At 34.2% G+C, this 72,089-nt stretch overlaps 1 protein-coding gene across 1 annotated transcript; it reads left to right on the top strand.

Moving 5' to 3' along the window:
* Positions 1 to 36,196: 36,196 nt before the first annotated feature.
* LOC134695916 (histamine H3 receptor-like) lies at positions 36,197 to 42,839 on the top strand. The gene is made up of 4 exons (XM_063557404.1): positions 36,197 to 36,550; positions 37,164 to 37,303; positions 38,834 to 38,919; positions 41,629 to 42,839. Exon 4 carries the CDS (start codon positions 41,639 to 41,641, stop codon positions 42,737 to 42,739), a length of 1,101 nt encoding a protein of 366 aa, XP_063413474.1. The 5' UTR covers positions 36,197 to 36,550; positions 37,164 to 37,303; positions 38,834 to 38,919; positions 41,629 to 41,638; the 3' UTR covers positions 42,740 to 42,839.
* The last annotated feature ends 29,250 nt before the right edge of the window (positions 42,840 to 72,089 follow it).

Raw genomic sequence — 72,089 nt, 5'->3', positions numbered from 1 at the left:
TTCAATCTGCCTAATATTAAGCAAAGATTTAGTTAATAGGTAGACAAACATTATAACCTTATGTTGGAAGGGGCAACTTTCCCCACTTGAGGTTGTGAGATCGAGATTAAGCAAGCAGGTGACCACAGTCTTGGCAAAGAGAGAGACCCAATTGAGCTCTGCAAATTATGAGCTATTGGATGAAAACACCAAGCGCACCGGGTATGATTACCACGAATTTTATAGTTTTTTTTATATGGACGATAGGATAGAAAGATCAAAAACCGGGTCTAAAAACCATTGAATTGGGGATAGTGGTTTTGGGTGACCTAAATTGATTTTAATTTGGATTGTTAGGATAAAGACATGGATCCAACAGCTAAAATTAGCTCGAATTAGTTGTTGAAAACGTCAAAGCCCTGAGAGGTATTATCAAAATGAAGCACCTCCGATAGTACTCCCAGATGAAGTTGATCGGAACGAAGACCAACATTATTTGAGCGTTGTCCCAACCCTATACGAGGAAGGATATTATCACCCAGGTCAAACAGCATGGGTTGCGAGGGGTTAAAAGTATGTCGAAAGATCGACTTCTGTAGATATTACCGGAAAAGATCAGAGAAGATAGGAAAGCCATTGGGGATAAAATTGAGGTACATCCACTGAAGAAAGTCTTTAAAGATGTATTTACTAACTGAAAGATGACCCCAATTATTGACATAGAGGTGCAGACCTTCCTTGAGGTCTCTTGAATCTCAAGGATGGAAATTATAGACGATTGGGCATTGAAAGGATAGAAAGTCAATATGATGCTGCACTGTGAAGATTAACCAAACAGGTAAGATGGATGATGAGAACGTGGGATTCTTATACTAGGGAAACTCGATTTTCACTTCTACCACGTGCACGGACTTGCTTAAAACATCAAAGGAGATGGATGAAAAGATCGGAGAAAAGACAGTGGACCTCTGAAAAAAGTGGCTGGACATCGAAGGCAATTGTTAAATTTCAAGTCAATTTTAACAAAAACCGACCTATGGGCCGGCGTGGATCAAAACCAAGAAGGCTGTAATCAATGTGAAAAATAACGACGAGAAGTGTTTCAATACTTTTGATCTTGCACCATAACGAGGTAGACCCAAAACAAACAGACAGGGTTACACAGAGCTCAATCTGGTTAGCCTTAAGGATATTAATAAATTTGAGAAAGCCAATTCCATCCTGGCGGTTAATGTATTTAGAAAGATGATAGTGAATTATACCCGCTGCGCATTTCAAACGTTGGTGAACAACGGGAAAGAGAACTCAACTTACTGCTGATCGAAGGCTACAGGTGCTTGACCCACTTTTATAGCAAGGAAGTCCTGGACACCAACAAAGAGTGTTGCGTCATCCACAAGACAGTCAAGATCGAGCTGCCCAAAAAAGGGACATACCAGATGACCTTTGTCAACAACACCCACTCGATGAGAGTCCCTTTGGTGGTGTAAGCGGACTTTGAGTGCTTTGATTTACAGATAAGGTTGACACCAAAAAATATAAGGTAGAAATACACAGTTAGAAGTTTAGTTTCGCATTATGGTCATGGTGAATTTTTTAAATATGAAAGTTTTTGTACAATAAAATAGATTTTTAGATAATTAAAGAATAATATAGCCTTCTTAATGGGATTATATGAACATTTAGATTGTTTTTAGCATGTTTTATATGGCATTTATCTGTTTGACAGTCCGTATTTCCCTATCCGTAACACCCATAGGTCCATAAATTATTGTATTGTTTATCAACAAAGATTTATTGATCGATCTTTCCAATTCAATTTTATGGAAAAACGAGCAGAAATGCATGTGTTTGCTTAACGTCCAGTGGCAAATATTTCATGCATATTCAGGACGAGAACAAGTTCACAATAAATACAATTATATTCTCCCTCACTACGTTCGTCCGAATATAAAGTAATTAATATTCTATGGCCTTAACAAAGAACAAACGACATAAAGTAGGTGTGCTACATATGTTTAGGTAGGTTGATGTAATAGAGGCCATCTGGGATGATGGTCGGGGAAATTTGGACTGCCATTGGAAAATGATTGTATTGGATAGGGACAGAAATTTTGCCTTGCAACAGGCAACATACGGACTCCTCAAAGAGTTGTTGCAAGGGTTCTTAACGTGCAAAGAGTGTGGCACTCTCTTTAAACGAGGCATCGGATATAACGTCCCCCGTCTGACCGGACGTGACTTCGAAATTGATACATCCCGCACAGCCAAACGGACGCCCCAATTCGGCAAGCGTTTTACTGTCGGTCGGGAGAAGACCAAGTTACCATCTTTCTATACCCCAGTCACCCTTGGGGTGTATATAAACAAGAAGATGGGATTTGATTACCAATGAGACAATTATCCACAAAAGACCAAAATGACACGAACATTAGCAACTATAGGTCAATGTACGGCATTCAACAAAGTCCATACCGCATAGTCAGCTATAAAAAGTCCCGATAAGACAATGTAAAACTATTCAAACGAGAAAACTAACGCATAAACAAACGACAACCACTGAATTACAGGCTCCTGACTTGGGACAGGCACATACATAAATAATGTGGCGGGGTTACACATGTAAGCGGGATCCCAACCCTCCCCTAAACTGGGACAGTGGTATAACAGTACAACATAAGAACGAACTATCATCATCATTGAAAGTGGCTTAACTCATTAGATGGACAAGTGGACGTGGGCGGGTAATGTCTATGGTTTCAGGAAAGGTACCCTGTTCAAACCAACGCCTAGGGGCGTTCAAACAAACGCTATAAATAATGACGTTTATAAAGATTACAGACCCTAAACAGTGTGAGGCGCTCGCAAGGGAGTTGCAAGAGATCAAGCGGAAGATTCGAGCCAGTAACATGCAGCATCGCCTCCCGAAGATTGTACTCATCCGGGACCTTTCCAATGTATTAAGCCTGTGGTTGAGGCTCAGCAAGAGGCAGCTTCACCGATCACCAAAACGATCTAATACCTTCCTGCAGCAGTGACAGCCCTCCCTCCTCCACCGTTTGACTACCCATTTCCCATTGCAGCACCTACAGACACCATCCTCGGACCTTGAGCACAGCAGTGTTTGCAGCTCAGTAACAATCCTTCCGCATACCACACCTTTGGATCGCGAACTGAAAACGATGGTATCTTCATCGGAAGCTAACCAGTTACTTCTGACGGCGATAATATTTTTGTGGAAGGTGTGAGGTACAAAGTAACCCTTGACCTCTGGGAACTCATGGTGAAAAAGAAACCAGAATCGTTCGAGCCCGACGTTTTTAAGAACTTGTTGATTATGCAGAGATCCTGAGCAGTTCCGGTGCCATGTGCCATGTATCAAGGTAATTAACCTCCTCGAGAACCCGAAGGCGATAAAGAGTTACAAGTGGACGAATATTGTGTCGCACATCTAAAGCAAGATAAGCATTGTAGCGGACTTCAAACCGTATCTCTACGCTCCGACTTTGACCTGCTCCTCTATTGCTGCAACGCTGTCTACTGTGCTGGAAACAATGGTGTGCGCAACGAGACTGTGTCGATCCTCGATGCCATGACGAAAGGTGAACACATCAGCATCAAAGAATATAAGCAACCCCATCGTAATATTCTGTAAATAAATGTTAAGAATTAAGAAAGGTTTTGCTTTGACACTATCGCCGTTATCGCTGGTCGCATGTTCATCACCTCTACTGCCAAGACCTTGGAAAGTAAGGCTATGATCGCTGCCACCTATGCAGCCATGATAGGATTTGAAAAGGTGGTAGCCAAAGTCGTCGACCATGACGTTGACAAAGTGAACCGCCCTCGAAAACCCAGTGTACAACGCAGCAAGCCCAATCAACAGCTCAGTGTTAAACGCAGTAAGCCCCACAACCAAACCCAGTTAAACAATCTCATCTCTGGTCGAGGAATCGCTACCATTCACGACTTCCTCCAAAGCTATAAATAAATACATAATGTCTGACATCCTTACAATCACAGAACGGTTGACCTTCGATGAAAGTCTTCAAAAATATTAATACCAGGTTCACGAATTCGAACCTTAACCCGGCGCCCAACTTACCTACTCTGGAGCGGAGATCCGAATCAACATTGCAGGACCTGTTCCTCCACTCAACCGAGCGTTATCTCTGGGTAGAAGGGCGACTTCAAACGCACGACGGTACTGCATATGCAGACGTTAATCTCATTCACAATGGTATCATGTATCTCTTCAAAATTATCTGTTATCGACTTTCCGGCCAGCAGATTGAACACATTAACGACCCCGGCATCGCCACTACTATGCTGGGAATGTTAACCTACCCCGACGACTTCTTTAACTCGTAGGGTCTCAACCAACTGTGGCATAAGGATTTTTTCACCAATGCCGAGGCTTAGAACACTAGATTTGAACCTGCCATGGATACATTATCACCAAGCCCACTAACAAAGGATCGTACTCGTTTGCCATCCCCCTGAAACGTATTTTGGGATGATTACAACAAAATAGTCTACGGGTACAGGCACGAACTGTCAATAGTTCGCAATTCAGATGCAAATACCATTCTTAGGGCAGCCGCCGTCAATAACGTGGCAAACATAATCCTGATTAAGATCTCTTGGTTCCTCCCTCACGTCACTCTTGCAGACGAAAACAAGATGCAACTGTACAAAACCATCCAGAATAAATCCAAGATCCACTGTGGATTTCGCATGAGACAGTGCGATTTCATAGCCATTCCCCAAGCCTCACAGTTTAACTGCCGCCTAGCTGCCAATAGTGGTCACGAAAAGCCTAGATATATCATCGTTGCCTTCCAAATTAAACCGACAGAGATAATGATAAAACCCACAATACTACCGTGTTCAATCACTGTCGATTGCAAAATATCCATGTCACCCTCAAAGCTGAACGCTACTCAGCCGTCCACTTGAATGCCGTTTTTTCACAAAACAAGGTCGCCAGAGTGTTCAAGGAGGCTGTAGACTTCAGAAAGAAATTCGTAAATATTGATACCCTCCTCAGTAACGGAGGTGTCAATCCCTCTGATTTCATTTACCTATAGCCGCAGTTCGTCATCGATGTAAGTCATCAGTCCGAGTGGACATCCAGATTCGAGCGGAATTCAAGCGTAATGTTCCCTCCAACACCGAAGCATTTGCACTTGCAATCTCCGTAGGAGTCCTCCAGTTCGAATCGGACGGAACGTCGTGTTTTAATAAATAAATGGACACCATACTGTTGCAGAAAATCACAATCTTAGCCCTCCGTAGAAAAACACATACTCAAAAAGATGGGTTTCATCCTTGTCTCTGGAAACGATAGTCGCATTCTTACCCGGTGGTTCACCCCCTCCCCCAACTACAATTTATGGAATAGAACACTATATTGGGATTTAAGCGACAGCTCAACACATTTGATCGGTCAACAAACGGTTACAAAGAGGGTTAATGCATTGTTAGCATCAACAAAGCATCAACAGCATCCTAGTAAACAGTGGCATCACCAATGGAAGCTACGTAAACGGCACTCAACATTCCACTATCTACAGATTTTCCCTCGCAATCGATCCCGGGGTAAAGATAATTCAAACACAACAAAAACATGGCGTACTTACCCGTGACCTTGACAGCCATCATTCGCATGCAGACATACCTCACCGATCAAGACGGCGATCATATCAATCTCCGCAGTGAACATCTCATCATCCGCTTTCATCTTCGTGAGGTATGAATGAATAGTCTATCAAAATACGGTTTGAACTTGATAAAAGGTCAAGCTAATAAATCACAGAGAGAGCCCTGTCACCATTCGTTTATCCCACACAAACCTGCAAGGTAAACACGCGACAGATTGAAAAGATCACCAAGCTCCTACAAAAAGGTTCTAGTGGTATGTCTCTGATAATGAGCACTACCCAATTGAAGAAAACATTCAAAAAGAAAGTGGATTCCTTTCCATGTTAGCGGGAAGGGCGATGCGAGCCCTTCCTATATATGTTGGCGAACACAATTCTGCCAGAATGAGGTGTTGGAGCCCTAAGTTTCCTGTGTGAAATAGCCGCCAACAATGCATCTGGACCTGGATTTTACATCAAAAGGGGTGGTTGTGTGAGCTGTGTGAAGGTGCGTGGTAAAGGTCTGTTTATCTTTCCCCGCCAAGCTAACTTCAACCTATGGTGACAGTTTGTACCTGAAACAAGGTCCTCAATTCTACTAGGCTTCTGGTCTAATCTGATCTGGAGCAAACAGTCCGTTTAAGAACATTTCTCTTTTAATACAATCTATATATATATATATATAGACAATCTCTATATATATATATAGAGATTATATGGTTTGGTTGAATTTTATGGACATTGAAAGACCCGGGGGGTCTCAACCTCATTTAAGCGGTCTCGGGTAGGTTTTCGCTATATATTTTGAATATCCAACTGGCACTTTGGGCGCTCCGTAAACATAGAAGACAGGAAGTGTACCCAAATTCCTTTTAGTCACGTTTGTATCTACCTATTGACTAAATGTCTGTCAAGTATTAGAAAGATTGAGAGATCAGGGGGCTCTCACCATTACCCTGTGCCCTTTGTCCTAAGATTTTGACATTTTTCGACTGAAAAGTGACAATCTTAGCCCTCCGTAGATATAGAAGATGACGTTATTCTGGTAAATCCATCTAATACACTTTATATATACAGAGTCAATGATTTGGTTGAATTTTATGGACATTGAAAGACCCGGGGGGTCTCAACCTCATTTAAGCGGTCTCGGGTAGGTTTTCGCTATATATTTTGAATATCCAACTGGCACTTTGGGCGCTCCGTAAACATAGAAGACAGGAAGTGTACCCAAATTCCTTTTAGTCACGTTTGTATCTACCTATTGACTAAATGTCTGTCAAATATTAGAAAGATTGAGAGATCAGGGGGCTCTCACCATTACCCTGTGCCCTTTGTCCTAAGATTTTGACATTTTTCGACTGAAAAGTGACAATCTTAGCCCTCCGTAGATATAGAAGATGACGTTATTCTGGTAAATCCATCTAATACAACCTTTATATATACAGAGTCAATGATTTGGTTGAATTTTATGGACATTGAAAGACCCGGGGGGTCTCAACCTCATTTAAGCGGTCTCGGGTAGGTTTTCGCTATATATTTTGAATATCCAACTGGCACTTTGGGCGCTCCGTAAACATAGAAGACAGGAAGTGTACCCAAATTCCTTTTAGTCACGTTTGTATCTACCTATTGACTAAATGTCTGTCAAGTATTAGAAAGATTGAGAGATCAGGGGGCTCTCACCATTACCCTGTGCCCTTTGTCCTAAGATTTTGACATTTTTCGACTGAAAAGTGACAATCTTAGCCCTCCGTAGATATAGAAGATGACGTTATTCTGGTAAATCCATCTAATACACTTTATATATACAGAGTCAATGATTTGGTTGAATTTTATGGACATTGAAAGACCCGGGGGGTCTCAACCTCATTTAAGCGGTCTCGGGTAGGTTTTCGCTATATATTTTGAATATCCAACTGGCACTTTGGGCGCTCCGTAAACATAGAAGACAGGAAGTGTACCCAAATTCCTTTTAGTCACGTTTGTATCTACCTATTGACTAAATGTCTGTCAAATATTAGAAAGATTGAGAGATCAGGGGGCTCTCACCATTACCCTGTGCCCTTTGTCCTAAGATTTTGACATTTTTCGACTGAAAAGTGACAATCTTAGCCCTCCGTAGATATAGAAGATGACGTTATTCTGGTAAATCCATCTAATACAACCTTTATATATACAGAGTCAATGATTTGGTTGAATTTTATGGACATTGAAAGACCCGGGGGGTCTCAACCTCATTTAAGCGGTCTCGGGTAGGTTTTCGCTATATATTTTGAATATCCAACTGGCACTTTGGGCGCTCCGTAAACATAGAAGACAGGAAGTGTACCCAAATTCCTTTTAGTCACGTTTGTATCTACCTATTGACTAAATGTCTGTCAAGTATTAGAAAGATTGAGAGATCAGGGGGCTCTCACCATTACCCTGTGCCCTTTGTCCTAAGATTTTGACATTTTTCGACTGAAAAGTGACAATCTTAGCCCTCCGTAGATATAGAAGATGACGTTATTCTGGTAAATCCATCTAATACACTTTATATATACAGAGTCAATGATTTGGTTGAATTTTATGGACATTGAAAGACCCGGGGGGTCTCAACCTCATTTAAGCGGTCTCGGGTAGGTTTTCGCTATATATTTTGAATATCCAACTGGCACTTTGGGCGCTCCGTAAACATAGAAGACAGGAAGTGTACCCAAATTCCTTTTAGTCACGTTTGTATCTACCTATTGACTAAATGTCTGTCAAATATTAGAAAGATTGAGAGATCAGGGGGCTCTCACCATTACCCTGTGCCCTTTGTCCTAAGATTTTGACATTTTTCGACTGAAAAGTGACAATCTTAGCCCTCCGTAGATATAGAAGATGACGTTATTCTGGTAAATCCATCTAATACAACCTTTATATATACAGAGTCAATGATTTGGTTGAATTTTATGGACATTGAAAGACCCGGGGGGTCTCAACCTCATTTAAGCGGTCTCGGGTAGGTTTTCGCTATATATTTTGAATATCCAACTGGCACTTTGGGCGCTCCGTAAACATAGAAGACAGGAAGTGTACCCAAATTCCTTTTAGTCACGTTTGTATCTACCTATTGACTAAATGTCTGTCAAGTATTAGAAAGATTGAGAGATCAGGGGGCTCTCACCATTACCCTGTGCCCTTTGTCCTCAGATTTTGACATTTTTCGACTGAAAAGTGACAATCTTAGCCCTCCGTAGATATAGAAGATGACGTTATTCTGGTAAATCCATCTAATACACTTTATATATACAGAGTCAATGATTTGGTTGAATTTTATGGACATTGAAAGACCCGGGGGGTCTCAACCTCATTTAAGCGGTCTCGGGTAGGTTTTCGCTATATATTTTGAATATCCAACTGGCACTTTGGGCGCTCCGTAAACATAGAAGACAGGAAGTGTACCCAAATTCCTTTTAGTCACGTTTGTATCTACCTATTGACTAAATGTCTGTCAAATATTAGAAAGATTGAGAGATCAGGGGGCTCTCACCATTACCCTGTGCCCTTTGTCCTAAGATTTTGACATTTTTCGACTGAAAAGTGACAATCTTAGCCCTCCGTAGATATAGAAGATGACGTTATTCTGGTAAATCCATCTAATACAACCTTTATATATACAGAGTCAATGATTTGGTTGAATTTTATGGACATTGAAAGACCCGGGGGGTCTCAACCTCATTTAAGCGGTCTCGGGTAGGTTTTCGCTATATATTTTGAATATCCAACTGGCACTTTGGGCGCTCCGTAAACATAGAAGACAGGAAGTGTACCCAAATTCCTTTTAGTCACGTTTGTATCTACCTATTGACTAAATGTCTGTCAAGTATTAGAAAGATTGAGAGATCAGGGGGCTCTCACCATTACCCTGTGCCCTTTGTCCTAAGATTTTGACATTTTTCGACTGAAAAGTGACAATCTTAGCCCTCCGTAGATATAGAAGATGACGTTATTCTGGTAAATCCATCTAATACACTTTATATATACAGAGTCAATGATTTGGTTGAATTTTATGGACATTGAAAGACCCGGGGGTCTCAACCTCATTTAAGCGGTCTCGGGTAGGTTTTCGCTATATATTTTGAATATCCAACTGGCACTTTGGGCGCTCCGTAAACATAGAAGACAGGAAGTGTACCCAAATTCCTTTTAGTCACGTTTGTATCTACCTATTGACTAAATGTCTGTCAAATATTAGAAAGATTGAGAGATCAGGGGGCTCTCACCATTACCCTGTGCCCTTTGTCCTAAGATTTTGACATTTTTCGACTGAAAAGTGACAATCTTAGCCCTCCGTAGATATAGAAGATGACGTTATTCTGGTAAATCCATCTAATACAACCTTTATATATACAGAGTCAATGATTTGGTTGAATTTTATGGACATTGAAAGACCCGGGGAGTCTCAACCTCATTTAAGCGGTCTCGGGTAGGTTTTCGCTATATATTTTGAATATCCAACTGGCACTTTGGGCGCTCCGTAAACATAGAAGACAGGAAGTGTACCCAAATTCCTTTTAGTCACGTTTGTATCTACCTATTGACTAAATGTCTGTCAAGTATTAGAAAGATTGAGAGATCAGGGGGCTCTCACCATTACCCTGTGCCCTTTGTCCTCAGATTTTGACATTTTTCGACTGAAAAGTGACAATCTTAGCCCTCCGTAGATATAGAAGATGACGTTATTCTGGTAAATCCATCTAATACACTTTATATATACAGAGTCAATGATTTGGTTGAATTTTATGGACATTGAAAGACCCGGGGGGTCTCAACCTCATTTAAGCGGTCTCGGGTAGGTTTTCGCTATATATTTTGAATATCCAACTGGCACTTTGGGCGCTCCGTAAACATAGAAGACAGGAAGTGTACCCAAATTCCTTTTAGTCACGTTTGTATCTACCTATTGACTAAATGTCTGTCAAATATTAGAAAGATTGGGAGATCAGGGGGCTCTCACCATTACCCTGTGCCCTTTGTCCTAAGATTTTGACATTTTTCGACTGAAAAGTGACAATCTTAGCCCTCCGTAGATATAGAAGATGACGTTATTCTGGTAAATCCATCTAATACAACCTTTATATATACAGAGTCAATGATTTGGTTGAATTTTATGGACATTGAAAGACCCGGGGGGTCTCAACCTCATTTAAGCGGTCTCGGGTAGGTTTTCGCTATATATTTTGAATATCCAACTGGCACTTTGGGCGCTCCGTAAACATAGAAGACAGGAAGTGTACCCAAATTCCTTTTAGTCACGTTTGTATCTACCTATTGACTAAATGTCTGTCAAGTATTAGAAAGATTGAGAGATCAGGGGGCTCTCACCATTACCCTGTGCCCTTTGTCCTAAGATTTTGACATTTTTCGACTGAAAAGTGACAATCTTAGCCCTCCGTAGATATAGAAGATGACGTTATTCTGGTAAATCCATCTAATACACTTTATATATACAGAGTCAATGATTTGGTTGAATTTTATGGACATTGAAAGACCCGGGGGGTCTCAACCTCATTTAAGCGGTCTCGGGTAGGTTTTCGCTATATATTTTGAATATCCAACTGGCACTTTGGGCGCTCCGTAAACATAGAAGACAGGAAGTGTACCCAAATTCCTTTTAGTCACGTTTGTATCTACCTATTGACTAAATGTCTGTCAAATATTAGAAAGATTGAGAGATCAGGGGGCTCTAACCATTACCCTGTGCCCTTTGTCCTAAGATTTTGACATTTTTCGACTGAAAAGTGACAATCTTAGCCCTCCGTAGATATAGAAGATGACGTTATTCTGGTAAATCCATCTAATACAACCTTTATATATACAGAGTCAATGATTTGGTTGAATTTTATGGACATTGAAAGACCCGGGGGGTCTCAACCTCATTTAAGCGGTCTCGGGTAGGTTTTCGCTATATATTTTGAATATCCAACTGGCACTTTGGGCGCTCCGTAAACATAGAAGACATGAAGTGTACCCAAATTCCTTTTAGTCACGTTTGTATCTACCTATTGACTAAATGTCTGTCAAGTATTAGAAAGATTGAGAGATCAGGGGGCTCTCACCATTACCCTGTGCCCTTTGTCCTAAGATTTTGACATTTTTCGACTGAAAAGTGACAATCTTAGCCCTCCGTAGATATAGAAGATGACGTTATTCTGGTAAATCCATCTAATACACTTTATATATACAGAGTCAATGATTTGGTTGAATTTTATGGACATTGAAAGACCCGGGGGGTCTCAACCTCATTTAAGCGGTCTCGGGTAGGTTTTCGCTATATATTTTGAATATCCAACTGGCACTTTGGGCGCTCCGTAAACATAGAAGACAGGAAGTGTACCCAAATTCCTTTTAGTCACGTTTGTATCTACCTATTGACTAAATGTCTGTCAAATATTAGAAAGATTGAGAGATCAGGGGGCTCTCACCATTACCCTGTGCCCTTTGTCCTAAGATTTTGACATTTTTCGACTGAAAAGTGACAATCTTAGCCCTCCGTAGATATAGAAGATGACGTTATTCTGGTAAATCCATCTAATACAACCTTTATATATACAGAGTCAATGATTTGGTTGAATTTTATGGACATTGAAAGACCCGGGGGGTCTCAACCTCATTTAAGCGGTCTCGGGTAGGTTTTCGCTATATATTTTGAATATCCAACTGGCACTTTGGGCGCTCCGTAAACATAGAAGACAGGAAGTGTACCCAAATTCCTTTTAGTCACGTTTGTATCTACCTATTGACTAAATGTCTGTCAAGTATTAGAAAGATTGAGAGATCAGGGGGCTCTCACCATTACCCTGTGCCCTTTGTCCTAAGATTTTGACATTTTTCGACTGAAAAGTGACAATCTTAGCCCTCCGTAGATATAGAAGATGACGTTATTCTGGTAAATCCATCTAATACACTTTATATATACAGAGTCAATGATTTGGTTGAATTTTATGGACATTGAAAGACCCGGGGGGTCTCAACCTCATTTAAGCGGTCTCGGGTAGGTTTTCGCTATATATTTTGAATATCCAACTGGCACTTTGGGCGCTCCGTAAACATAGAAGACAGGAAGTGTACCCAAATTCCTTTTAGTCACGTTTGTATCTACCTATTGACTAAATGTCTGTCAAGTATTAGAAAGATTGAGAGATCAGGGGGCTCTCACCATTACCCTGTGCCCTTTGTCCTCAGATTTTGACATTTTTCGACTGAAAAGTGACAATCTTAGCCCTCCGTAGATATAGAAGATGACGTTATTCTGGTAAATCCATCTAATACACTTTATATATACAGAGTCAATGATTTGGTTGAATTTTATGGACATTGAAAGACCCGGGGGGTCTCAACCTCATTTAAGCGGTCTCGGGTAGGTTTTCGCTATATATTTTGAATATCCAACTGGCACTTTGGGCGCTCCGTAAACATAGAAGACAGGAAGTGTACCCAAATTCCTTTTAGTCACGTTTGTATCTACCTATTGACTAAATGTCTGTCAAATATTAGAAAGATTGAGAGATCAGGGGGCTCTCACCATTACCCTGTGCCCTTTGTCCTAAGATTTTGACATTTTTCGACTGAAAAGTGACAATCTTAGCCCTCCGTAGATATAGAAGATGACGTTATTCTGGTAAATCCATCTAATACAACCTTTATATATACAGAGTCAATGATTTGGTTGAATTTTATGGACATTGAAAGACCCGGGGGGTCTCAACCTCATTTAAGCGGTCTCGGGTAGGTTTTCGCTATATATTTTGAATATCCAACTGGCACTTTGGGCGCTCCGTAAACATAGAAGACAGGAAGTGTACCCAAATTCCTTTTAGTCACGTTTGTATCTACCTATTGACTAAATGTCTGTCAAGTATTAGAAAGATTGAGAGATCAGGGGGCTCTCACCATTACCTTGTGCCCTTTGTCCTCAGATTTTGACATTTTTCGACTGAAAAGTGACAATCTTAGCCCTCCGTAGATATAGAAGATGACGTTATTCTGGTAAATCCATCTAATACACTTTATATATACAGAGTCAATGATTTGGTTGAATTTTATGGACATTGAAAGACCCGGGGGGTCTCAACCTCATTTAAGCGGTCTCGGGTAGGTTTTCGCTATATATTTTGAATATCCAACTGGCACTTTGGGCGCTCCGTAAACATAGAAGACAGGAAGTGTACCCAAATTCCTTTTAGTCACGTTTGTATCTACCTATTGACTAAATGTCTGTCAAATATTAGAAAGATTGAGAGATCAGGGGGCTCTCACCATTACCCTGTGCCCTTTGTCCTAAGATTTTGACATTTTTCGACTGAAAAGTGACAATCTTAGCCCTCCGTAGATATAGAAGATGACGTTATTCTGGTAAATCCATCTAATACAACCTTTATATATACAGAGTCAATGATTTGGTTGAATTTTATGGACATTGAAAGACCCGGGGGGTCTCAACCTCATTTAAGCGGTCTCGGGTAGGTTTTCGCTATATATTTTGAATATCCAACTGGCACTTTGGGCGCTCCGTAAACATAGAAGACAGGAAGTGTACCCAAATTCCTTTTAGTCACGTTTGTATCTACCTATTGACTAAATGTCTGTCAAGTATTAGAAAGATTGAGAGATCAGGGGGCTCTCACCATTACCTTGTGCCCTTTGTCCTCAGATTTTGACATTTTTCGACTGAAAAGTGACAATCTTAGCCCTCCGTAGATATAGAAGATGACGTTATTCTGGTAAATCCATCTAATACACTTTATATATACAGAGTCAATGATTTGGTTGAATTTTATGGACATTGAAAGACCCGGGGGGTCTCAACCTCATTTAAGCGGTCTCGGGTAGGTTTTCGCTATATATTTTGAATATCCAACTGGCACTTTGGGCGCTCCGTAAACATAGAAGACAGGAAGTGTACCCAAATTCCTTTTAGTCACGTTTGTATCTACCTATTGACTAAATGTCTGTCAAATATTAGAAAGATTGAGAGATCAGGGGGCTCTCACCATTACCCTGTGCCCTTTGTCCTAAGATTTTGACATTTTTCGACTGAAAAGTGACAATCTTAGCCCTCCGTAGATATAGAAGATGACGTTATTCTGGTAAATCCATCTAATACAACCTTTATATATACAGAGTCAATGATTTGGTTGAATTTTATGGACATTGAAAGACCCGGGGGGTCTCAACCTCATTTAAGCGGTCTCGGGTAGGTTTTCGCTATATATTTTGAATATCCAACTGGCACTTTGGGCGCTCCGTAAACATAGAAGACAGGAAGTGTACCCAAATTCCTTTTAGTCACGTTTGTATCTACCTATTGACTAAATGTCTGTCAAGTATTAGAAAGATTGAGAGATCAGGGGGCTCTCACCATTACCTTGTGCCCTTTGTCCTCAGATTTTGACATTTTTCGACTGAAAAGTGACAATCTTAGCCCTCCGTAGATATAGAAGATGACGTTATTCTGGTAAATCCATCTAATACACTTTATATATACAGAGTCAATGATTTGGTTGAATTTTATGGACATTGAAAGACCCGGGGGGTCTCAACCTCATTTAAGCGGTCTCGGGTAGGTTTTCGCTATATATTTTGAATATCCAACTGGCACTTTGGGCGCTCCGTAAACATAGAAGACAGGAAGTGTACCCAAATTCCTTTTAGTCACGTTTGTATCTACCTATTGACTAAATGTCTGTCAAATATTAGAAAGATTGAGAGATCAGGGGGCTCTCACCATTACCCTGTGCCCTTTGTCCTAAGATTTTGACATTTTTCGAATGATTTGTTTTGTTTTTTTGGCTTTCCATATATATTTCTATTTATAGTTATAAATATTTCTAGAGTTATGGTTTTTTCTTTTTGTCTTAAGAAATATTATACACAAAAGTACATCTTTGAAGTCGTTTATTGACAAAACTCTATATTACATAAAGACAAATATGCAACATGGAAAAGGGTTTATATTCGAGGACAACGAGAAATTACGACGAGAAATAACGACAGCTTGAAAAGGTCATTTAAACGATTTCCCACGTATCTTATCAGTCTTTTTAAATATGAAAATCATGCTTTTTATGTTATCAAGTATTTAATTATCTTGTAATTTTTTCACTAAATTTTGAATATCAAACTGGCTGCTAGCAGCCGATTGGATATTGAATATCGAATAACGAATAACGAACCGGCTGCTAACTTCACATACATAGAAATAGACTATTTTCTACACAACCTGCCAGAAAATGAATTTGACAACAAACAAGTACTCAACCACGTGACAGAAAACACATCCGATCATCACCCAATTCGTATGAGTACCAAATTCATTTATGAAAGCTTAAATAACAGTCATGCGCAAAATAGCAACAAAATTACAAAAAGAATTAACTGGGACAAAGTAGACAAAGAATGGTATTCTGCTTACATCAATAAACATATAGGCAGCCTTCAAATAAGAGAAAATATGAAAGAAGCAGAAATTGAGCAAGCTACATCCAAATTATGCGAACTCTTAAAGGAAACAGCTAAACTAACATCGTCATCAAAGGCAAAATTCAATGCAAAGCCAAAATTAAAAGTGTGGACGCCCGAAATACAAATAGCGTTGAAAATAGCAAGACAAAAATATAATGTTTGGAAACCTCACGGGAGACCCAACAACAAATGCAACATAATGCTCCAGGAGAAAAATCAAACAAAGAAGGACTTTCGTCGTTCAGTAAGAATAGAGATTGCTAAAATAAGAGACAAGGAGAAGGAAACTATTCTAGAAACAAGAGTAAAAGATACAAAAATGTTCCACCAACTCGTACGTAACAACAGGAAGAAAGGAAATGTTGTAATCACAGAGCTAGAGGTTAACGGAGTCAAATACACGCAGAGTGAAAATATCATCACAGGATTTGAGGAACACTTTAGAAACCTTGCAACATTCAATAACCAGACGGACATAGATAGTGCATATCATAACCAAGTTGAAGATGATATCCAGACTATAAACAGGCTTGTGCAACGATATAACATCAGTAACGTCACGCACATCGAAATTACAAACGCCATCAGATCGATAAACAGAGGAAAATCAGCAGATTTCCAAGGTATAACCATCGAACATATTACCCATGCAGGATCTGAAATGGAAACAACTTTAGTCACACTTGTGGGATGTATCTTCAAGCACGGAAGTGTATCAGCATCACTTAAAATGGGGCTCCTGACACTGGTTTTTAAAAATAAAGGAACAAGGCAGCAAGCAGCCAACTATAGAGGAATTACAGTTCTACCAGTCATTGGCAAAATAATCGAAACAGTCATCAAAGAGCGTACAAACAACAAAGTACTTGTAACACAAAATAAAAGACAGAGAGGTTTCACTGCAGGATCGTCACCTATGAACTCCGCGCTGCCAATTGAAGAAAGTTACAGAGAATCCAACGACAACAACACAACTTTCCAACTGGTACTCTTAGACGCAAAAGCTGCCTTTGACACTGTCATCCATAGTCACATGCTCAGGAGGGTCTTTTTGGCAGGAATCGACGATGGACACTGGGGACTGATCAAAGATCTCCACGAAAATGCTAAAAGTGCTATTAAATGGGAAGGAAACATCTCTCAGCCATTCGATGTAAACCAGGGAGTGCGACAAGGAGGTATACTTAGCACCAAACTCTACAAATTATACATCAACCAGCTGCTGAACATGTATGACACAACTGATGCAGGATATAGAATTGGAAACATAAGCGTAAACAGTACTGCTTGTGCAGATGACGTCGCACTAATTAGCGAGGAACCAGACCAAGCACAATTGCTTATAAACATGGCATGTGATTACGCATACATGGAAGGCTACCAATTACAACCTGCAAAAAGCGTGGTACTTACCATTACCAACAGGAAGCAAAAACGGGATCCTGTAGCAACATCCCTTACCATGGGACAACACGAAATGCCATCAGTGAGAAGTGCCACACACTTGGGAATCATCAGAACCACGTCATTAAAAGAAAACATGACTGCTAATGTGGAGGAAAATATAAAAAAAGCGAGGAGAAGCGCATATAGCCTCCTGGGAGGAGGGTTTCACGGCTATAATGGATTAGATGTAGAGACAATGGTACATCTGTACAAAATATATGTATCCCCAGTACTTCTCTATGGCCTGGAGCTAATACTACCTACAACAAGCTCGTTGGCACTAATCGAAAATTTCCAAAAAAAGCTACTCAAGCAAATTCGTTCATTACCAACTTGCGTAGCAGATATAACTATCAACATCTTAACCGGAATATTGCCAGTAGAAGCCCAAATACATATCCGAGCACTTGGACTCTTCAACAACATCTGTAACCAGCATGAAGAAAGTATGGAAAAATCGCTAGCTAGACGACAACTAACCGTAAAAAACAACCAAAGTGCTAGTTGGTTCGTAGCCATAAAACATATGCTCAGGAAGTACAATCTGCAAGAAGCTATATGGTACATGGACCACCCTGTCAAAATATCCTTGTGGACCTCAAACATCAAGAGAACAGTGCATAATTACTGGAGCAAGTCAATAGTGCAACTGCTGCCACTGTATAAAGGACTAAACCATCTTACAACGGGAAACCTTGACAAAGGTAAAATTCATCCTCTATTCAGAATTAACTGCCACTCAGCCATAGATACGGCAAGACTACCAGTTAAACTAAAACTGCTTACTGGATCATATATTCTACAAAGTAAGCGAATAAAAATGTATAAGGATGAAACTGATCCGAAGTGCCTGCTATGCTCAAAGGATGATGAAACTGTGACTCATTTCATACTACACTGCATACAACTCCGAAATATCAGGAACAAGATACTTCTAGAAACAGTTGAGGTACTTAACAGTCTTGGAATTAAATTTAATGAACTATTGGACAGTGAAAAGTTACAAATAATTCTGGACATCACACCGTTAGCAACATCAAGGAAACTCTCTCCAGCCAGTGTAGCAAAAGTAGAACGCCTTACTAGACGCTTGATATACCAGTTACACATAGCCCGCTATAAAATAGTATGTGAATGATAATTTTAATAATTATGACTCTAAAAAAGGAAAAGATAATCGCTTCCACAGTAAAAAGAAGAAACTAATCTATTTTACAATAACATAACGAACCTATTTTAGCATATATATATACATACTAAAGTTATGCTAGTGATGACATTTTTTTTTAAAGTGTGCGATCTTAAAGTGAAAATATTTTAGATTATATATAGAAAACAGAATTTTAAACAATACATGAAGGACCTTTTAGAAGAAATGAATATAACTTTTAGATAATTACTTTATAATACAACTTTTAATTCATGAGGAAGAGGCATTCATCATTCTTTTATCTCTTTACCGTTTTTACCGCAATTATGGAATAGTGCTGTTGATATTTGTTAAAGATCGATACTAATTTTTAAAGAATACATCTATCGGTTAGGGGTATAAATGTGATACCAGTGTATATATAAAGAAAGAGAGGAATTTTAAAGTATGTGACATGACTTTTAATCAACACAGAAACATTGTAAATACAGGATAACGGAATTGTAATATAATTGTGTGTGGATAGGATCTCACTGTGTATATGGTCTCAGCACTTCAAAGCATTTGGTGGATGCATCACTGTATATTAGAAAGCCACAAGTTGTACATACTAGCGTATGGTTCCTCTACAAAGGGGGTTAAAGATACAGAGGTAAGGTAAGGTAAGGATTGTTGAATTTATTAACTATTTGAAGTTGAAACAATCAAAGTATACATTAACGGATTATGAAAAAAGCTGCAAACAGTAAAATTTACTACTTTATTTATGTTGTTCAAACATTTCAGAATTAATGTTATTTGCATTCTATTTTTAATTTAATTACTTAAAATATACATAATTAAAACAAATTAAACATGAACTTTGGTGTGTTTTGATTTTACACTGGCATTATAAACATATGGATATATATGATTAAGTGGCAATAGACAATAGACAATACTTTATTAATAAACCTCAGACACATAGGTGTACAAGAGGACATCATATATACACGTATACACATGTTTATCCTCTATACATTCACACTAAACATAATAATGCTACATACATGAGAGAATATAGCAAATGTCAATTTACAAACTACCATAACTTTTAACTAAAAACCAACATAAATCACAAGTATCGTGTAAGAATTTTTAAAAATATTGCTAAGTTTTTGTAAAGTTCTACATGACAAAATGTTAAAAGCTGTTTCAATTTGTACTCCGTTGGATTTGCAGTATAATATTGTGGAATATATTTATTTCGAAGCAGTTTTAATTCCTGTTTTTGACATTTAAAAAGATAATGAAATTCATCCCCTATTCCATTTCCACAAAGATGACAAATTCGTCCATTGTTTTACACTAGTAAAATTGTTTGGAATTCCGGACCATCTTCCCGTTTCTACAGGAATTTTTAAATTTGAACATCTGAGTTTTGCCATATAAATCCTGTCACACAGCTTCAACTTTATCAAATAGGTTTCCAAACGAAATTCCTCTTTATAAAATGAATAAAATGCACCTCTTGAAGAGTTATTCATTTGTGAAAACCAATGTTGGATGAATTGATCATTCAGTTTTTGTGAAATAATGTCCTTTAATCCCAGTTTATCCAATGGAATTTGATTTTGCCAAATAAAACTAATTCCATTTTCATCAAATATGGATTTAACGTACGTAATCCATTTAAATTTTGTGGGGATTTGAAAATGTAATTTGAGCATTAATTTATACATAATGGAAGATAACTTGTTATTTTCCGATACCAAGTTATTCCAAAACAACACCATTTTACGTTTAATAATGGTTTCCAAAGGGAATCTTCCGAGTTCCCCATACACCATATAATTTGGTGTACTGCTTCTTAATTTCAAAATGTTGTTTCAAAATTGAAGGTGTATTTTCTCAATGCTTTCTTTATTTTCAAATCCCCATACCTCTGAAGCATATAATAAAACAGGACTAACCAATGAGTCAAAAAGTTTTAGCTGCAAATCGACGGGAATACATATATTTTTTTATTTTTCGGTATAGAGCATACAAAGACTTCTGTGCTTGAACAAGAAGTTTTTTTCGTGCTGTACAAAAGCTACCGTTGTAATTGAAAAGTACACCAAGGTAGCAGTAGGAATCAACTATTTCAATTTTTTCACCATATATCATAAAATTCTGATTTCTTTTTACTTTCCTTTTACTAAAAATCACTGCTTTGGTTTTGCTTGTGTTAATCTTAAGCTTCCATTTTTTACAATATTCTTCAAAACATACAAGGGTTTTTTGTAATCCTTCTGCACTTTCAGACAATAGCGCAGTATCATCTGCGTACAGTATAATAAACAATTTAACATACATTTCTAATGATTCCAAGCACAGCTTTGAAATATTATTTAGACTTTCTATATTATTTTCCACAAAATAACTTTCTAAATCATTTAGAAACAAAGAAAATAAAAAAAGGTGATAGATTTTCACCTTGTTTTACTCCTGTATGAGATATAAAAAATTCGGAAAATTCATTTCCTTTCTTGACACATGTTTTTATATTTTGATACATATTATAGATCACATTAAATAATTTACCTTTAATGTTTGATTTTTGCATTTTTTGCCACAATCCTGACCTCCATACAGTGTCAAAGACGCTTTTAAAGTCTATAAAAGTGCAAAATAGCTTCTTACCAAATGAAACATATATAGTAATTAAAGAATACAATACAAATATATTGTCAACAGTAGAGAATCCTCTACGAAAACCTGATTGTGCCTTTGAAATCAGGTCTACGTGATCTGCTTAATTATTTAACCTGTAATTCAACATGGCAGAAAAAGTTTTACTAAAGCATGAATTCAAAGTGATTCCTCTGTACATTTCGGGATCAGATCTTGATCCTTTATTTTTAAATATAGTAATCATGATTCCATTAGACCAACTGTCTGGAACAATTCCAGTATCTAAAATCAAATTGAATAGCTTAACATAAATTGGCATTAAATCGTCAATTGTAATCTTTATATACTCATTTAAAATTTCATCACTACCCAAAGCTTTGCCATTTTTTAAGTTTGAAACAACTTTTTTAATTTCATCTTCTGTTACTGGGCAGTTTAAAAATAACTCAACATCGTCTGATAGAGTATCAAATTCCAAATCTTGTTCGAAATCATTTTCTGTCTCAACAGTTTCATTTAATATTTTAAAATGATCATACAATGCTTTTAGAGATATATCGTCATTGTTATCTTTTTTTTTTACTATCATTCAGATTATTAAGGATTTTCCATAGAGCTTTTGTATCCTTTTTAGAGATGTTACGCAATTCATCAGCAGCTCTCTGTTGATAGTTTGCAAAAGATTTATTTAATGTTATTTTATGTTCTTTACTAGCTTGTCTCATTTTACTTCTGTTTTCAGCATTTTTCAAAAAACTATATCTCTTTCGAGCTTTATGAAATTTTTTTCTACTCATCGAGCATTTTCTATTAAACCAAGGTTTTGAATTTTCATGTTTGTAAAAATGTTTATGTTTATTTACTTTCCCAAACGTTTCTGCTGCCGCATCTTTAAAATTTGTGCTGATATCTAAAACTATATTGTTTATATCATTTTGAGTTGCATCATTATTTACGGACAATTTGTCCAGTTTATTCATAACAGTGGTCAAAATACCTTCGGGATCATTGTGAATTCGATCAACGTATTCAGATTTCTGTTCACTTTTCCACCTGACAAAAGTTTTATCATTTCTATTGTTGATAACAATTGAATCTGATTTACTAAATGTGGCCTGAAGTCTAAAATTTATAAAAGAATGACAATCAGAATATAACGGTATAAAGTCAGCAATTTCAAAATAAACAATCAAAGGGAAGAGCATTGATGAAATAATTAAATAATCAACAACACTTGAATCGTTACATGTTTTCTCCCCAATATCTTCATCTGATCCAACTCTTGAATTTGCAATATATAAATTATTTTTTTTGCACAACTCTAACAGTCTATGACCATACTTATTAGGTCGACATGTACACTGAGACACTCTTTGTAAGGTGATTTTGTTTCGAGTCAGATTCTCATAATCATACAAATAATCTTATATATCAGCATCACAATCTAAATCAAACATACTAACAACTGACTCATCAGGTATAATATAATCGGGTAAAGACCCAGTTTTTGAGTTAAAATCGCCAACTAGTGCAATATAAAAAATTTCAGTGTTTGTAAGGATATTCAATTCATTTTCCAATTCTTCAAAAGCTTCTATAGTAGAATACTTAGAGTTTTCAGGTGGTACATAAACACAACCAAAAATTACATCTGAATTAAGTGACAAAATTGATTTCGAAAGTTTAAACCATAAAACAAATTGACTCTCAGTATTATAGAAATTCAACTCTTTTTCATACTCTGGCATACAGTGTTTTTGTTTCCAATTTGTCTGTTTTCTTTTTAATTGTATAATTAGTCATCAAAGGTACCAGGGTTATTATAACCTAAGACAGAAGTGTGTTTCGTCTACATAATACTCATCAGTGACGCTCATTTAAGCATATTTATAAAATAAAACAAGTACACAGTTGTTTAACCTCTCTCAAATGTTCCTGAAAGGCTTGATTAAAAAGAAGTTCTATATTCAGTGCATTTGATTGAACATTCTGATTCAAGTTAAAGTAATAGTAATTATTTTCTTGAAATGCAATTAAATACGATACAATCCTTACATGAGACTGTCAGCACACGACATTCAAATCTGATTCTGCGGATAAAGCAGACAATTTGATGCCTCAGGTGTAATGCAAGATTTTGTTACTTTAGACATAGCTGTTTGTTTAATGCCTTGGTGTAATTCAAGATTTTGTTACTTTAGACAAAGCTGATAGTTAAATGCCTCAAGTGTAATGCAATATCTTTTTTTATAAGTTACCAGTGAAGATGGAAATTATAGCGAAAGGCAAAATTGTCATCAAGCGAGTCTTCGTTTGTCTTCTCAAAAGTTTAAAAGGATATAGAAATTGTAGAAAATCTGATGTCTTCGATACTAAAACCAATATTTATGTACATTTTATATCAAATAAACATAAACAGCAGAAGATATTTGTCTATAATATAAAAGAAAACAGACAATATGGCGTATCTATCCATGTCACAAAATCAATGCATTCACATCAGTTGTTTTCATAGCAAAAAAATATGAGGGGCAAAAGCCTAAATGAGACAGCTACGCAACACAATCAATTATCAAAAAGACATATATAAGTATTTTTTGACAATTTAAAGACAAAGATCAACATTATATAAATAACACATAAATTGGATGGTGATAGAGCAGATTGGCACCCCGAGAAAACATTGTCAACCGCGGCGTACCAATCTGCTCTATCTCCCTCTCAGTTATGCATTATTCAATTCATTTTACTGAAGGTCCTATAATTCTTGTCTTTTACAGATTTTAAAATTTAATTTGGTTGAAAATGACCTTTATAAACCAAAATTACATGCAAATTATATCTGTCAAATACAGTTTAACAGTATAGATTAAACTTATCGAAAATAGCGCTTATAATACAATTATTTATTTCATGATGTTTCTTTTTGATTGTTTTTTCACCTATATGGAAATAAAAATGGATGGTGCAAATTCTTTTCACAAGAATGTGTTATTTGATGAGAGTTAGTTAATTCTAACAATTGTCTTTAACTGGCCCGATAATTGGATTCTACTCTCTCGTTTTGTTGTTTGTTATTATGTAATGTTACATCGGTATTATTAATAGGCATTTCTTTTTTTATCTTACTTAATACACATCTTAAGTTGTCTACTGACATAAGTTTTAAAGAATTTCTATTCCTATAATTCAATTTGAATATAACGCGACTTCTGATTGGCTGACGTTATTTTGTTATCAGCCCATAGACATAATTAAGTCATGTGATCGTGACGTCATCAACGTTTTTTTATGGTTTTCTATGGTTTACAAAGATATTAAGGATTAAATTATAAGAAATGACTGTAATATTTTTTCTGTCTATTCGATATAACATAACAAATGTTGTGCACACTGTTAAATAACATGCTACGCGCGTTATTCAGTTTGCTACTTCTTCATAGACAGACAAAATATAGTCATTCTTTAATTGTTGTTAAAAATTGGATTTTTTGGTAATAATAAGTTGTTACTTTGTGTTACTAATGTGTTCATTAGAAAAAATACAAAAATAAATTATCAAAGTCAGTACATCAGCAAAGATGAGACAAGTTGGAACTTTGTTTAGATCATTATGTAGAATTTAACAAACCAACAGGTTGCAGGAGGAATATAAAAGCTAATTCTGAAAACTGTCAAAAAATGAAATATATATAAAAAAAAAAAAAGATTCCAGTAGTGGTGGTCAGTGGAGATAAAAATATTGTTTAAAAGAATTGATATAATCAATTGAATTAAATGTTAAGAAACCCTTATACATTGAAAGAATATACTTGTATGGTAACCTAAAGCTGTAAATATCGGTGTCATTCGGTCTCTTGTGGGTAGTTGTCTCAGTGGCAGTCATACCACATCTTCTTTTTCATAATTGAACTTAAATATCTAATATATCCGATAAATGTAAAGTAAATTTATACAAACCGTCCAGCTATCCAATATATGATAGAAATGTCATCATGTCATGTCAAAAAGGCTAATTATTATGATTGTATGCTGAAGGCCGTACTTTAACCTATAATGGTTTACTTTTTTAAATTGTTACTTGGATGGAGAGTTGTCTCATAGGCACTCACACCACATCTTCCTATATCTATGATATACAGAAGTCAACAATTGACATTGCATTGAAAATATTATCTTTTTACATATGTATACATAATTTACTTAAGGCGAAGGAGGAGACTAGCGTAATAAGGTATATATTGAACTGTTTTAACATACGCCAATGCTTTTCTAATCCGCAAGTCGATATGTATACACTCTTTTAATAAGAATTATTTAAAAAAAAAATTATTTAAAAAAAAATTACTGAGTGATATTCAAAAGGATACTTTTCTTCAAATCTGATTTAATTGGAACTGGTTTTACACGATGAGTGGATAACTACTTCATACATTATATTGGTAAGTTGAAAATGTCTATTTTGAACTTTGAATTTTCGAAAATCTAAGGATTTTCTTATCCCAGGCATAGCTTATCTAAGCCGTATTTTGCACAACTTTTTTTGAATTTTGGATTCTCAATGCTCTTTTACTTTGTACTTGTTTGGCTTTGTAAATATTTTGATATGAGCGCCACTGGTGTTTCCTATGTAGACGAAACGCGCGTCTGGCGTACTAAATTATAATCCTGGTACCTTTAATAACTATTTAAGCTGTGATATTAATCTTCATACATTTTTTTTTCTATTAAAGTGCTTGTGAGTTAGCTTGTTGTTATATAAACTGACATATAAACTTATCTCGAATGCTCTTTCAAAGTGTGCTTAATTAGTAAGTAATTTGTCAATTTGATCGTTGAAATGTCTCAATCAATAACCTGCCTTGTATTTGTGCTAATAAATAACCTTCCAGTTCGTTGCAAATCCGTCAACATTATTCGTGCGTTTCGGGGCGACGTCACTTCCTTTCCTTTGATTAGCGATGGGTGGGGAAAATAATAATGCTATATTGCATATATTATTAAGCAAAAATTAATTCTTATAATTGATATTAAGCACTGCTGACATAAGGGAGTTGTGATTAGGAAACAGATATTATTTCTAGTTTATCCTGCACAATGACGACCACTTACTTTATCGTTTATAGTGCAAGGATACGAGCTATCCCCTCTATCTCCTCTATCTGGTAAATAACATCATAAAGGCGCGCATAATTGACGACTTTTTCCCGGTGACAGACAAACTCGAATGTGGTATTTTTTTACGAAAGCATTATCTACTTTAATGTATCGTGTTTTTTTTACCATATATGTATTTTTATCAATACTAAGGAGCAAACCAACTGCCTGATGCATGTACACGTACCAGTAAATGAACAGAAAATGCGAGATACAGCAACAAATGACATCCACTGTATTACAGGCTTCTGACATGGAACAGGCACATACCGAATGTGACAGGAATAAAATTGTTTTTGGTACCATATTCTCCCCGTAACTTGAACCAGTGGTGAAACCGTTATTTAACGTAAAGGTTTTTAAGCTACAGATATATAGCAGTAATTAAGTACCCCGCTATATAATGAGTGCATTCTTACTCGCAAGGACCATTTTTTATACTCTAAAATATCAAATTGTTCTGTATAATACAATGTTTCGAATAATGTTATTGCCAGTTATAAGTAGACACAGAGCGAATAAGACGTTAACACACTGTATAGACACGGGTTTAGATTTAAACACAGTGATATGGTCTCGTGAATCTTTTTTGATTGCGTCATGAAAATCATTTGAGTACTGACCTATCTGATATTGAAATCTTACAATGAGGGGGTGGATTGAAAAGTAAAATGAATCGTGCGAGTTCGAATTCAGTTTCAAATTTATCGACTATAAAGCATGTAAAGAGTTTCCTGTTTTCCAGCAGTTTAATCACAATTCCATCAATTCTCGGAGACAGTAATAATATATATCAAACTGGTTTTGAGAAATAATGTTTGAATACGATTTACTTTAATAACAAAGACCTATACATCATCGACTGTAAAAGTATCTATCAAGTACATGTAGTGCGTATCAGGTTATCACAACAAATTTAGGTATGCTTAAATTTGAGTTACTTCACACATGTAAAACAATAATTCAAAACAAATGTCATAGTTATACTGATTACGTTTCTACGTTGTTTGTTAATCAAAATTAATGTTCATGTATTTTTCCACACTAATCAGATATTGGAAAACAAAGGATTTGATGGTTTAACAAGTATTTTCATCTTAAAACAGTATGTAACCTTTAGCAGTTTATTAACATTAGATAAAACCAGCAAGATAAATTTTGATTCATGCTGTAATCATCTAATGATATCACAAAAATATGAATATATTTGTGGATGTTTTAATTTTGTCTAGTTTTAAAACATGTTTGAAACCACCATTTTCCTCCTAAAGTGTCCGTACCAATTTAGGAATATGACAGTTCGTTTTCATTCGTTTCGGTGGTATAATAACGTCCATTTTGTTAGTTCTTATGGACCTCTTTTACGAATTTCCGTAGGAGTTTTTTTATTGTTAATACACTTCTTTACTTTTTAGGTTATGACTTCAATTTATGTTCAACAATAGGGCCTAAGAAATTGTAAAATTGTGATAATAAGAATGTTTTACTTTCACGTCAATTTCTAGATATTCCGAAACATTAATATACAGTGAGACACCAATGAATTTAGAATAGCATCTAGCTTTATGCCAAACGCTTGATGTGTAAAGCTAGTGCTGAAGCCTTAAACCCACTACTATCGATTTAAAATTAACCACTCCACTTTAAAAAAAAACCACAGCTCTTTCTGAATGAGATCGAAAGGGCTCCGTTGAAAGTACACACGTTCCACAGAAAATATATTGGTATTTTACAACTGTATCTTAAACTTTGTGATGGATCCATATACGTGGACATGATACCATCTTTAATTGATGGACTGGTAATTATGACAATCTAATTGATTACAGATGTATATCGCATTTTTATCTCGTTTTGAGGATCAAATCTCCCGCTAAATAATTCTATTATTTATATCCAATAGTTTTAATAATAACAGGCATAATGACTAATAGTGTCAATTTTCACCTTGAGTGATACGGTATTTGTTAATGTCCCCTACGAATCGGATGAAATTTCCTTCAGTATCTGAGGCAGTGTCAACGAAGCTGTCCTAGGACTAAGACATGTCTTAGGATGGTCTTAGGACACGTCTTAGTCCTAAGTCGGGTTAACGAAAGTCTCCTAAAATAAGACACGTCCTAAATTTGGTCCTAAAGTTAGGATATACAATTAGGTGTCTTAGGATAGTCCTTACGGTTACATCGTCCTAAAACGTAATAAAAACAACAAATACGGCATAAACTCAATACTAAAAATACTTATACAATATTAAACTATCATTAGATAAAATTAAGAAAAAAAATACTGTTTAATGTTTGTTAAAGATTTAATTGTATTATAATAAATTAGTCCGTGCTGCCTTTTTTGAAGCCTAAACAATACTATCAGCATAAGCATCACTGATGTTTTAAATAAATCAAATATGGGAAAAAGATTTCTTCTTTTTTTTATTCTGATTCGATACATTTAATAAAATTGAGTGGACCTACAATTGCAGCACGAATATCACAAAGTTTTGTAACCATTTACTTTTGTTTTCGTATCAAAATCATTTATATTTTTTATCATATTTAATAACGTATTTATTAGTATTCCGTAAAACTAACTTATATTTTGCGTTAATTGTTTTCTATATAAGAGTCATCCTCCCTCTCTTTACATATAGGTTCTAAAATACAATTCAATCTATGTCATACAAATAATTTTAAAACCTACATATATTTTCAATTAAATAAATGTGTAAGGATGGTCCTAGGACCATCGTAGTTAGAACTGTCCTAAGACAGTTTTGTTTTACATCCTAAGACATGTCTCAGACACGTCAAAAGACCATCCTAAATAATGTCCTAAGACCTATCTTAGGACATGTCCTAGGATACTTTCATTGACACGGCCCCTGGTTTTAAAATTATGAAAAAAATATCACTGTATAGCTTAGTATGTGCAATCATTTTTTTTTACTATTGCAATATAGAAATTGGGAAAAAATAAAACACGTGAATTTGTCCACTACGTAACGGTCAACTACGGAACAAGTATTGGAGAAAAAAATGTTTCGTAGTAGACACTATCACTACCATGCCGTTATTATTACTCTCTATTAGATTATATTCGTGCAAAACAAATACCTAAGGTTAGTTGCATGTACTTTGTCTTCTAATCAAGAAAATATAACAGATAAAAGATGACGATATAAGGTTCATCATAGGATATTAACAAAACATATCGGGGTCTTTTTCACTCTTACACCGTCAAATATAAATTGTTATCTTCTACTTTGAAAAACAATATTGTTTGCGACATATTTAAGGGAAAACAAAGGATATAGTGGAGTAAAAGATTTAAGAAACAATCGAAGTGTTTCTAGCAGATAGATTGTAGCTCAAGTTGCATGTACAACCTGAATCATAAAAGAAGTTAAAACATTTACTACATTACAGACGCAAGTGTTAGGTCTAGTGTAATAAGACAACCCTTAAAAGTTGGTGAATATCTCCAAACACGTTCAAAGTTAAACTCCATATAATCTAATACCAGTATGTTTACGCAGTGTTTAAGATACACCGAGATAATCATCATCAGTGAAGTAATGTGATAATTGACAAAAATTCAGATTTGATTAGACAATGTTGTTTCACAATTAGTTTTGAAATTGCATAAAAGTAACAGATGGCCAGGGTTGTTTTTCTCTTTTTATATAACGAGGATCTAATTATAAAATTATAATTTATTGGCAGCCCTCAAAAACATTGTTTATTTATTCCCGTAGATATATTCATTATCAAATTGAGAATGAAATGGGGAATGTCTCAAAGAGACAACAACCTGACCATAGAAAAAAAACAACAACAGAAGGTCACGAGCAGGTCTTCAATGCAGCGAAAAATTCCCGCACCTGGAGGCGTCCTTCAGCTGGCCCCTAAACAAATATATACTAGCAGAATAAGGTTGACAGGATAACCTATTTATTTGTTGGTCTATCAAATGTCCAGTTATTGAATTTATGAATGGTTTGATAAAAAGATCTACGGTAAGATCAATTGGTGAACTCTATAAGTAAAAGTTAGATCTATTTATTATTTGAGATTGCAACGATGAGAGGTATACGTTAACGGATAAGTGAAAAAGCTGCAAACAGTAAGATTTACGGCTTTACTTATGTTCATCCAACATTTAAGTTTACTACGAAGCTATAAGTCTTTGAATGTGATGTATTTGTAGGTAGTGTTATTGGCGTTTAAATCAAAATACTTAAGATTTATCCTTAATTAAAATATCTAAAGGCATCAGGTACTTTGTGTGTTTTGATAGATTTTTGACGACTGCACCATCCGAACTATAAACTTCGTTATTGTTATTCAATGTCAAATACAATGTAAACAACTGTCAAAATTTTTTCGTCTACAGGGTGTTTCGATTTTGTTTATCCTCATGATTATCTTTACGGAGTTTGCCGTTATGTGAACTTGGCAGAGTGTAAACGTAAGAATGACTTTATTAAATGTTACCCATGCTTTTACTATATAAAAGACAGAACTGTCGAAAACTAGAGATCGAGTTATTATACTCTATTCTACAAGTCTTACTGAAACGGTCTGTTTAATGTATAAATGTCTGAATTATTTTTAGGCTAAAACTATCAGAAATTGTACTTTTTATAGATTTTTTTCTAGTTTAAACTGTCAAACACTGTTCTTGTTTAAAATTGCGTATATGTGAAAACACATAAGGTTGCTACAGCGTTTTTTACATTTACATCTCGCTGTGTTGCATGCCCTTTTGTGGCCTTGTGTTATTTTCTGCCTTTCGGTAGGGTTGTGTTTTTGTTTGAAACATTTCCTGTTTTCATTCTATACTCTCTTGTTTATTAATGTATTCTTTCTCATTCTTGCCTATATAGCTTAAAAATCCACAAACTAGTGAGTTGTGGTTCCATTGGCATTGATACCACATGTTCTTATCTTTATATGTAAGAGTTACATAAAAAAACATTTCAATTTGTACGGTTCAATGCCATACAGTGTTATCTTTTGCACTTTTGTCGCAATCCTTCTAATTATATAGACCTCTGTAAAAGGTTTCATTAAAATAAAGTGGCATCTTCAGTCTGTTTGTTTGAATTTTTAGAAGAAAGTTGAAATAATAGTATTTAACTTCCTGAAATGCAATTAAAATTCGAAAGAACCCTTACACAAGGCTGTCAGCACCACATGGCATTAATACATGATTATGCGGAAAAGCAGACAGCCGTATCTATCCCGTGTAAATATGGAAAGTAGTGTAAGAAAAATTGTAATCAAGGAAGTCTTCATTTTTTTTTTTAAAACATAGCAACTAAGATATGTGTATAATACTAACACCAATATGTATGAACAGTTGAATTAAAATAAACATTAGACCGTTGTTTTTTCTGTTTGAATTGTTTTCCGCTAGTAATTCTGTAGCCCTTTATAGCTTGTTGTTCGGTGTAAGCCGAGGCTCCGTGTTGAAGGCCGTCAATTGACCTAAATTACTTTTATAAACTGTTATATCTATTAATAGCATGATATATTTTTTTTATAAAAGGAAAACAAAAGATATGGGGCAAAAAGAGATGAGGGAGCAACAGCTTAAATGAGAATACAACGCGCCTAAACAAATGACACAAAAGACATAAAAATACAAGTAGTTTTCGACAACATTCAGACAGAGGTCTACATACATGTACTTTATCGAGCTGTGTCCCGAAATAGACGTTCACGCGTAATATAAGAACCAAGTGAAAGCAATCTTCTGTAATAGTGAAATTTCATACATTTTCTCCTATACTATACAACAGGAAAATGTATAATTCGAATCTGGTAAATATTCATATCAGAACTTAATTTTGTTAGAACTGTCGTTTATATCATTACTTGCAAAGTAGATCTGTCAAAAGCAGTTTCGCATTGTAGATTAAATTTACTGCAGATAGCGCTGATGACACAATACTTTATTTCGTGATGTTACATTTTGAGCGTTAGTTAGCTTGTTGGAATATGTACTTGAATACTCTTTGTACTTAATTTAAAGGTTTAAAAAGATCAATGTGATTTTCAAAATGTCAACTAGCAGTCTTACAATTTACAATTTATATAAGTAATATAAGTATATAAACAATGAGCAAAACCCAGTGAACCATAGACAGCACCGAAAAGACAAATGTAAAACAATATTCATACAAGTAAACTAATGGCCTGACAAAGAATGGAAAACTAATATGATACATTAATCAAACATGTGTTATCATCACAAATTTAGTTTGGCTTCACAAATGTAAAATAATATTTCAAAACAAATGTCATATACCGATTATATCTTTTTGTCATTTTTAAAACAAGCTTAAAGTTCATATATTTTCCCACACAAATCTGATAGAGAGAAACAAAGGATAACATTATTTAAGGTAGTACATAACACTACAGGGAGATATAACTCTGTAAAATCAGCTCAAGGTTATAAACACAATCTTTTTGTTGAAATATTAAGTTTCTCCTTTATCAAAATTATTGATTTCCAAATTGCTATGTATCCAATGAATCAATATTTTATATACTTTTTTTTATTTTTTTCAAATTGTCAAAGTTAATATTTTATAAATGTTTTTTTTTGGAAAATTAAACGAGGCAAATAAGTTTTATACAAGGTGCTATGTACCACATCAACAAGTATTTTTCACCAATGAATCTTAAAAAGTCTTCTCGGTTAAAGTCAAACGCTTGTTTTGTAATTTTTATTTCTGATGACTATAAATTTGAAATCTAACGCCGAAATTTAAAAACACAACTCTTTCTGTACGATTCAAAATCACAGAACATGTTTTGTTATGTTACTAACTGTGGTTCAATGCATAATTAATGGGGATGTTAATTGCATTGATTACAGATATCTATCGGGTAAGTATCTCGTTTAGATGATCACATTTTCCGCTAAATAGTTTTATTTTCTCCAATAGTTCTAATGATAACAGGCCTAATTACTAAAAGTGTCCACTGTAACTGGAGCAAAGGGTAATAAATAAGGTTCTCATTTGATAAAGATATCATTTATTTTTCAATTTTATTGATGGCTAATCTTAATATATCTCACCCATTTCAGGTAAAATAATCAAAAGTTGATTGTATTTATAAATATTATGAGATTTAGTAGTGACTTCAATTTTTTCAGAATTACTTTATTTTGAGTTTGTGTATGTTAACTTTTTGACATGGATATTTAGTGACTTTATTTTATTGATAATATTATTGTAAAGCATGCATATGTTAAGACAATCAAGTTTGGATATGCAGTAAAAAGAATATAGTTTAAGTATGCAGTTTTATATTTGAATCACTGAAATGTAACAATATTTAAGGTTGGATTTTAATGAATTTTGAGAAAAAACTTTACCGAGATTGATACTTTTTCATTTTGTAAAAGTTACATGTTGCCTTACCTCCAAGAATCAATAGTAAAAAGCTAAAACGAGATTCCGGTATTCTTATATTTCTGCAATGGTTCTACAGTTAGATCCTGTGTCTTATAAAATCTTGCTGTTTAAGATTTGAATGTGCGATTTTGGACATGGTAAGAGAATGGATAACACTAAGCGAGCAGGATCCATCCGGAGCTCACGTGTTCATCTTCCAGCTATTATTTGTGCGTGTCTTTGGCCTGTATGTTCTCCCATTTATTTGTTTGTAGTCCTGACATGTAATGTTGTCTTTTTAATGTTATATTTAACATTGCAATAAAAGCGGGAGGTTTGGATAGCCAGGAAATCAGTTTAAATCCACCATTTTATATTTAAATGACCTTTACCAAGTCAGGCAAATGGCCATTGTTATATCATAGTTCGTTTCTGTGTGTGTTGCATGCTTTTTTTATTGATAGTTAGCTTTCTCATCTGTTTTTGGTTTTTTTGATTTTGGTGTGCAGATGTTGTCAGCTTTTATTGATGTGATTCGTGTTTCAAAATCGTTTTATTGGTGTTTTTTTTTTTCTTTAATCGTATCATTGATAATTTTTCTGTTGGTTTCTTATTTTTTCATTTAATAGTTTTTCATTTCGAAAAACAGATCTATCAAATCGCGAGACACCTGAGTTATCACAAACGTAACCAGGATAAAGTAAATGTTAAGATAGAGTGTATATATTGATAATTAAGTATTCCTTCCAAAATATGTCTTCCACGTGTTCTCACAATATGATGTTTACACATTTAACAATATATGTAATTTATTGGTGTTGAAATAATTCCTGCGTCAGATGGGAATAGTCACTTAGTCGAGGAATAATTATAGGATTTTGTTAGGTTTATATACAAAAGAAAATGTAGTATGATTGCCAATGAGACAACCTTCCACAAGAGTTAGAAATGACACAGACACTAACAACTATAGGTAACCGTACGGCATTCAACAATGAGCAAAGCCCATACCGCATTAGACTTAGTATATATTATTGAATACCATTGTATCATACGATAACAACACTGTTATATTTAAGTGTTACTCAAAGCTCATAACCAGTTTTTTTTTGGTTCGCTTAGTGTCATTCATTCTCTTACAATGTCCAATATCGCACATTTTGGTAAGATACTGTTTTGAAAATATTGTAAGAGGGTTTTTTTCATATCTTCATAACATTCTGATAATTTTTCTTTCTTGTTGAACTGTTTAATATAGAGAACAAAAAGGTACAAAAAATCATTCGAAAACCATAAGTAATAAATAGTGCAAAAAGCAGAAAACAGACAAAAGACAACATCATTGAAAAGAAATAATAATTAGAAAGTTTTATAAAGAGTAAAATATTTTCCCGAACACTTTAATGCATCTAATTTATTCTACTTTTTTTTTTTTTTTTTATAGTTTTGTGTATCTAATCGGTAAAGATTGAATTTGTTTCAAAAAGTAGAATATCACAATTCAAAAATACGTAATTTAAACTGATTTTGTGTATGCAATAACAAGGACATTTCGGGAAATCAGTTAAAAAAGTCCTAAAATATGTAACATAATATTTTTGATAAACTTAAAATAGTACTCAGTATTAATAGTTTAACGTTGTGTACATTGTCAACTGTCGGGGAGAGTTGATAAAATCCTATTGATTAAATGTGAGATCAAACGAGATACTGACAAATAACAATCTTTTAAGTATCATGCTGGACAAACCGGAAGTTCGTCAAATGGGTGATCTGTATGAGGTCTTCTAATCAGTAAAATATAACAAATACATGATACCGAGGTTAAGATGCATCATAGGATATTAACAACAATGATTGTTGGTTTTCTCTCTCACACTTTCATATTTTTCAATAATTTCTGTGAAGGTCGAACCGAAACCAAAACACATGTTAAATCAAAGCAATTACCTTCGAGATGGATATTACACCTGAATAAGTGTAAAAAAAAAAATAGAATAAGATTTTGTTTACTAATGCTGTTTATTGTTTTGACAAGCAACCATAAAGAGATGTCGGCTACAATTATATGTAGCAGCTACTATTTCAGTGTTGGGTTTTAAAAATTTTAACAACTCTTTGACTGAATCTTTATCTCATTCGAGTCGTCCTTTTTTTCTTTTTAAATTTTTCAAAATCAAAACTAAGTGTCTCTCTGATGTTTTCTCTATACTAATCAGTTAAAGCACTGACAGCTATCATGATGGTATTACCTTGTTTCAGTGATACTGTATATTTATTCACCACAGACGGATACCTCTAACCATCTCTCAAACATCAAATATAAAGTTAAAACCTGATTCCTTTAACTTGTCTAATGATTGTCTCAATTTATCATTGATTCCAGCTGATGTGATTTATATTGGATTTTCAAGTATTAATTATAGTGGAACGATATCACGCACCTGAGGCCGTGTGTAAACACTGGATGATTGTGTATTAACTTATTACATAGCTGATCAAATCTTGCTACTGACATGGATGGTTAATTGTTTTAAATATTTATAGGATTTAGGGTTAACATTGTTGAAAAAGAGAATAAGTCATGTTCATTGGGAAAAGTAATTAGCATGAAACAAACTTGTGAGTATATTGTATACAATTAAGTATTAGCAACGTTTTTATATTCGTTTTAAACTTAACACATGCTTCGATAAAATAATGCTAAAATGATGACTAGCATAAACAGGGTTAGCATTTTCAAAGAAATATTGGGGGAAAAAATCTCAAAATGTTTCTGGTGTATAGAGATGTAAAGCAGTAAATGGTTCGTGCAAACGACAAAACACATTGAAACGTTGAAAAACGCATTTTAGTACGTTATTTGCAATTTTTAAGGAAATACAAAAGTTGTAAAACCTGAGATAAATTCAAAATCGTACAATTCATCACTAAGATTGAGATTAAAAGAGGGACCAAAGATACCAGAGGGACAGTCAAACTCGTAAATCTAAAACAAACTGACAACGTCATTGAGATTAAATTATGAGGTAATTGGAGAATATGGGTTCATCTACATATGATAGCATGTTGACAATAAGACTTATTATATTAGAGAATTGAGACTTCTGAATCAATAGGTTAACTTGGTAGTAATATACTTATGATTCTGTTGTTCCAATACATTTCAAATATTCAGAAAAAGCAATGCATAAATTACTCCAATCGTTAACTACATATTATAATTAACAAACAGAGAAGGAGATCTCAAATAACTTTATTCTTAACTGGACGGATTCTGGATTCTGGAAATGGGGTGTAATTGTCTTCAATGGATTAAATATCGACAAGTGTAATAACAGAACAATCTGAGGCGGAACGTAACAAAATACAAACGTATGTAATACTTAGACATGGATAAAAAAGCGAATCAAAAGTATGTAACAACATTTATTTGGGTTTATTGCATCAGTAACCGATTGTAAATTATTGTTGATGTCATTTCTAATTTACGAAGCACTCGGATATTATTCCGCGTCTACCTTTATAGGGAAAACGGTACTATTTATTCTGCCATAGGCGACAATACTAACATTTTCTAAATTTACCAGTTTTTGTAATAAAAACCTGGATAAAACAGTTATGTGTGGTGTTAGAACTTTATTACTGTATTCTAAAAATTGAAGCCAAATAGTATCATGACCAATTTCCAACGGAGCTGGTTTATGTTATCCATGCCCACCGTCATTTTGCACCAAATTTATGAAATTTTGGAAGCCTTTTCGAATAATTCTCTAGAAAATATTTCAATAGGTTTTAAAATTTATATTATTAATTTACACACTGCAGTTACTCATAGATAAATAGAAAATATATTGTACCCTTACATCTAATTACAGCGCTCCTAATTTGACTTCCTTTACCTGTCTTGGGTACACAAAAGGCCAACCTAATGCTGGGAAAATTAAATACTACCGCTTTCCCTAAAAGAATACGCACACATGTAATGGTATTGTGAGCAAACGCAGCACACCGTCTACGGGCGATATGTTGACTCAATTTAATGATTTCAATAGTTGAGAATTGTTTGCAGTTGGATGTGGTTGGTGGATATTGTTGCTAAATATTTAACGATCGAATGTTGAGTTTAATCTGTCCTTTATATTAAAGTGGTATTAATAGCTCATTATATGAAAGATGTATAAGAACCGAAACAGATGAAATGTTTTATATATGTGCAAAAATTACCGTAAAAAAAAAACCAGCACCATCTCAGGTCAACTTTGTCTAAGGGAGATACAATCTCTTTTTTTTTTTTAAATAATGTCTAAATTTATGATGAACAATATATAAATAGTTATTTTTATAATTTGTGTAAGTGCTATGTAATTAGCGATGAACAGTCTATTGTGCTGATGATACCAGAAACATGTAATGAAAATGCGTTGTGATTCCTTTTATTCGATGATGGGTATCACATAAGCGACGAGATTTGTTTCATGTACGTTCTATGTACATGTACATGTTTTTGCAATCATGAAGGTTCTTTTAATATCCATTGCGGCTTTGATACATGTACTTCGAGTCACGTAATGAAAATTAAACATGTTTTGCAAGCGAAAAATAGAATAAATATTCTATGCAAATTAGAATCCTTTTAAAGTCTTAAAAATATTATTAGTCCCAGATGGTCTGAGATATTTCCGACACCATAGAATAGCTTAATGTATTGAAATATTTCTATAACAATATTGGATTTCATAGTTTTTAATGAGATACCATAATACAAGATACTAGCGAACTTAATTGGTGTTCAACTTGTGTTTGTTTAAAGGTTGGGTTTAAAAGGTTATAATTCGTTTGATATTAAGTATGTAACATAGTGTTTACTACCAACACTGCGTTATTATTTTGAATTATTTCTAGGAAATATGAAGAACTGCGTTTACTGTCAGACAACAGCGAAGTCGCAGAGTCGTTCTATAGAATGATACAGTAAAAGACATTAAGTTGTAAGTATGGTTATGTTATCATGGTTACCTTTTGTTTTAAAGAAATACTCTAAAGTTAAAAATTTCTGGTTGCAATAATCGGATCTTCACCTTTACAAACCAGACATGAAGCCAACAGTTTTTATCTAATTAGTGGAATGTTTTACCTTCAACAGTTATGCATCTGGATGACTTTAAAGTTGATAAACAGTAATCTGTTCCTATGGATTTTAAATCTGTTTATTTTCGTATAATTTAAATTTTAAAATCTTCATATGAATGTATGAAATAAAGATAACAAATCAATCAATCACCATATATTAAGATTTCCATTTTATATTAAACAAATTGAATCATAGAAATGTATCTCTGCATATTGACTATCTACAAGTTGGTACACTCGTTACTCGTGTTAGCTGTCCTTTAGATATCAAAGTGTGGTTTATAAATCTTTGATACCATTTGTATTAATATTTATTCACATAGTTTCCTAACCCTTGAGATTTCTTCTTTTATTGAATCAAAAATAAAGCAATATTCTCTGAGTCCAAAGGACGAGGACGTTGGCACCTACAGATCCCCATACGGCTCTCAACAATAAAGAGTAAACCCCCACATTTTTTTCTATTGATGACATTTTTCTTTCCTGCTGATGAAAGATATACGACGATTTATATACTCAGCTAAAAATGCAAGTCTAATGTGAAAATAAAAATTCTTATTTCAAAAACAACCTCTCCCCCCCCCCCCAAAAAAAAATAAAAATAACAAGTAGTGTTTTCTGATTTATTCGTGAAGATGTCAGTAAAAGACATAAACAATCCGCCTCTTGTATGTGTTACCTAACTGTATTTGCTTTCTCTTGGTCGTTGGGATATATACCACATAGTTTTACATAATTTTATTTGTATTGATACACCATGATCGCATAAGCCCAAATTGGTGTATCTAATTTACACAAATGTAATATAGTAAGTAAGTACAGTAAGTAAATGTTTATTATAGTGACCTGGGTAATCCCATTTCAGTAAAGTACAAATATATTACATACACAATAAAATACACCCGACCCATTGGGTCTATAAGTCACTTTCAAATAATAAAACGTAATTCTTTTATCACGGATTTCAAACAAATTAATGAAAAGTAAGATTAAGCTAAATTTCAAAATAATTAATCAATAATGAAAAATTCAAACTGATATAAAAAAAAAATGAAGTTATTAGAAGATCGATTTAGTAAATGTCAAGTTGAATGCATAATTAATTAATAATGAAAAATTCAAACTTAAATTAAAAAAAATGAAGTTATTAGAAAATCGATTTAGTAAATGTCAAGTTGAATGCATAATAAATTAATATTTATAATAAAGAAACTGGAAATATTCAGATTGACCATGAAGTAACCTTTTTACATTTTCATATTACAGTCAAATACAATCAATACTGTCAACTGGAATTGCAATATACTGTTTATCAAACTGTTCATGAATTATATATAACTTCGCGTCTATGCCGGAACGCTTTCACTGTATACTTAGCCAGCTTTCTATGATAGTTTGTCATCAAAAAGATAATTTTTTCATCGTTTGTCATATTTAGTAGTTCATTATTATTATTGTCAAAGCTGAAACATAGCTTCCAATAATTAAGGTGATGAAAGGGGTGTTTATGCGATTTGACCATTGGTTATTGTAACATGTGTAATGCATGATGCATGCATGGTTAAGGCAGCTTTCGTAATGTTAGAATCAGATTTGCGTTTAATTCAGAAATTATATTTTCTATCTTATCATTCTTCCATGTAAACGTTGTGACAATCTGTTTAGTGGCAACATCTTCCTATATGCTTACGCAATACTTACATATATTATCTCATTAAGACAGACATAGTTCATGTTATTTTAATGAAAACCTCGTGTAGATTGTCAAACGATATTAGTTAACTCGTAAATTATAATCTAATCGTTACATTTTACATTCTAAATGGAAAGTGGATGTACAAGTCTGGGAATAACATGAAAAATACATCATCTTCAGTAACAAATATATATCAAAAATACATACACGTCTGAGTATAACATGCAAAATACAGCACCTTAACAAATATATATCAAACATACATACACGTACTTTTTTGTTTACAAAATTATTTTAAGGCGTATTTAAGAGATCCTTAATGTGGAGAAGGAGAGGAAAACAAGATATGTATAGATTCGCAGTTACAATGTAGCAGACAAGTAACAGAGGGTTGAAGTAAACGTAGAAATTAAGGTGAAAGCTACTCGGTGAATCAAACATCATCACTCGAAATCAGACAGACAAGTGAACTCTATTTCAAAAGAACAATATATGATCAGACAACAACATTTCAACAGTACATGTAAATAAACAAACAAGAACTTTTTTTTTCATTAAAAAGCAATACACATGATACTAACGCTTGAAAAGCAGTAATCTCACTCACAGTAAAGCATTAACGTAGAAAAATAACTGTGATCAACATTTGAAAACAGGCTTTAGCTGCTTATATTTCTAGATTAACAATGTAGTTAATACAGTCAAAGGAGACTTCGGTGCTGTGTCGATGAGACAGCAACACAATGACTACATATGAGACACAAAATATATTGAAAGATCACCAGCAGGATGATGTTTGCCCCTTTTTAAATTGTACACGCAATATACATCTTATATACAGTCATTAAAAACCTGTATCATTCTATTTTAGATCAGTAAACATGAATAATTCCACTGTTAGTACAGATGACGACGACAACCTTCCGACCTTTCCTGTTTATGTGTATATCGTATTTGGTACTGTCGGTGGTCTGATTACAATATTCACAGTGCTTGGAAACCTCTTGACAGTGTTATCCTACATAAGGGACAACAAACTACATTCAGTGTATAACACGTATATATTGAACTTAGCAGTAGCAGATTTTATTCTTGGATTCGTGGTACTACCAATTTATATGGTCTACGAGATAGGACCAAGTTCTTTCTTTTTGGATTACTACCTCTGCAAAGCGTTTTATGTCATAGATTTTACAGTATGTGTAGAAGGCGTGTTTATGATGATTATTATAAGTTACGATCGTCTGATGCTTCTAAGATGTGGTATGTCATATAATCAGATCGAGACTAAAAGAAAATGTTCAATAGTGATAGGGTTGTCGTGGGTATTAGCCTTTCTGGTTTATGGACCATCTATAATATTTTGGGACATTTGGCAGGATAAGGACGACATTAATGTACCAGGAATGTGCGATGTACAATTTGCACACCATTCTGTTTTTACAACAACAACTGCATTCTTAGAATTTTTCATTCCTTTAATTCTGCTCTCGGTTGTTGATATTTCCATTATAACTGAGCTACGAAAACGGACAAAATTTCGTATAACATCAATATTCAGAAAGAGTTTTAGACGAAGCAGCAAGTCAAAATCCGAATCAACGAAATCTAAATCTTCTTTGATATCAATCAATGAATCTAAGGTGGATTCTGTAAAAAGCAAAGACTCAAAAAGGAAAGACAAAAAATGTCAAACTGATTATCGAAAGCGTAGAGAGAAGAAAGCTATGAAATCGTTAGGTTTATTGATGGCAGTGTTTTTTATCACGTGGGCACCCTATACTATTTATACTATCATAAAATCCGTGCGGAAAGGAGACATCGAATTGTTAAGTTATGAAGCTTTAACGTGGTTTCTTTGGCTGAAGTCGGCTGTGAATCCGTTGCTGTATGCCTTTAATAGTAAACGATACAGACGGAACTTTAAGTTTTTCCTTTGCTGTTTCAAATCACTTCCCATTTTTAGGAAGAACGAATTGTAAATGATAGGTGTACCAAAACGTGTATGACTGCAATCATAAAGATAATAAAACAAGATTTTTATCGTTTAACTTTCATCCACAAACGTGTGATGTCGATCGTTATGCTGTATATCTTCACCATTTCGGAGGATCAAGAATAAGCACCTCTGAGGATGATGTATCAATAAGTAAAATCGCCGGAGAAATAGTTTTAAACGTTATTGAGAAAAGCGTTTATGATGATCATTTTTAGAATACATACATGTATGTATTTCATCGTCTACAACACAAACCTAAAACGTCATATTTTAATATTAAAGTTATTGATACCATAGGAATCAACCAAATTAAAAATATTTAGTAGTATTATAATCGGTACTGCAACTACTTGTTTCATCCCTCACTCTCAGCACGTTTTGGAACCCACAGAAGACTTCTCTTCGGGGAGGTATGTCTATCTATAGTAATGTTTAACCTATATTAGTTTTTTTAGTGGCATTCAAAACTTGTCGGCCTTAATCCTTGTCTGCCTACTCTGCATAAAATTCTGTTGTATTAATTATCTTTTTTTGTGTTCAGTCTTTTAAATATACATCTGATGTTTGCCACTGAACATTCAGTAAGTTACTGTCGGAGGTTATTGGGAATTGGTCACGAGAAACACATGTAGTGATCTGGAAAGGTTACAAAACCGGTTAAATTGCCAGACGAAGCATGAATTAAACTATAAGTGGAGTTCTCTATCCAGCTATTTGCGAACACGTCAAAAATGTTTGTCATGTTATTAATTTTCTTAGGATTTATAGATTAAAACATGAGAGGCGGTATATACATAAAAACCCACAGTTCCAAGATAATAAGACTGAAAAATCGTGATCAAAAATGAAAAATGACAAAAAGGCATTTCGTAAAACCAATACAACAAAAAACGGAAAACGGAGGACTGAGAAGAAGGTTCAACTGATCTGTTAATATTTGATATTTCAACATTACTTCGGTCATTATCAGTTTCGACTTTAATTGTACAAATTTAAAGAAGATGAAGTATAAAAAAAAAAGATGTGGTATGATTGCCAATGAGACAACTGTCAACAAGAGACTAAATGACACAAACATTAACAACTATAGGTTACCGTACGGCTTTCAACAATGAACAAAGCCCATACCGCATAGTCAGCTATAAAAGGCCCCGATAAGACAATGTAAAAACAATTCAAACGAGAAAACTAACGGCCTTATTTATACATAAAAAAATGAACGAAAAACAAATACGCAACACATAAACAAACGACAACCACTGAGTTACAGTCTCCTGACTTGGGACAGGCACATACATGTACATAAATAATGTGGCGGGGTATGATTGCCAATGACAAAACTCTCCACAAGAGACCAAAAGACACATAAATTAACACTTATTGGTCACCGTATCGACTTCAACAACGTGCAAAGCTCATACCACATAGTCCGCCCCCGAAATGACAATGTAAAACAATTCAAACGAGAAAATTTACGGCCTAATTCATGTACAAAAAAAATTAATATGTAACACCTAAACACACGACAATCACTGATTTTCAGGATCCTGACTTGGGACAGACACAAACATACAGAAAATGTGACGGGATCAAACATATCCGCGGGATCACAACCCACTCCCTTTAACATTGGACAGTGGTGTAACAGACTGTTACAGTACACTATAAGAACGGAATATAACCAGATGCTTCGAAGGGCGCAGCTTTATACGACCGCAGAGGTTGAAACCTGCTCAGTTGGGTCAAGTATGGACACAACATTCAAGCTGAATCCAGCTCTAAATTTGGATTGTGATTAAATAGTTGACACAGCATAGGGTTCTGACACAGAATGAATGTGTTCTAATGAACTTAAAATTTTTGTTTTCTCTTTGAGCAATTCACTATGCTGTTGAATATTAATCCTCTCAAAAAAATGTTTGAAGAAATTTTCTTTTCATTTATGAAATTTCAAATGATAAATACATATCAAAGAACCCCATTTATTCAAATTTTGATGAAATCAAACAAATTTTGGACCCCGATTGGGACCAACTTGAAAACTGGGCCAATAATCAAAAATCTAAGTACATTTATAGATTCAGCATTTCAAAGAACCACAAGGATTCAATTTTTGTCAAAATCAAACTAAGTTTAATTTTGGACCCTTTGGACCTTAATGTAGACCAATTTGAAAACGGGACAAAAATTAAGAATCTACATACACGGTTAGATTCGGCATATCAAAGAACCCCAATTATTCAATTTTTGATGAAATCAAACAAAGTTAAATTTTGGACCCTGTGTGCCCCTTATTCATAAACTGTTAGGACCAAAACTCTCAAAATCAATACCAACCTTCCTTTTATAGTCATAAACCTTGTGTTTAAATTTCATAGATTTCTATTTACTTATACTAAAGTTATAGTGCGAAACCCAAGAAAAATGCTTATTTGGACCCTTTTTTTGGCCCCTAATTCCAAAACTGTTAAAACCAAAACTCCCAAAATCAATCCCAACCTTCCTTTTGTGGTTATAAACCTTGTGTTAAAATTTCATAGATTTCTATTAACTTTTACTAAAGTTACTGTGCGAAAAACAAGAAAATGCTTATTTGGGCCCTTTTTGGCCCCTAATTCCTAAAATATTGGGATCAAAACTCCCAAAATCAATCCCAACCTTCTTTTTGTGGTCATAAACCTTGTGTTGAAATTTCATAGATTTCTATTCACTTTTACTTAAGTTAGAGTGCGAAAACTAAAAGTATTCGGACGACGACGACGACGACGACGACGACGACGCCAACGTGATAGCAATATACGACGAAAAATTTTCAAATTTTGCGGTCGTATAAAAATCAGCTGAAAAAGGCTTAAATCATCAGATAGATAAAAATACAAATACTACAAATATAAGTGGACGTGGTCGGGTACTTGTACATTCCAATAACAAAGAGATTTTAAGTGCATATCTGATAGTACCAATGTGTTTCTTTATTTTTTTATGCATTGGAATTATTACTAAGGTTGTTCTATGCAAACATACATTGAAAAATAAAGAAGTGTTTGCATCTACTGCTACTGTGAGCACTGGTGTATAAAATCATTATGTAGAATAGTAACCGATATTAGAGTGAAGGAGATTGTGATTTAAAGAGGCAAGAAGAAGCTTGGTTTCAGCAGCTACAACAGTTCCTGAACGGCAAGTTCCTGTATGTGTTGTTTATGGAGCTTGACTTGACAATTTCATCAGGGCCTTAAATGCCGACCGGCATGCAGAGGATATAAGTATATTATATTGAACAATATCGACAATGCATTTTACTGTTGTACGTGACAGTGTATTTGTTCATCCAGCTATCGGTTGTTGAATGCTTGCTTTCCTGATGCAAAGTTACAACTCGGAAGGTAGTATTGTTTTCATTTTCATTTATCCTTAAAAAAAAATTTTTTTTTTAATTTGACTTTTTCCGGGGAAGCACACATGCATAAGAGAACTAAACAAAAACAAAAAAACTGACAAAATCAAACTTAAATTCTCAAGAAATTTGCGTATAGACTTCCGACTGTTTGAATTTACCCAGGAGTTTATTATTTTTGTTCAATATGTCTTGTCAATAATGGACATATGTAAAGCTTCCTGACAACAATTACGTCTACACAGAAGGCTGTGTTTAAACAACCCTCCAGAAATAATACCACAGTGACTGATCAATAATTTCACATTAAATATTTCGAGATGTCGTTCTATCTAATTTAGCTATGTATTATAACATAGTTTGTCATTTCAATAATATTTTCTTAAATTCTCGTTTAGATATAACAGAAACAATGAATTCTTTTTAGCTTAACTTACACATCAAAGGACTCTAATGTCGAGTACACGAAAACCAGTCCTGAAGAATATTTGTTTTATTTATAAAAAATATTAATACTTGTTTTTGTCCTCCTGGCTAGAGACTTCTGTAACCTCTCTCCTTGTTCTGTATATATTGTAAATAGTTATTATTGTTATCTCTGTACTGATGTTAAGTCTTAGCTTTATGAGAATAAAGATATATTATAGAATACGCAACCATTACCACACAAACGATCAATTAATTTAATGGAATTTTCCTTTTATTGAAGGATTATCTCTGTATATCTGCATTAACCTTACAATTATATGTAATATCTTATTTCTTAGAAGCATATTCTTTAAAAAAAATGTGATAGAAAACTATGTCACTTTCAGTCATTTTGCACTGGATTATTATTAACTGAATCAGATTGTTGACAGGTGCGTGTGTTCTAATTGGATTTATACTGCAGCTAGAACACTCTCTGCTGTCTGGATTTACCAAATATAGAAACAAATAAAGGTTTCGTACAAGTCTTTTTCGTGTCGCATCAATTTTCTTTATAATCTGTTGTTCGTTTAGTGGATAATAATTTCTATTTTATAATTATAATTGTAACAATTTTACAGTGCATTATATATTACCGGTAAAAGCCAGAATAATAACAACTTATTGTTGTATTCGACACGACAGTATTAGCCTAGTCAATCTAGCTCTAAAATCACTCAACCTCCAACTAATTGCAACACAAGCTTTTTTTAGTGAAAATTATAATATAGACTTGTACTAAAATACTAAAACTATACATTGATATGATTTGCGGAAAAGGTTATTTTGGGTGAAATATGTGTTTTTTAGAGATAAAATGCTGAAAACTGGAAAAGAAGAAAAAATATTATTCATTGTTGCATTTTTTTTACCTAAAGCTTGTGGAAGACAGGAAACCTAATCATAATAGACTATAAAGAAGTCCATTAGCTATTATTATTCATATTGAAGTAATTTTGAGGTGAAATGAGTGATTTTTAGTGAAAAAACGTTGAAAACTGGAAACGCAGAAAATCTCCGTTGTTAATGGTTAGTATATAGAAAAAACAACATACTACTTTATGTTTATTTTGTGAAGTCCTTAAGTTATAAGTATAAATATTTGGGTAATTTAGTTGAATATATGTTTTGAGTCAGAAAACCCATTAACTAGAAATGAAAAAAAAATTTGGTTATTGGTGGTTAAAGCTTTCGAATTGGGATATAAATAGAAAATAATTTCTTCTGTTTATCTTATGAAGTCCTATAGAAATTAGTATTAAAAAAATGTAATTCTTGTGTAAAATATGATGTGTAAAGAAAAATTGTGAAAATAGCAATAAAAAGCTCGTTTATTCATGGTTATTTATGGTCAAAACTTTTAACATAGGATCTTTATAGACAGACTTCATTATCTTATGATTATAGGCATATGTACTCCACTTGTTGTATGTACACTAAGTTTCAAGTTGATTGGACTTCAACTTCATCAAAAACTACCTTGACCAAAATCTCTAATAGAAGCAGGGCAGACGGACGAACGAATGAACGGACGCTCTGACTGAAAAAACATAGTAACCCTACGTGAGGGGCATAACTAATGAAAATTTAAAAATCTTGGTTACTTCCAGCTGGATTTTTTAAAACGCAAAGTTGAGAATGGAAACAGGAAAGGTGTCAAACAAGTCGCCTGTTATCGGTCTGCAACATAGCAAGTAAATCTGGCACACGAATGTGAGCTTCAGCTGACCCCCTCAATTATTGTTTACATTAGTTCAGCAAAATGGAAACCACTCTTGAAACTCCAATACATACACATGAACCAAAATTATCAACAACAAAAACCATAAATGCAAGACTAAGGCTAGGGGTTCCTGACTTGGGATAAGTGTAATAATGTGGCTGGGAGAAAAATATGTTATGTGAGAACTCAACCCTCCCATAGTTTCTCTAGACAATGTAGAATAAATAAACACACAGTAAAACTCAGTTTTAAAGAAGTGCATTTTGTGGAAGTTTGAAATTGTTATGGTATGCAACTGTTATGTATTTATAGTAATTAAATATGTAGCTATACTAAACCAACAATTAGATTGTGTTGAAAAATAACTTTGAATCAGTTTGGTTACTACCTTTGATTTTGTCATGTTAATTGCTGGAAGAGTTATTTTTCTAGTGTCATTGTATCCTCATTGATTGTAGCCCTTTTTTTGTGAATTTTTTCCATTAGCTATTTTTTCAACATTTGAATTGCATAAAGTCACAGTTAAACACATACCAATTTTACTTAGCAAGCTCTAACAATATCTAGATTTAATTTCAGATATATAAGCTTTGTAATTTTTTGGAACATACACTAGTTCCCTTATTTAGCATGAAACATAGAATTTGTTTAAGGCAATTTAAGAGAAGCTTTGTCAATATGATTATAATTTTACCACAAGAGCTTAAATTGAAATAGCAATTGTACCAAAGTTTTTAATTTTTAGATGTGGAAAATGAAATAAGCCAACTGTTGAATGAAATGATGGTATCGCTTCATGAAGTGTTAACAGTAACAGCGCATTGGTGTATCCAGGAAGGGAGGTTCCAGGGGTTGAAACCCCCCTTTTTTTGGCCAATCAATGAATTTAAATGGGGACATTTAGTTGGACCCCCCTTTTGTCCTGGGTTGGAAATCCCCCTTTTTTAAAATGTCTGGATCCGCTCCTGCATCGCCTTTTGTGTGTACCCTGTAAACCTGTATGTGGTGGTCTGAAACCCTTATCAAAGGATAAAGAAGAGAACTAACATGGATTGTCTGCTGTATGGTATATTATGGTCTCAGATTATGCATATAAAGAAAAGCATTAAATACCAAGTTCCTTCTTTAAGATATCTCATTGAATTAATTTAACAAAAGGAAATCAGCTTCAGCATAAGAACTGTACAAATGTGGGCGACTTATGGCCAAAGATAGTCCTGTCTAATCTGAATTTTTTGTTAGTTGTTTAAGGTTGCTTTCTTATTGCCTTAAAAACCTTAAATCTCTCTTCATTCATAATTATACTATTTTACTCATTTGAACGAAACTAAAAAAATGATTAAATAAAAAATAAATATAAAACTGTTAAGACAATGAATGGAAAAATAAATATGACAGACAGCAAACAATAACCACCATGTACTCAAGGGCCACTTACTTGTGATAATCATAATTATAGTGTGCAGGGTTAACCATGTTTGCGAGCATGCACTCAGCCCTCCCATAATAAGGAACAGTTGTAGAACAGCAAGCAACATAAGTGCAAATTGTAAAACTCAGTTGGAAAGGGCTCAACTAAAAAAAGTCAGCACAGAGTATATACTAAACCAATTAACAAAATGACACTGAGTTCAAAGGGCTAGTTCAAAGATAATTACAGTTGATGAATAAATACTCTTGACACCGACTAAAATATAAATCTGTACACATCCGATAAGAAACCAGTGAAAAGTGGGTACAGTGCTATTATTATATATTATATTGATGTTTTGGGAGGCTACTTTCCTGGTATGGAACTTGCACCCTTGTTGCTTTAGTGTTACAACCACAGCTCTATTTATACAGTGTATAAGTACTGAGATCGTCGCTAATTACATGAGTAGTTTATTATTTGCTTCAGGAGCCTGGAATTTTCATTCTAACATACAATCATCTAACACTCATCATTCTTTTTTTTCTTGAAAAGATTGTTAGAATCTAAATCTTCTAAAACATGTTTGTTCAAGAAAAAATGTTTTCTATTGAAACATGTAAAAGTTGTGGTAAAAAAATAAATTAAAAACTTTGAATTTCAAAAAATTAGTCTTGCCAAAAAAATCTATTTTAAATGGCCAAACACATGTGTTTCGAGAATACCTCCCCCAAGTGAAATTATCTTAAACACAGGGGTATATTTCTTTCAAAAACCTAGTAAGTTGTGACTATTTTGGTTAATCTAACTCAGAATAGTCTTCTGATATAGGTTACATACCATCACTGTTGTGGAGAGTTAGATCTTCGAATTGTAAAATAGCAGAACACAATCTCGGTCTATTTCTTTATTTAAATATACAAATTTTGAGACAGGAAAGGGATCCACTTGTAATATTATTCTTTTGAATTGAGATAATTATGCATTGTACTGTATTACTTATACTGTTTTAAAAAATATGAAACATTTTTTTGATAATTTTTTTTTTTTCAATTTTGGCAAATAAGGGGAAGTAACTCATATTACCTTACTTTTACTACAAAATATATTCGTGAATTAAACCACTTTCCGCAAAATATATTTTTGTATAGTTTTAATATGTTGTTCATAGATAGTAACAGACTTGTTTTTCAGAGAAAAACCGTGTGTTGCAATTAGTTGCAGGTTGTTCCCTAATTGACTAGGGCTTGGTAAATCCTGTAAGGTTCATACATGATACAAAAAGGTTGATATTTTTCCGACATTGACCTAATAACGTGCATGTACATATGGTTGTCGCTTGTTTACACTAGTAATTGTAGGAGCCCTTTATACATATTTATCTCGCTTTTCGATGTGATTCGAGGCTCCGTGTTGTAGACCATACGTTGACCTACAAACGTTTACTTCAACAAATTGTGACGCGGATGGAGAGTTGTATCATTGGCACTCATACAAAATCTTCTTAAATCTAATAGATACAGTATGTAGGTTTATAAAGTCAGAGTTGAATGTCCATAAAGCTAAAGTAATGCATTTAAAAATTACTAGTATAACACACTCAAGGAAATAAGAAGATCATAAGAAAGAACGCACGCAACGTACACATACTTGGAAGATCCGTAGCCTAAATTTGCCTGTTGCAAGACTAATTTAAACTTCTTTTCCAATGCAATATGCCAGTATTATAATACACGCACAAATTTTAAACATGCTAAATCAGTTGAAATGGCCACCACTAGCTGAGAGACGCTTAAAAATCAGACTTATTTTAGTTTATATGGAATACAGTTATCTTGTAGCCATTCCATCACATATTCTTGAGCAAACAGACAGCAGAACAAGACAAAACCATACTCAGACATACAGATACATCCAAACTTCCAAGAACACATACAAACGGTCATAATTCCAGTGAACAATCATCCAATGGAAATTACTACCACAAACTGTTATTGAAACTACCACTGTTGACAGCTTTAGAGATACAATATAGGTAACATGTAACACCAATTGTTCTCTCGAGCTTCAAATAAACAAATTCAAACTAAAACATGTACATAAAATGCATGTTTTTAATCACAATCTGTATATAAAAAAATTTGAATTGTTATAAAATATTTGTATGAATTTGTATAAATTATTGTCAATCACGCATGCGCAACAACACGAAAGAAGAAGAAGAAGAGTGTTAAAGTACTCTTCTCTATTTGAGGGTTCCACCGAGCGCACATTGCAAAGTAAACTTTTCTCTCTAAATAATAATTAAAACACTATTTTATAAAGAAACACACATATGACAGACAAGAACCAACGACAACATCTAAACTACATGCTTCGTACTTTGGACAGACACACAACGAATGGAGAGGGGACTTTTTTGAGCGCTGAAACCTCGCCGTACATTGACAAAGTCAATGTTGTTATTCTGGCAATAATGTCATTCTCTTTGTTTGGAAATAAATCATTTCTTGGCTTTTGACTTCTGACTTTCATAACAATATACAGTAAATTATTCAGGTTAATCGGGGTCAGTCTTTCGGTCAAACAAAAAGTTACAAATATTTTAAGCGTAGGCATTAAATGCAACTACTACGATTTAGTAAGAACTATTATCAAGTACAAGTCGTCATTATATGAATAATATTTTATACAAAGAGGGACAACTACAACACATTTTTATCTCTATGAACCCTATACATTTTACATCATCTTTTTACAATTAAAGTAATCATAATTATAATAAAATGTTTGGTAAAAGCAGAGATAAACAATATGCCTTACTGGGTCTACAACTATTTATATAAACTCTGGTTCATTAAAGCCTTTCTAGTATTAAAAGATCGTCTTGTACAGAAATATGCAAAGTTACAGTGGTTTGAACTGGCAGTTCATGACACAGCGCTGTTGGGTTTGTTTAAGCGTCGTAATTAAAACGATATGTATACATTGGTGGTCTTTTGGTGTTGTCTGCTCTTTGGCCGGGTTGCTGTCTCTTTGACCCATTCCCCATTTCCATACTCAATTTTATGTACAATATATGTCAAGGTAAAAATTCAATTAATCACGCAAACAGACAAAAAGTCCCAACCTGCCGACATGTTAAATAAGAGGACATTACATTTAAAGTCGAACATGAGCCTTAAATAATACAAACAACTGTCTATTTACTTACTCATTTGTATACGCATGATAAGTTTGGAGAGACAAAGCACACAGCTATGAACAATCGAAAGATGAATTTATTTAAATTAACAAAAACTAATATAACAACTGTGTTGTAGCCAAAATAATCTTCAGTCACAAGAAAATGTTGGTAAAACTTTGTTAATAGTACACATAAGATGTGGCATAAGTGTTTATGAGACAACTCGTAATCAAAGTTACAATGCATAAAAATACTAAGGTTGACAATTATAGGTCAAAGCCCTCAACACAGAACCTAATATTAAAATTAACTCATTATATACTTCCTTAAAGCAAATATTCAGAAACGTTGACCCCTTTTTTTTTAATCCCAATATTGACGGTAACATCTCTATCATAAACAAATTAATGTAGTAACATATAAAAATCCAGCTTTTGAATTATTGTCTACCTGTATTCAAATTCGCCGACAGCTCACCATATGCAATGTCACACAGCCCACCTCAATATGCGGCATTTGCTCGTGCTTGAAGACCCATTGGTGGCATTGGGCTGTTTTTGCTCTTTGCCCAAGTTGTTGTATCTTGAAACAAGAATGTGTCCTAAGTACACGGATGCCCCACTCGCACTATCATTTTCCATGTTGAATTGACCATGAAATTGGGTGGAAAATATAATTTGGCATTAAAATTAGAAATATCATATTATAAGCAACAAGTGTACTAAGTTTCAAGTTGATTGGACTTCAGCTTCATCAAAAGCTACCTTGACCAAAAACTTTTACCTGCAACTCTCACTTTCATCTTCTATGTTCAGTGGACCGTGAAATTGGGGTCAAATGTCTAATTTGGCTTTAAAATTAGAAAGATCATATCATAAGGAACAAGTGTACTAAGTTTCAAATTGATTGGACTTCAGCTTCATCAAAAACTACCTCGAGCAAAAACTTAAACCTGGAGCAGGACGAACGAATGGACGAACGAACAGACGAACGGACGAACAGAGGCACAGACCAGAAAACATCATGCCCCTCTTCTATCGTAGATGGGGCATACAAAATTCCCCGTTTCCATTCTCGATTATATTTGGATGGTAGCATACGATAAACCTCGGCATAAAAACCCGAAAGTTAATAAGCAGCAATAATTTTCGATCCACAATAACTAGAAATTGTTTCCTATACTTTAACATTCTAATGTAGTCGCACTATCTGGGCGTAAATAATAGTTGACTATGTATAGGGTTCTGGATAGTTTTATTAATCAATGAAGCATCAAAAGAAACCCTCGTATGAGGTACAAAGGTTATGCCTCTACGTGTATCTACATCATATGCAGAACTCTGTCAAATACCTATTTATTCAATCATGAGTAAATACACGCTAGCACACTAAGATGGTTCCCGACACGGGAGAATTTAATTCTTTCGAGACTGTCCTGACATATGCTTACATTTTACAACAGAAGAATGGATGGCATGTTGTAGTTTACCTGCAACAATTTTAAAATATAAACAACGCAATTCCCAATTCGAACTCCTTTGACGGCTAAAATTGTACCACTTTTACTATGAAGTTTTGATTTTTAATACTTGTATGGAAAGTTTATATGCACTTTTTTTTGTCATAGGTTAAAATATATGGCTGAGCGGCATATTTTTAACGCTTGAATATGCCCCGAACGTCCATGAGTTTAAACTTAAACTAAAAGTTTTTTTTCTTCCCCTACCTAGATTTCAATGCGACTAGAATGCATATACATATTTACTGGTAAAATTCCCAAAGTTATGTCTCAACGAGATGAAACATAGAGATCATATTTACCTAGGAACCAGTATGTAATCAGAATAAATTATCTAAGAATATATATCTCCCCCAAAAAAGGCGTGGTTTGAGAAACAGCGGTATTTACAAAGTGAAACATATAGGAAATTGAATAAACAGTCTATTCTTCACCAATTGTCATACAAAAGCAACAACAGTTTAGACCAGCTTTGTATTATTTAGATAACATTTGAAGACCTGATAAAGATTACACAGAAAATTTGCTATGTGGCACATAAAGAGATACATCAACATTTATAATTTACATAGTATTGTTTAAACTTCTAAGTAGCGACTCTACAAATTTGTCATCGTCCTTATTGAAGACGGCAACACAAACTCGTTCTTCCTATCAATTGGTATTTCATTTATATGCATGCTCGCCATGAATTGCATTTTATATCCTGACATTTATAATAAGTGAAGCTTATTCAAATATGTACTTGAACAAAACTATAGAAACGAAATGTTTAATAAAGTTATGTGCCTCAACAAATTAATCATTAACTGCTTTCAATTTATATTGTTCAATAAACCAGCGTGCAGTTTGTTGACTTTTATGTAAAAAATCTGTTTCATTATTATTTTAATTTGATTATATTTGACACTTTAGTTCTCTGTTCAATGATCCCATCAAGTTTTAATTATATTTCAATTTAAAAACTTCACTGCGGAATTATTATGACACGTACTGTGTTGTCAGGATCGAAACAATAATATGCATGTCTACCAGTATATGGTATATTGATATTATAAAAAAGAAGATGTGGTATAAATGTGGCGGGATCCCAACCCTCCTCCTAACCTGGGACAGTGGTATAACAGTACAACATAAGAACGAAATATAAAACATCAGTTCAAAAAGGCTTACATGTAACTCATCAGATGGACAAACATACAAGTGGACGTGGCCGGGTACTTATACATCCCGACACAAAAAGACACAATGAACAGATCTGAGAGTACTCGCAGTTATCTGACAGCTAGTTCAAAGCCACTAACAACTAATAAAGAAATCATGCATCTAAGACTTAACAATCAATCGAGACTATATTGAGCTTTTAAATAAAATCACGCCAAAAGGTTTTTTTTTCTTTACGAAGATGCGTGAATACAAAATTTATGTATCAAATCATTTATGAGGGTCTGTTTGTCGTTACAAGTATTTACTATGCTGAAAGAAAATCTATAACAAAAAAAAACTTTTGAGATTTGATATAGCTGCAATACATACATTCTTAACTAAAATTAATTTGACTCGTTTAATTTTCTTGAAATTTTGACAAAGAAGTTACTTTGAGTGACCCTTTGACAAAAATATAAAAATTCTAAAAAAAAATAACCAACTATTTTATCAGAAAAATACACTGGTTATAAGGCAGTTTGACAAACACTTATTTTGATTATTGAGAAGCTTAATATTTCCTTAACAACACAACGTAATTAAAACGTTTGGCTGATTTTAACTATGCAATTACGGGATCTCTTCCTATGTTAAGGTAGGTTACACGCCATTATTCCGACAGCCCGTTAGTCCGACAGCAAGGTATATACATGATTGTATACTAGGCAGTAAAAAAGGAAGACACCCCTGCTCAACATAATCGTGTATGTAATTTAGAAGACAAATGTTGGTACGTTTTTTATAGTTTTAGTTGCTAGGCTTAGCAAAACATGAATCCTATGGTGTGGTTTTGTTTGCACTATCTAAACCTATGTGTCTTTTTTTGAAAAGGACAATAACTACTTTTAACAAAATCCGACCAAGAAATTTGTACGTAACAGATCATTAATTCCGAATATAATTATGTAATACATATAGTTACTGCATTCTTATATCAACTACAAATAGTCTGAAACGATGAACTATTGGAACTAATTTATGTTTCCACTTTGCCGCCCAATATTGTGTGAAAAAACCCACATTTTATATAATTATATCATGCTTTGTTTACATTTTATCTAAGATGATCCCGATATGCATGCTATTAGTGATCCAGGAGATCATTGTTGTGGAATAGATTCGCAGTTCAGATTTCAATTAGCAGTTTACAATTATAATGACTGATTGTCAGAGAAGGTTTACATCCGGATAACATTAAATACCATCGCATCCTGTGAAGAAGATTGAAAGTAAAAAGGTTTATTATGAAATCCAGGGCAAAGTATTGATGAACTAATCCTTAACCAGACTTATACTTTGTTGTGGAATTCAATCTACTTTGGAGGCAGGTGTATAATGCAAAGGTAAATGTATCTTTTGATCTTGTTTTAAAACAAATCCATTTGATTAAAAAATATTACTATGATTTTTAGAACATTTAAAACAATTTCTTGTGAGTTTTAATTCTTCGCAGTGCTTTTATCTTAATATTGATGCAATACATAGCAAGTCAATACCAAATATCTTGTGGCATGTATCTTGTGGCATCTATCTTGTGGTGACTACATGTATCTCGTGGAATCTATCTTGTGGCAACTACATGTATCTTGTGGCATCTATCTTGTGGCGACTACATGTATCTTGTGGTGACTACATGTAATTTGTGGCATCTATCTTGTGGCAACTAAATGTATCTTGTGGTATCTATCTTATGGCAACTACATGTATCTTGTGGCATTTATCTTGTGGCAACTAAATGTATCTTGTGGTATCTATCTTGTGGCAACTATCGTGTGGCACCTACATGTATCTTGTGGCAACTATCTTGTGGCAACTACCTGTACCATGTGGCATTTATCTTGTGGCATCCTGACATTCTTAGTTTGACAACGAATTGGCAATGTGACATTGCATATGCTGTAAAGTTGAGCAGTTAGACTCAGGCTTTGCTGAGTTACATTGTACATTGACCTTTTATTGTGTTTTATGATGTGTATGGTGTTTATAGATATAAGAAGATGTGGTATTAGTGCCAATGAGACAACTCTCTATCCAAGTAAAAATCTATAAGAGTAAACAATTGTATGAGATTTTTTATTCTTAAAGTCACAACCATAATTATTGTGTGTTTTACAATGCAAGAATTAATCGTTGGTTAAGGGGATCGGATTTAATATATTTTAGAATTTGAGATGTGGTTGCTGGTTTTATTTCCCTCTTATAATTACCATTAGTAATTCGTACTCTAACTTCATAGTGACACGCACTAGTTAGCAACACAAATCATGTTGTCTATGCCCATCTACAATAGTAGAGGGGCATTATGTTTTCTGGTCTGTAGCTCCGTTCGTTCGTCCGTCTGTGCGTCCGTTCAGGTTAAAGATTTGGTCAAGGTAGTTTTTGATGAAGCTGAAGTCCAATCAACTTGAAACTTAGTACACTTGTTGCTTATGATATGATCTTTCTAATTTTTTAAGCCAACATTAGACTTTTGACCCCAATTTCACGGTCCACTGAACATAGAAAATGAAAATGGGAGTTTCAGGTTAAAGTTTATGGTCAAGGTAGTTATTGATGGAATTGAAGTCCAATCAACTTGAAACTTTATACATATGTTCCCTATAGTATAATCTTTCTAATTTTAATGCCAAATTAGATGATTACTCATTTTCACGGTCCATGGAACATGGAACATGGAAATGGATAGTGCGAGTGGGGCATCCGTGTACTTTGGACACATTCTTGTTCTTTTTTGTAATAAATACAAATAACTATTTTTAAACTAAATATTTACAAAGCTAGATGTGTCGGACCCCCTAAAGTAGAAAAATCTGAAATTTCAACAACACATGGAGAATTAAACTTGCATAGATATTAAGATAAAATTCAGCTCTGACGACAAATACTGCCTTATATAATAAGTATAGTTTGAGGCTAGCCCTCAAGACCAATACAAGTGGGATAGATATCAAAACCAATACTAGTTTGAAGAACAATTTCCTTGATCAATTAGTAGACTCAAATATAAATAAAATCAGCGCAAAAACTAAGGTCGATTAGACAAAAAGTCCATGTAACTGTGATTTTAAACAATAATTAAGTCTAAAACCTCTAACTTCTACAAAAGTTAAAGCTTCTGTCACATTTTATTGGATAGCTCGAACGGACGCCTAACGGATAACATATTTTTAATCCTTTCATGTCCGTTAGACGTCCGTTCTTATCCGTTAGACGTCCGTCCATATCCGTTGCATGTCCGTTAAGCGAACATTTTATCTGTCGACGTCCATTCTGTCCGATGGAAAATTTTGAGCATGTTCAAAACTTGGAACGGACGTCCAACGGATACAATGTCCGTTGAACGTTCGTTAGGCGTCCGTTTTGTACGGTACTCGTCCGTTTCGTTTCCGTTTTGTACGGTACTCGTCCGTTTTGTTTCCATTTTGTATCCGTTACGTGTACGTTATACATCCGTTGGAGGTCTGGAAGATAAATTCACCAACGGACTTCTACCGGGCGTTTAAGGAATGAAACGGATGTTGAACGGATGAGAAACAAACTTATAACGGACTTAAAACGGATAAAACGGATGATGAACGGATCTGAAACGGATAAATGCCAATTGAAAATTTCGCTTCAGAAATGGCAATTATTGGTATGTCAGATTTCTTGGAATTTTGGGCCCTCAATGCTCTTCAACTTTGTATTTGTTTGGCTTTTTTACTAATTTGATCTGAGCGTCACTGATGAGTCTAATGTAGACGAAATGCGCGTCTGGCGTTTAAATTATAATCCTGGTACTTTTGATAATTATTCTTAAGGTTCATGAATTCTTGTTATTCATAATCGATCTTAGAGTGTAGGCACGTCTTTATGATCAAGCAGTTCTTATTCAGGCCAGACACTGCCCTTTGGCTGAATTTTAAAGAACAAACTAAAACCAGTTACTCAAAAACATTTTGAATATTTATGCGATTTACATGTATTATTAGTGTCGCCTTTCATTTTTCCGTAGATCTTGTTCATCCGTTTTATCCGGTACGCTTCCGTAAGGTGTTTGTGTTATGCGTTACTCGTCCGTTGGATGTACGTTTGACATCCGTTCTGTCCGGTACGTGTCCGTTTCTCGTATGTTCCATATCCAGTGTGTGTCCGTTATGCATCCGTTACACGTCAGTTTTATTCGGTCAGTACATCAACGGACTCCCAAGGGATAACAATTTTGTCAACGGACAACTTTTATTTTCATCCGTTAGTCATCCGTTCGTGCTATCCGGTAAGGTGTGACTGAGGCTTAATAAAGCGGTACAAAATTTCAGCTTGATCTGTAATTTTGTCTGTGTGTAAACGTTACCGAATAGCTCTAACAGACGCTGAACGGATAAAAAAAGAGATTTCCTTTGACAAAATTTTTATCCGTTTTTGTACTGACCAAATAAAACTGACGCGTTAATAAATGGATTTATTTTTTGTTTATCTGATGAGTTAAGCCTTTTTCAACTGATTTTTATAGTTCGTTCTTATGTTGTACTGTTATACAACTGTCCCAGGTTAGGGGAAGGGTTGGGATCCCGCTAACATGTTTAACCCCGCCACATTATTTATGTATTTGCCTGTCCCAAGTCAGGAGCCTGTAATTCAGTGGTTGTCGTTTGTTTATGTATTACTTATATTATTTGTTATCCGTTCATTTTTTTACATAAAAAAGGCCGTTAGTTTTCTCGCTTGAATTGTTTTACATTGCCTTATAGGGGCCTTTTATAGCCGACTATATGCGGTATGGGCTTTGCTCATTGTTGAAGGCCGTACGGTGATCTATAATTGTTAATGTTTGTGTCATTTTGGTCTTGTGTTGATAGTTGTCTCATTGGCAATCATACCACATCTTCTTTTTATACTAACGGACATAAAGGATATGCAACGTACGAGAACGGTAACGTACCGGACAAAACGGACGTCAAACGCACAACCAACAGACGAGTACCGCATAAATTATACACCTAACGGAAGTGTTACGGATGAAACGGATGATATGTTTAAAATTAAACACAGCAATTATAATACATGTAATTCACATTCAAGTGAAAACCTCTCTTACGCGACAATCCATCATGAATAAAAAAAAACATTCGTCACAACTCGGCCGAATCTGTATCTCATCATACGTCCAAAATATCAGTAAATTTAGCAGAGCGGAACGAAACTTACGCTTGTTCTGTGAGTTACCATTGTTAACTCACAGACCTGAAATCAGCCCAATTTATGAAGGTGTTTATAACAAAATTGCGTGTAATGGTTTGTTGCGGAATGACAGAATGACAGAATGACGGAATGACAAAATGACAGATTGACAGAATGACGGAATGACGGAATGACAAAATGACGGAATGACAGAATGACATAATGACAAAAGGACGGAATGGCAGAATGACGGAATTACGAAATGATGGAACTACGAAATGACGGAACTACGAAATGACGGAATGACGGAATGACAGAATGACGAAATGACGGAATTACGAAATGACGGAATGACAGAATGACGGAATTACAGTTTGACGGAATGACAGAATGACAAAACGAAAGATTGACAGAATGACGGAATGACGGACAAGGGTAAAACTGTATGGCCTCGACAACTAAACTCGACAACCTTGTTGCGGGGCCATAAAAAGCTACAAGGTTCGTAGCAAATGTAATCAATTAACTCACTAAGTTATCAAAATCATAGTACTCTATCATCGCACTTTTCAACTGTGTAAGCATGAAACGTTAGAGCAACTGACCGAGTCCCTATATTTTTTTCTAAACAATTAGATTAATGGCTGATAACCAGATAATCATGAATTTTAAATATCCTTATGAAAGTAATCAACGATATCACATCTCCTAATTTACTTTGATAAATATTTATATCTTTTCACCACATGAACCCAATTATGATGCTGAATACAATGTCATTCACCAAACAGTTTTAAAAAAATAAACTAAACTAAAAACCAACAACCGTAAAATGTAATGAATATCGACTCTAAAACTCAAATCTATTTAAAATATAATTAGCTTTACGATGAAAGAATTCATAATAAAATGTTAAGATGTCCTCATTTGCTTTTCTTTTACCTCCAATTATGCCAAACTCTGGAAGTTATGTTAGAACGTGATTGGTATCTCTCTTTGAAAGTCCTACCCAGTGTCTAATCGTTTGAGAACGTCATCAGAATTAACAGTCCAGATCTACAAGTGATTAGCACTGATCTGTAACAAATTATCAACATATAATATGTAAATTCCGTGAAATTGTAAGCTATTAAAACAATGACAATAATTAGATATTGTTAATCAATATTCCATTTAACTGATGTTTATAAAACGCGAAGTTTGGAATCTTTGTCGACATAGAAGTTTTAGTATATGTATAATATATCGTTTAAAAGGACGATAATTTAAAAATAGGAGTTGTTTAACAATTGTAAAGGTAAGTTAAATTCATTACAAAAATCTTTAAAAGTAGTACCTTTATGTACAAATATGCACATACATGTACGACTGCATGTTAACATCAAAAACGTGTATATAGAAGATGTGGTATGAGTGTCAATCCAAGTCAAAATGTGTTAAAGTAAACCATTATTGGTCACAGAACGGTCTCCAACACTGAGTCTTCAAGTTGGCTCAAACCGAGCAGCAAGCTACATGTATTAAGCGTCCAAGAAGTACAGGTTTAAAACCATCCAAACAAATAAATCAATATCTAATCTATATTAAAAAAACGAGAAACATTTATGAACCAAGTATATAATAAGTTTGATGTGCCATATAAACACTTTGATAATTTCGAAACTATTTAAATGTCTTTTAAATATAATGAGAAAACTACACCCAATGTCCACCTGTTCATTATTGTGTTTCCTTTAATTGTATTGTATGGGCATATTGATGTACTGTAACATAGAAATACAAATATCTAATTACAGAAAGTTTAGTATGAGGAATATAGAATCAGACTTTTATTAGAAAACTGGTACCAGCCTTTAAAAAAACAATATTTGAATGAAATGTTATAATTAGCAAACTCAAGTTCAGTAGAGAACACTGGTACTTTACTTTTGGAAATAGTTGTGTATAGTATAACGAATATCTGCTAAAGTATGAAATTAATGAGATCTTTGTATAGCCCCTTATATGCACGTTCGTAAATTTTAAAATTTCTTTTCTTAATCTGTTGGTTTATTTTTAATAAGCGGGATGGAGGACAAAATTATGGACTATAATGATCCTGAATTTCAACAGACACAATTCCTCAATGGTCATCCAAAATAGTGTACCGGTCTTTTGTTCGATTTTGGAACCAAAGACGCCAATGTCTATCAAATATACCACATTGTTATGATATTTTATTTACAAATGATACAACGTTCCACTAAAGTCTACATGATACAGTACAGTGGCAGATCCAACTATTTTCATTTAGGGGAAAAGAGAGGCTGGCTGATAAAGAGGGGCTCTCCATTCATGCTTCAGTAATTCACGAATTGATCAACCATTTTTTCCCTAAAAATGGGTCGAGGTCTCCGTCTAAATACGAAAAATACACATTGTATATAGCGTTTTTTTCTGTAAGATATTTATGAACTGCCTTTGGACTTTAAACATGCAATATTTCGTACATGGGATGTCAATGAAACGAGAATTGAGGTGGGTAATGTGCAAAAGAATAAAACAGCAAAACAGCTGGCCCCTTGCAAAATGCTTATTAGTTCAGCAAAAATGGTTGTCACACTAAGCTACGACATACACAAATGTACAAAGCAAAAATAAATACAAGACTAATTATAACATTCGCCAGAGATTGCTGACTTGCGATAGGCGCAACAAATTATTATGCATACTCTCAAATTTAACCAGACAATAACAAAATGTATATATTCGATTTAATCAAAGTTCGTTTTTAATTGTATAAGCCATGTTTGTTGGATGTCGTGCCTGGTAATAACCTAGAAGACTTTTTTGTACCATTATCAGAATGTTTGCATGTTAAAGTACTATCATACACTACTCGATTTAATCTTCTTAAACATAATGTCATATTTAAAAAGGTCTGGCTAAAATGTTTAGTTTAGTTTAAACAATATTTTATTCAAATACATTGAATTGGGTTGGGCAACAGACATAGGCTATGTAAATAAAGGCAACAGCAGTATACCGCTGTTCAAAACTCATAAGTCCGTGGACAAAAAACAAAATCGGGGTAACAAACTAAAACCAAGGGAAACGCATTAAATATAAGAGGAGAACAACGACACAACACTAAAATGTAACACATAGAAACGGACCAAGCATCAGAAAAAAATCCCACGAGAACAACAAATATAACATCAAAACCAAATACATGAATTTTGGATAGACAAGTACAGTGACACGTGTTATCGCAATGTGAATTTACACCCATTTCCAAAAAAATGGTTAAAATGTAATACAGATTTATTATCAATATTCTGAACATGAATCGATGTCTTTTCACTCTATTGCCTCTTTTTTTCTTTTAAAAAAGATGTCAATACTTTGCGCTAATAGTTAAGCCAACATAATTATTCACCTTGGGTTTTTGTTTTTTTTACGTTTTCAATATAGACACGAGAAGATACGATATGATTCACAACGAGACAACTATCCACAAGAGACCAAATAAAACATAAACAACAATAGGTCACCCTACGGCCTTCAACAATGAGCAAGCCCATACCGCATCGTCAGCTATAAAAGACCCCGAAATGCCAAATGTGAAACAATTAAAAAATAACGATCTAATTAAATGACAAATAAGAAACAAAAACACATATGACTTGTTACACAAAAACAAAAGACAACCAGCGCGAAAAATAGGCTCCTGCCGTGGGACTCATTTTATTTTTGACTTATGAGTTTGAATGTTCGTTTGGTAGGGTTAGGCCTCCTTTTCACAGCTTTTCAAATGGTTGGCGACGAATCGAACGAATTATATTTAAACATCGTTCATTCACATCTCCAAACTTTTAAGTCTTACGTTTGGTAGATTGCATTTTAAACCAAATTATGTAATTGTGATTTTTTTAATCGAGACATTCGTCACTTTATATTTAGGCATAATTGGTGAATATTTAAAACATGTAAAAAATAAACGAGGTCAAATGTTTAAAAAGTGCTTCTTAAATCTGAGTTCATTTGATAATAAAATAAGCGTTATTAAAGACAAAGGCAAAACAATAAAAGAAAATATCCTCGAAAATTCAAATGTATAAAGCTATGTTCTAAAAATGTTTATAATGATGATTTAGTGATAACAAAGAACATAAAAATTTAACAGTCTCATAACAAACTTCTACATGCCCCCCTCAATACGAATCTTATGTCGCAAATATTGAAGTAATTATCTTTTTTTTCTATGTCAACAGGCTTTTTTTATTTTCAGTAAAATCTCTTTAATACATTTCTATAATGTTTGCTCGAAGTTTTAATTGTCTTTTTTTTTATTCATTCCCTATTATAACTGAATATTCACGTAACAATTAAATGCTATAAATATTCCATTGCGGCATTCCTTTTTGAACATTAAAGGTGAAAGATGGGGGAAATGAACATACATTATATACGTTTACGTTTTTAAAGATCCTTTAACCGTAAATGATGATATTAAATTGCACAATTTTAATTCCAGTTGGTATTTTTCTCATGTCGATTTTAATTATTGTTATAAATAACTAGGGCATCAGCCATTAAACGCTGTTTCTACCTCAGTAATAAATATTTTTTTGGATTCGAGCGTCTTTGGCGAGTCTTTTGTAGACATAATGCGCGTCTGGCGTACGCATTTTGATCTTAATATCTCTAATGAGTCAGTCATTATAATTTCAACATATTTTTTTCTATAGAAGGGCTCAGGCCTTTTTTTTTGATAGCATGCTAGTTCAAAGCGTACTGAAAAAGAAAAACAAATTTTAGCTACAACTGGCATGGTCGACAACAAAAATTCAATAGAGAAAACAAATATGTTTGTTCTATTACACGAAGCTTTGCATAGATTGAGATGTCATGAAATATGAAAACGATATCAATCCTCCAAGATTTAGAGAGAACATACATTATCCATCAAAAGTATCTACCAATCTTCATATCCAAAATATGTATACAAGTTTGTTTCTATCTATACTATTAAACGAGAAGACCTAATTTTGGGTGTCGCTTCTCTTCTTTCCACAATAAATCAATCATCATGCATCCGTGTCCTATAGGTAACATGCATAGTCGCATTTGTCATCCATTCTTATGATTATTCAGATTGAGTTATTTTGGGAGAAAAACGACAAAAAAGGAGTCCGGATATGATTCCGTCATCGGACTGACTTTTAGTCATAGATAAGATTTCCGGTTTGAAAGATTCACAAATACAACCAATCGTATGATAGATAACAAAAATGAAAAATAAATAAACCAATCATAGCGTTCTCCATATCATGGTGTTTAGATCGCAAGAACCACAACTATTATACCTCCTAATAGAGGACAATTATTTTTCGCGTTTATCTACATCTAAACAACGATTGTACTACTTTAATATTTAGAGACTCTGTATTCTGTCTACTGTTTTCTTTGAAATGTTTACTATTTCAGGGGTCATACCAGTTGTACATATATCAAAATAAGTAAGACATTTCAAGTATAACCAATCGTATGATGGATAACAAAAATGGAAAAAAACAAACCATTCAGAGCGTTCTTCATATCATGGTGTAAGATCGTAAGAATCACAACTATTATACCTCCTTAGAGGGGACAATTATTTTTTCGCGTTTATCTACATCTAAACTACGATTATACTACTTTAATATATAGAGACTCTCTGTATTCTGTCCGGGACTTTCTATGTACGTATGTTAGTATAGAAAGTCGGCCATCATTCTGTCTACTGTTTTCTTTGAAGATGTGACTATTTAAAGGGTCATACCACTTGCATATATATTGAAATAAATAAAACATGCTCAAACTACCTCGACCAAAAACTTTAACCTGAAGCGGGACAGACACGGAAGGACAGACGAACAAACGAACGGATGTACAGACTAGAAAACATAATGCCCATAAATGGGGCATACAAATTTATTTTTGAAAGGGGAGATAGTGATTTGGCAAAAATAAAAGTAAGGTAGAGATTAGAAGTATGCGTCGAGATCGGGTGTTTTTAAGTTCGGGATTTGGGGATTAATCCTAACGGGATCCGTGAATATATTTTTCGATTTACTATTTAAAGAGTCATACCACTTGCATATATATTGAAATAAATAAAACATGATGGATTGCCCTAGAAGCATATTTTATTAGACTAATAATGGTCTATATATAAGCCGTTGCATTTATTTCATGTTTGAAACGGTGCAAATTGTTAAATTGATTTGACTTTTACCAAAAGAAGCATTGTAGCGGTCTGAGGCCAGACAGACGAAAATAATTGAATTTAAAAGAAAGGAAACAAATAGCGGACTTTGGAAAAAAGGAGAGGACTTTTGATACCTTTTATATATGAAATTCTCCATACTGAATATCTTTTACAAAAAATCATCCTACAACAGTCCACAAGCTGTATTTATGCCCGCGATTTCGCGGGTGTGTTCTAGTATATATAAAACTTATTACGTAGTACTTTTAAGTCAGTTTAGCACCAAATAACCCCTAGGACCCTAATCACCTCTCAGACCCTTATCATTACAGGCATACCAAATTTAAATTCGTATATTAGAATTTAATAAAGATATAATGACATTGTATGACTTTGAAAATAACGTCAAACAAGTACAATGTAGTTGTCGTTTGTTTATTCATTGAATTTATACGTGTTTCTCGTTTCTCGTTTTTTTTTATATAGATTAGACCGTTGGTTTTCCCGTTTGAATGGTTTTACACTAGTAATTTTGGGACCCTTTATAGCCTGTTGTTCAGTGTGAGCCAAGGCTCCGCTTTGAAGGCCACGTGTACATTGACCTATAAGAATGGTTAACTTTTATAAATTGTTATTTGGATGGAGAGTTGTCTCATTAGCACTTACACCTCATCTTCCTATATCTATAAAACAATCAAATACTAGTAGATGAATATGGAATAAATTGGAAAATGGAAATTGAGAATGTGATAAGGAGACAGTCACCCGACAAAAGAGCAGAAAACAACGGAACGCCACCAATAGGTCCTCAATACAGCATACAAAATCCCGCACTCGGAGGTGTCCTTTTGCTGGCCCTTAAAAATGGTCTAGTTCAGTGAAAATGGACGTCATACTAAAGTCCGAAATATATAAAAGAAATTCAAATTAAAAATCATACAAGACTATCAAAGGCCAGAGGCTCCTGAATTTGGACAGGCGCCAAAAATTGAAGCGGGGTTAATCATGTTTTTAAGACCTCAACTCTCCCCTATACCTCTAGCCAATGTAGAAAAAAAAACCACGCAGCAATATACACAGTAAAATTCGGTTTAAAAGAAAACCGAGATCAGAAAAGGACCCACAAGATGTTACTGAAATGCCAGCTCCAGACCTCGATTTAACTGATTAAAAGATTTTGTCTTCATCATATGAAAATCAAGCGTAATATACACCTCCCGTTAGGGGTTTAGTCTCATACCATCATAAAATATATGATAAAAAATGCATTCAGTAGTCATATCTAAATAAAAAAAATTAACAGACAAACCACTGATGTACAGATTGAAGTAAACTGACATGAACCAGACATTCCTCTAATCAAACAAACTCATTTCACTTGCAATTAACAAGGTTAACTACCATTTGAACGATTGTTTTAATATTTCATTATTTAGATAGATAAACAATTATATACTATACTAGAACAAACCCGTGATATCGCTGGTCCGTGACTGAATTAAAGTATATAACTATGCGCAAGCCTTAGTTTAGTATTAGTATTGTCATCTGATGAAGTCATGACGATTATAAGATACACAGTTTTCTCTGCTTTCAAATCGTTCTGTTTGAACCCGTCGAACTGGAACTTATCAATTATTGGTAATATTAATTATTTGGGAAACAAAAGGTCCTGGAATGGAGTAATTTTTAATCAACAGCATTGTCCTATATTAGTTATATCAAATAAAGTTGAATTCTTTGATTCGCTGTTTTACGTCATGCCCGCTAACAAATTGAAAACTGTACCTATACACCTTATTTTTAGTCCAGTTTTTTAGTATTCGTATTGTTATCTTAGAAAGTCTTACTGATTATAATACTACTATAGGTAACAATTTGACAATTAAGTAGTGCCAATCCTGTGATTATGACCCGTGTATATAGCATATTAATTCTGAATACACCGTTTGGTGGTGCGCCTTGTCAGATGCGAAACGTACAGATAAGGTAATAGGTAACAAGTGATTATACTATTGGTATCGGTATCGGACTCGACCCGGAACTTCTTAATTATTGGCAATATTAATTACGTGGAAAACAAAAGTACCTGGAGTGGTGTAATTTTTAATCTACACCTTTGTACTATATTAGTTGTATATAAAGTTGAATTCTTTGATTCGTCCTTTTTACGTGATGACGGCTGACAAATTGGACCTCGTAATTTTAGTATCATAGATAACTCCATAAGAATGGGAAAGTTTACAATAGAAAACATAACCATAGGATGTGTCGAAGACTCAAGGTACAGTTGACACACACACAAACCTGAAAATGTAAATGTAAACAACGAACAAACTTTATGGCAATTATCGACGATGTAAATGTGAATACAACTTGAATATAAAAAAAAGACGATAAAATAAGGAAACTTAAGTTTTTTTTTAAGATTTTGTTTATTTAGGCAAATAATGAATTTCGTGTACTAACAAAAAAATACTAATCGACTATTATCCTTTAAACTTATTTCTGTTATCCTTTATACATATTTCTTTTATTCTTCAAATTTCTTTCTTTTATCCTTTCAACTTATTTCTTTTATCCTTTCAACTTATTTCTGTTATCCTTTAAAACATATTTCTGTTGTCATTTAAACTTGTCTTTTTTATCTTTTAACTTAATATTTCTGTTATCCTTAAAACTTATTTCTTTTATCCTGTAAACTTATTTCTTTTCTCCTGTAAACTTATATTTCCATGCCAAAGAAAACTCATTTGTTATTTATTTTATGTGTTATAGGTAGTTGAAAGGATGGCAGAAAACACAACAACAAGTGCCGACGTCGAAGACGAAGACTTTGTGGCGTCAGACGGACTTTTGATCTTTGCTGGCTTTATCATAATATTTATGATATTACAGGCAATAATTGGCAACACATTAACAATACTATCATATATACGAGACAAACATTTACGTACTACCTATAACTTATATCTCATCAATCTAGCCATAGCAGATTTAACCATTGCAGCTGTAAGCATGACGGTGTATTTAACGTACACACTGAGGAAAAATACCTGGGTGTATGGTTACCATGTATGTAAAGTTTACCTTGTTCTCGATTTCCTCGCTTGCACTGTTACAGTTATACTTATGAATGTTATCAGCTTTGACAGGCTAATGCTTCTAAAACAGGGTGCCGCTTACTATGTTGAACAAAATTCAAGGAAAGCGATTTTCAAAATGTGCGCGTCATGGCTGATTGGTTTCCTACTCTATGGACCTGCTATTATTGGTTGGGACCACTGGACTGGAGAGGATGTAGTGGAACCAGATGATTGTGACGTACAATTTGTCAACGATACTGCGTATACAACTACGACAGCAGTGGTGGAATTTTTCCTGCCGCTTACATCTCTGGGCGTGTTGAATATATTGGTTATAATAGAGATCCGAAAATTACGCCATAACAAAGTCCACACTATTCAAATAGCATCCGTCCAAAGCCATGTTTCAGAGACAACTCCAAATGGAAGCTTAACTAAGAAAGAAAAGGCTAAACAAAAGTCAACGAAAAAGGCAACAAAAGCGGCTAGGTCGCTTGCAATACTTGTTTTCGCATTTTTCCTGACATGGGCACCTTATACAATACTGACTGTCGTCATATCATTTTGTGATGGTTGTGTTATTATCCCGGTCTATGAAACTTTTACATGGATTCTTTGGTTTAAATCTGCACTCAATCCGTTTCTGTATGCATTTGGTAGCGCTCGATTTCGAGAAAATTTCTTGTTTTTCTTATGTTGCGGTAAACGACAGTTACGACAAGTTAAATGACATCTTCACTTATTCTCTACTGTACGTTTTAAGTAAAATTGCAGAAATCTAATTGATTTTAGTTACGGTTATCATTACGTTATTTATTGTTATCTTTAGACTTTGATTCTTTTTTGTTATGTTTTGTATATTTGTTTGAGTTTACACAGCAGCGATAAATCATTTAAGGGAACGTAATTTGTAATCATGAATTTATTATCAACATCAAAGAAAAAACAGAAAAACAAACCAACCAATAAATGACAGAAGAAAAATATAGAAAGGCAATTCAAAACAAATACCAATATTACTCAATTTATTTACTTTTGTACAATGAAACGCCATCTTCGCTAGCCAAAGGTTACAATCAGCTTCCTCCTCTCCACCCTTTGCAGATTAAGCCAAAACTTGTGAATACAATATTGCGTCATCTATTGGTAGGTTAAATCACACCCATTCCGAATACATTATTCTTGACCAATGGTAGCACTGCAACTCTTCAATTTGGAGGTTAAACACGGTAGCGTCTAGATTCTACACACTTAGTAAAGCAGGAAACAAAAATAGCCGTTGTCATTCATGCATTTGTGCACGAAACGTACACAGGAGCATTTTACAGTTCATTAAAAGCATTCAAATTGTCAATAAACATAGTCGTATGATCAGGGATGTAACGACTTCTTGCACAATAAGAACGTGGCAATTGTTTACATACACTTTCTTCCTTTACACGTGATCATGATATACATGTAGGCGCATTTTGATTTGATTTGATGCGAGTTTCAACTGCAGCCAATGAAAATCATTACGTTGTGTCTCCGAAATTCTATCTCAATCCACCAAGGGTGGAAAGGAGGGAAGTGGATCGTAACCCCTGGCTTGCGAAAATAAATGCACTGTTTGTCTATGTTAAGCCTAAATCATTTGTTCATTGAAGGGTTGCTGTATATTTTTTTATGATTTACTTACTAAACTATCCCTGTGTAAATTTAATTTATCAACTTTTCAAAATACAAATCGTGTACACTTAACTTCGATAATGTTGTCTAATGATCATGAAATAGGTTTTTATTTTTAAATATAGGGGTTGTCCACCCTTGAGTATAGATAGACTGCTATAATTGAAAACCGACAGTGCGATATATGTATATCCAGTCTAGGTCGTTAAAACTTCCATCATCATGTATGAATCTGGCTTAAAAAAAAATAACGGTGGACAGCTTTCAGTTTGAGAA

The sequence above is a fragment of the Mytilus trossulus genome, chromosome 14 (genome assembly GCF_036588685.1).
Source record: "Mytilus trossulus isolate FHL-02 chromosome 14, PNRI_Mtr1.1.1.hap1, whole genome shotgun sequence".
In the NCBI taxonomy this organism is placed as follows: Eukaryota; Metazoa; Mollusca; class Bivalvia; order Mytilida; family Mytilidae; genus Mytilus; species Mytilus trossulus.
The sequence above is the reverse complement of the archived record's forward strand: the minus strand, read 5'-3'. Positions and strand labels throughout refer to the sequence as shown.

Bases quoted from the DNA above. Each gene is read 5' to 3' on its own strand.
- LOC134695916 (XM_063557404.1), top strand. From the start codon at position 41,639: ATGAATAATTCCACTGTTAGTACAGATGACGACGACAACCTTCCGACC.